The sequence below is a fragment of the Tamandua tetradactyla genome, chromosome 1, assembly GCF_023851605.1.
Source record: "Tamandua tetradactyla isolate mTamTet1 chromosome 1, mTamTet1.pri, whole genome shotgun sequence".
Taxonomy (NCBI): domain Eukaryota; kingdom Metazoa; phylum Chordata; class Mammalia; order Pilosa; family Myrmecophagidae; genus Tamandua; species Tamandua tetradactyla.
This window is the reverse complement of record NC_135327.1, coordinates 202,315,773-202,387,861: the sequence shown is the minus strand read 5'-3', so window position 1 is coordinate 202,387,861 and position 72,089 is coordinate 202,315,773. Positions and strand designations below refer to the sequence as shown.

Sequence of the window (72,089 nt, the reverse complement as noted above, 5' to 3'; positions counted from 1 at the left end):
TCTAGGACCTTTATGGTACTGGTTCCTATATTTAGTTGTTTGATCCATTTTGAGTTAATTTTTGCATAGGCTGTAAGGTAAAGTGTCCTCTTTCATTCTTTTGGCTATTGATATCCAGTTCTCTCATGCCAATTTATTGAAAAGACTATTTTGTCCAAGTTTAGAGGATTTGGGAGTCTTGTCAAAGATCAGTTGACCATAGATTTGGTAGTCTGTTTCTGCACTCTTGATTCAATTCCATTGCTCAATACTTTTATCTTTGTATTATGCTGATTTGACCACTGTGTCTTTATAATAAGTTTTAAAATCAGAAAGTATTATTCCTCCCACTTTGTTCTTCTTTCTTAGGATGCTTTTAGCTATTCAGTATCTCTTTCCCTTCCAGGTGACTTTGATAACTATCTTTCCAAGTCTTCAAAGTAGGTTGTTGGAATTTTGATAGGTACTACATTGAATCTGTAGATATATTTGGGTAGAATTGATATCTTAGCTATATTTAACCTTCCTATCCATGAGCAGATTTATTTAGATCTTCTTTGATTTCTTAGCAATACTATGTAGTTTTCTAGGTACAAGTCCTTTAAGTCCCTAGTTGAATTCATTCCTAGGTACTTGATTCTTTTAATTGCTATTTTGAATGGAATTTTTTCCATTCAAAATTTCCTAATTGATTCCTCAATTAGGTAATTGCTTGTGTATAGAAACATTACTGATTTTTGTACATCAATTTTATATCCCACCACCTTGCTGAATTTTTTTATTGGTTCAAGTAACTTTGTGGTAGATTTCTCAGGATTTTCCAACTATAGTATCATGTCATCTGTAAATAATGAAAGTTTTACTTCTTCCTTTCCAATTTGAATTCCTTTTATTTCTTTTGCCTGTTTGCTCTAGATAGAACTTCCAGTAAAATTTTGAATAATAGTAGTGACAGAGGGCATCCTTGTCACATTCCCAATCTTAAGGGGAAAGCTTTCAGTCTCTCTCTGTTGAGTCTCTTTCAGTCTCTTTCTGCTGGCTATGGGTTTGTCATCTATGCCCTTTATCATATTTAGGAAGTTACTTTTGACTCCTACCTTTTGTATAATTCTTTTAATATATTGTTGGATTTGACTTGCTAGTATTTTGTTGAGAATTTTTGCATCTATGTTCATGAAGGAGATTGGTCTGAAATTTTCCTTTCCTGTTGTGTCTTCATCTGATTTTGCTATTCAAGTGATGTTGATTTCATAAAATGAGTTAGGTAGTGTTCCTAGTTCTTTAATTTTTTGGAAGAGTTTGAGTGAAATTGGTGTTCTTTTTGAAATTTCTGATAATTCCCCTGTGAAGCCATCTGGCTGTGGGCTTAGTAGGAAGATTTTTGATAACTAATTGAATTTCTTTACTGATAATTGTCTTTCTAAGATCTTCTATTTCTTCTTGAGTCAGTGTTGGTAGTTTGTATGTTCCTAGAAATTTATCCATTTAATCTAAACTGTCTAGTTTGTCAGCATATAGTTGTTCATAATATGCTCTTAAGATATTTTTAAATATCTTCAGAACCTATGGTAATTATCCCACTTTCATTCCTGATTTTTAAAATTTGCATTCTCTCTCTTTTTTTTCCTTTGTCAATTTAGCTAGAGATCCATCAATTTTTTCAATTTTCTCGAAGAACCAACTTTTGGTTTTGCTGATTCTTTCCATGGCTTTTGTTGTTGTTGTTATTCTCCAGTTCACTAATTCATGCTTTAATTATAGCTATTTCTCTTCTTTTATTTGCTTTGGGTTTTTTTGCTGTTCTTTCTCTAATTCCTCCAGGATAGCAGTTAGGTCATCAATTTTTGCTTATTCTTCTTTAAAAATGTTTAAAAAACAGACATTAGGAAAATAAATTTCCCTCTCAGCACAGCCTTTGATGCATTCCCTGTTATCATATGTTGTATCTTCATTTTCATTCATCTCTATATATTTACCAATTTCTCTAACAGTTTCTTCTTTGACCTACTGATTGTTTAAGAGTATATTATTTAGGGCAGGCCATGGTGGCTTAGCAGGCAGAGTTCTTGCCTGCCATGCCAGAGACCCAGATTTGATTCCTGGTGCCTGCCCATGTAAAAAAGAAAAGTATATTGTTTAATCTCCATATATTTGTGAAATTTATGGTTCTTTGGTGATTATTAATTTCCAGATTGATTCCTTCATGATCAGAGAAGGTGCTTTGAATAATTTCAATCATGTTAAATTTATAAAGATCTGATTTTTTCCCTATGTGTGGTCTATTCTGGAGAATGTTCCATAAGCACTAGAGATGAATATTTATCCTAATGTTCTAGTTAGGTCTAATTCATTTGTCACATTATTTGAATTCTCTATATCTTTGCTCATCCTCTGTCTGGTTGTTCTATCCATAGAGGAGAGTGGTGAATTTATGTTTCCTTCTATTATTGTTGAAACATCTATTGCTCCCTTCAGTTTTGCCAATGCTTGCCTCATGTACTTTGGAGCTCCTTGATTGGGAGCATCAACATTTATGATTGTTGTTTCTTCCTGATGAATTGTCCCTTTCATTAATATATGGTGTCCTTCCTTATCTCTTTTGACATCTTTGCTTTTAAAGTCTATTTTATCTGATATTAATATGGCTATTCCTGCTTTCTTTTGGTTACAACTTGCATAGACCATCTTTTTCCATCCTTTTGCTTTCAATCTATTTGTATCCTTGGGTCTAATATGAGTCTTTTGTAAGCAGCATATAGATAGATCATATTTTTAAATCCATTCTGCCAATATGCATCTTTTAAATGGTGAGTTTAGTCTATTAACCTTCAGACTTATTACTGTAAAAGGTGTTCTGGAATATATCATTTTATCCTTCAGTTTTTGTATGTCAAATCTTTATTTTATTTTCCCTCTTTCTCTTTTTATCCTTTAAGTTACCATAACTAATACTCTTCAATTCTGTACTTCCTCCTGATCACCCTCTCCTGTATTTTTTTTTTTTTTCAGTCGATAGAACTCTCTATAGTGTTTCTCATAGGACAGGTTTCTTGTTGGAATATTCTCTCAGCCTTTGTTTGTCTGTGAAGATTTTAAGCGCTCCTTCAATTTTGCAGGACAACTTGGAAGGATAAAGAATTCTTGGCTGGAAACATTCTTGTTCAGAATTTTAAATATATCATACCATGCCCTTCATGTCTATTAAGTACTCTGAACTCAATCTTAATGTAGTTTCCCTTATATGTAGTAAATTTCTTTTCTCTTGCTGCTTTCATTACTTTTTGCTTCTCTTCAAGATCTGATATTCTGATTAGTATGTGTCTTGGAGTAAGCCTGTTTAGATTTATTCTATTTGGGATTCACTGTGATTGTTTTCATTGCATATTTATGTCTTTTATAAGGGTTGGGACATTTCTCCCCATAATCTCTTCAGCTAGCTCTCCTATCCCTTTACCCTTCTCTTCTTCTGGGATATTGATAATTCTTATAGTTGTGTGCTTCATGTTGTTTATCATTCCCTGAGATCTACCGCTACTTTTTCCTTCCATCTTGCTATTTGTTCTTTTATGCATTTGAGTTCAATTGCACTTTCTTCTGCCTCTTCATATCTGCTGTTGTGTGTCTCTAGTATACTTAAAAAAAATACTTTGACTGCAAAATCTTCACACACATACAGTCCATACATGGTATATAATCAATGGTTTACAATATCATCACATAATTGTGTATTCATCACCACGGTGATCATTTTTAGAACATTTGCATCACTCCAGAAAAAGAAATAAAAAGAAAAGACTCATACATACCATACCCTTTACCCCTCCCTCTCATTGAGCACTAGTATTTCAATCTAAGCAATTTATTTTACCTCATACCCCCCTATTATTTATATATTTTAATCCATATTTCTTTACTTATCTGTCCATACCCTGAATAAAAGAAGAATCAGACACAAGGTTTTTACAACCACACAGTCACATTGTAAAAGCTACATCATTATACAATCATCTTCAAGAATCAAGGATGCTGGAACACAGCTCAATGTGTTCAGGTACTTTTCTCCAGCCACTCCAGTACACCATAAACTAAAAAGGGATATTTACATAAGGCATAAGAATAACCTCCAATATAATTTCTTGATTCTGAAATTTCTCAGCTACTAAAACTTTATTTTGTCTCATTTCTCTCTTCCCCCTTTCGGTCAAGAAGACTTTCTCAATTCCATGACGCTGGTTCCCAGTGAATCTCAGGAGTTCTGTCCCACATTGCCAGGGAGATTTACAGTCCTGGAAATCATGTCCCATACAGTGGGGAGGGCAGTGAGTTCACTTGCTGAGATGGCTTAGAGTGAGAGGCCACATCTGAGCAACAAAGGAGGTTCTATGGGGGGTGACTCAGGCATAATTATAAGTAGGCTTAGCTTCTTCTTTCCAGGATTAAGTTTCATAGGGATGAACCCCAAGATCAAGGGCTCAGCATATGTATTTGGTTGTCTCCACTGCTTGCAAGAATATTTGGAATTCCCCAAATAGGGAAGTTGAATATCTCCTCCTTTCTTCCTAACCCTCCAAGGAGACTATGCACACACTTTTTTTATTCATTGCCCAAATTACTCTGTGATACATCAGAGCATCACACTAACCTGAACATACCACAAAGATCTCACCTTATTCAAGATTCCCTGTATTTATGATGTTCAACTAAACTGACCATAGAAGTTAAATTAGAGGTAACACACTACCCAAAATATAAATTTTGCACCAAATAAACATCTCTCCCTTTGGTCTCATACAGAAGTTGGAGTTTTAAAATATGGCCAATATCATCCTTTACCATGTATTCTGATTTACTTTAGTCGTATCCAGATCAGTTTCATTCATATCTCTCATTGAAATCTGATCCTTTTTTCAATTTTTTAAACAGTTCCTGTATAGGGTAATGCTGACTTTCATAGCTTCAGAGCTCTAAATCTGAGTCTCAGATATCACATAAATACCTGAAATTTCTGGGACTAAGAAGGTTATATACAAGCAGCTCAGTATCTCAGAAATAGAGATAACAGTTACAACTCCTGAATATATATGACTGCTGTAAGAGCCTACAGTCTAGGACAATTTAATAGGCCCCAATCTGATAACCTATGCTCTCAACTTCAATTCACTGGGTTTGTATATTATGATTAGTCCATATGAGTGAGGCATGATAATATTTGGGTTTTTGTTTCTGACATTTCATTCAACATTCAGTCCTTCAGGTTCACTCACCTAGTTACATGCTGCACAACTTCATTTCTTCTAGAGGTTGCCCAGTAGTCTATTGTATATATACACCACAGTGCTCCCTTTCTTCCCTCAGTCATTGTACCCTTACGCCACCTCTATCCATAGCAAATGGCGACCACTGTGGCCATAAACACTTGTGTCCAAATGACCATTAGTGTCCCCACACTTGGTTACTCTGGGCATATACTAAGCAGTGGGGTTGCAGGATCATATGGCAATCCCACCCCTAGCCTCCTGTGGAACCACCATTGGCCTCCAGAGGGGCTGCACCTCTTAGTTTCCCTATCAACAGTGAGTAGGTGCATTTCTTTCTCTGCATTTTCTCTAGCACTTTTTTCTCTGTTCATTTTTAAAGTTTTATTCGCACATCATACAACCCAACCTAAGTATATAGACATGACTTCTCCACCATAATTTATATTAAGACATTTCCTTTTCTTCCACAAACTATCCATACCCCTTCCCTATACTGTTTAGTTTTGGCATAATGCCTTTGTTATAGTCATTGGAAGCATATTATATTATTACTGTTGGCTATAGACCCTAGCTTGCATTGATTGTACTTTTTCCTGCATACCATCCATTTTCAACACCTTACAATGTTGACATTCATTTACTCTCCCTCATGCAAAAACGTTTTTATATTTGTACATTTAATCACCATCATTGTCCACTCTAGGCACTCCTAGCTCCTACAATCTCAGTCTTTATCTTTCCTTCTGGTTTCATATGTGCCCCCAGTGCTTCTCCCTTAACCATACTCTCATTCAGCTTCATTCATTGTACTTATATTATTGTGCTACAATCAGGTAGTATTGTGCTATCCATTTCTGAATTTTTACAATAAGTCCTGTTGCGCAATTTGTAGTCCTTCAGCACTAAATGCCCAATCTCTAACTTATTTCTATGTCTTGATAACTTGTATACTTAACTTCAATTCTCAAAGTTTACTCATTAATGTTAGTTCATATTAGTGAGACCATACAGCATTTGTCTTTTGGTTTCTGGCTAATTTTACTCAGCATCAAGTCTTCCATAAACCTGGAATATAAATATAAATGTTCATATTTAAAACATGAATAAAATGCTTCATGACTTTATTCTGTTTTACAGCTGCATAATGTTCCATCACATGTATATACCACAGCTTGTTTAATCACTTATCCATTGATGGACATTTGGATGTAAGATCTAGGACACTGCCTCCTATTACAAGATTTATAAGATATTTCCCTACATTTTCCTCTAAAAGTGTTATGGTCTTAGTTCTAATGGTTTGGTCTTTGATCCATTTTGAGTAATTTTTGTGTAGGCTGTGAGATACAGATCCTCATTCATGCCTTTTCATAGGAATATTCAGTTTTCCAAACACCATTTATTGAAGAGGCTGCTCTTTCCCAGGTGGTTGGCTTGACTGCCTTATCAAAGATCAATTGTCCATAGCAGAGAGAGTCTATTTCTGAACACTCAATTCAATTCCATTGGTCAGTTTATCTATCTTTATGCCAGTACCATGCTTTAAAGTCAAATAGTGTGAGACCTTCCACTTCATTTTTCTTTCTAAAGATATTTTAGCTATTTGGGGCACACGTCCCTTCCAAATAGATTTGGTTATAGATTTTTCTATTTCTGCAAAGTAAGTTCTTGGGGTTTGAATTGATACTGCATTGAATCTATAAGTCAATTTGAGTAGCATTGACATCTTAGCTATATTTAGTCTTCCAATCCATGAATACAGTATGCCCTTCCATTTATTTAGATTGTCCATGATTATTTTAGCAATTTCTTGTAGTTTTCTGTGTTTAGGTCTTTTGTATCCTTTGTTAAATTTATTCCTAAATACTTGATTCTTTTGGCTGCTATAGTAAATGGACTTTTTTTTCTTGATTTCCTCCTCAGATTGCTAATTACTAGTATATGGAAGCACTACTAATTTTGGGGTGTTGTCCTTGTACCCTGCCAGTTACTAATTTATTAGCTCTAGTAGCTTTGCTGTAGATTTTTTTTGGATTTTTGACATATAGTATGTCCTGTGCAAACAGAGTTTTATTTCTTCCTTTCCAATTTGGTTGCCTTTTATTTCTTTTTCTTTTCTAATTGCTCTGGCTAGAACTTCCAGCACAATGTTGAATAATAACAGTGACAATGGACATCCTTGTGTTGTTTCTGGTCTTTGAAGGAAAACTTTCAGTCTTTCCCCATTGAGGATGATGTGAGCTGTGGGTTTTTCATATATTCCTTTGTCATGTTGAAGAAGTTACCTTCTATTCTTATCCTTTGAAGTGTTTTCATCAGGAAAGGATGTTGAATTTTGTCAAATACCTTTTCTGCATCAATTGAGATGATCATGTGTTTTTTCTGCCTTGACATGTTGATATGATATATTACTGTGCTAGTTTGAAAGGATTTATGCACGCTAGAAAACCCATGTCTTAATCCTAATCCAATCTTGTGCAGGCAGCAATTTCTTTTAAACCCCAGCAGTACTGTATGATGGAAACTTGATTAGATTATTTCCACAGATATATGGCTCCCTCAATTGTGGATATTAACTTTGATTAGATGTAGATGTGACTGCACCCATTCCAGTGGGTCTTGATTAGTTTACTGGAACCTTTAAAAGAAGAAGCATTTTGAAGAGAACAACAGAGCCATGAGAACCACAAAAGCCCACATAGCCAGAGACCTTTGGAGATGAAGGAGGAATATGCCTCTGGGGGAACTTCATGAAACAAGAAGCCTGGTGAGAAGGCTAGTGGATGTCATCATGTTGCCATGTACCTTTCCAGTTGAGAGAGAAACCCTGAATGTCATCAGCCTTCTTGAACCAAGGTATCTTTCCCTGGATGCCTTATATTGGACAATTTTTTTTGCCTTGCTTTAATTTGGAGATTTTCACAGCTTTAGAACTGTAAACTTGCAACTTATTAAATTCCCCTTTTTAAAAGCCATTCTATTTCTGCTATATTACATTCTGGCAGCTTGCAAACTCAAACAATTACATTAATTGATTTTCTTATGTTGAACCAGCCTTGCATACCTGAGATAAATCCCACTTGGTCATGGTGTATAATTCTTTTAATGTGCTACTGGATTCAATTTGCAAATATTTTGTTGAAGATTTTTACATCTGTGTTCATTAAAGACATTGGTCTCTAATTGTCTTGTAGTATCTTTGTCTGCCTTTGGTATTAGTATGATTTGGCTTCATAGAATGAGTTAGGTAGCTTTCCCTCCTCTTCAGTTTTTTTGAAGAGTTTGAACAGAATTGGTCCCAATTCTTGAATACTTGGTAGAATTCACATGTGAAACCATCTGGTTCTGGACTTTTCTTTTTTTGGTAGCTATTTGATGACTAATTCAATCTCTTTACTTGTGATTTGTTTGTTGAAGTTGTCTATTTATTCTCGAGTCAATGTTGGTGGTTCATGCCTTTCTAGGAAGTTGTCCATTTCATCTATGTTGTCTATTTTATTAACATATAGTTGTTCATGGTATCCTCATTACATCCTTTATTTCTGTAAGGTCAGTGGTTTAGTCTCCTCTTCCTTTTCTGATTTTATTTATTTATACCCTCTGTCTTTTTTTTGACAACCTAGCTAAGGGTACATCAACTTTATTGATTTTTCTCTAAGAATCAGCTTGTGGTTTTATTGATTTTCTCGATTGTTTTCACATTCTCAGTTTCATTTATTTCTGCTCTAATCTCTATTATTTATTTCCTTTTATCTGCTTTGGGATTGGTTTGCTGTTCTTTTTGTAGTCCTTCCAAGTGAACAATCAATTCCTCAATTTTTGCTCTTTCTTCTTCTTCTTCTTCTTTTTTTTTTTTTTGGCATGGGTAGGCTCTGGGAATTGAACCCAGATCTCTGGCATGGCAGGTGAGAATTCCACCACTAAGTCACCGTTGCACTGCCCACTTCTATCATATAGGTATTTAAGGCACTAAATTTCCCTTTCAGCACTGACTGTGCTATATCCCATACATTTTGAGATGTTATATTTTCATTTTCATTTTCCTTGAGATATTTACTGATTTCTCTTGTAATTTCTTCCCTGACCAACTGGTTGTTTGAGTATGTTGTTTAACCTCTATGTATTTGTGAATTATCTGGCTCTCAGCCTGTTACTGATTTCCAACTTCATTCTGTATGATCTGAGGAAGTGTTTTTTATGACTTCAACTTTAATCTTTTTAAATTTATTGAGAATTGCTTTGTGAACCAGCATATGGTCTACCCTTGAGAATGATCCATGAACCCTTGAGAAAAATGTGTATCCTTTTGTTGTGGGGTATAATGTTCTGTAAAAATGTCTGTAGCCAGCATCTGGATGGGTCCTATTTTTTCATCCATTTTGCCAGTCTGGGTCTTTTGATTGGGGAGTTTAATCTATTAACATTTAAAGTTATTACTGTAAAGGCAGTACTTTCTTATACCAATTTGTTTTTAAAAAATTTTATATTCCATATCTATTTTTTTCCCTTTTTTTACCTTTACTGTAAAGGATAGCTTCATTTCTACTCTCTTCTTCAGACCTCTCTCTCCTGTCTTTTACTATCTGCCAGTAGTGTTCTCTTTGGGATTTCTTGTAGAGAAGGCCTCTTAGTCAAATATTCTCTCAGTGACTGTCTGAATGTATTTTAATCTCTCCCCCCTCCCCCACTTCTGAAGGACAGTTTTGTTGGATATAGAATTCTTGGTTGGCAGTTTTCTCTTTCAGAATCTTAAATATATCATTCCACTGCTTTCTCATCTCCATGATTTCAGCTGAGAAATCCACACATAGTCTTATCAAGGTTCCCTTGTATGTGGTGGATTGCTTTTCTTTTGCTGCTTTCAAAATTCTCTTTGTCTTTGACATTTGGCAATCTGATTAGTAATTATCTTGAAGTATATCTTTTTTGATCTCTTCTGTTTGGGGTATGCTGTTACTTCTTGGATCTGTAATTTTTTGACTATCATAAGAGATGGGAAATTTTCAGTGATTATTTCTTCCATTAGTGTTTCTGCTCCTACTCCCCTCAATTCTCCTTCTGGGACACCCACAACACATATATTTGTGCACTTCATGTTGTTATCCAATTCCCTGAGACCCTGTTTGTATTTTTATATTTTTCCCTATATTTATTTTTGTGTGTTGGATTTCAGATGCCCGGTCCTCTAGTTCACTAATCTTTTCTTCTGCCTTTCCAAATATATTGTTCTAGGTTTCCATTGCTTTTCTTCTCTTCTATTGTGCCTTTCATTCCCATAAGTTCTGCAATTTGTTTTTTCAAACTTTTGAGTTCTTTATGTTCTCCCAATGTCTTCTTTATATCCCTACTCAACTGATTGATTTGATTTTTGATGAGATTTTGCATGTCTGTTCAAACATCCTGAATTAGTTGTTTCAACTCCAGTATCTCATCTGAAGTGTTTGTTAGTTCCTTTGACTGCATCATATCTTTAATTTTCCTAGTATGACTCGTTATTTTCTGCTGGCATCTTATGCATTTGATTTCCTTAATTAATTTATTCTGGAGATTGTTTTCACTCTTTTTTATAGGATTTTCTGCTGGATGGTTTTGTTTTATATCTGTTCTTTGACATTCAGTTCAACTTATTCTAGACCTCTAGATAGGTTCTGTTTAACTGATCAGAATTTTTCAGTTCTTGTTTTTGTTTTCTTGCCCTGCCTATATAGAGACTTTTTTTTTTTGAGGAGGGGCTCCTCAGATATCATTGACTATTTCATGTCAGATTTTCCCAGATAAGACAGGCCCAAGTCTCAGGAGGAGAGCATAACCAACATCTTTTTCTCCTGAAGGTGAGAATTAGTAGGTTCACTGACTAGTTGCTTTGTTTCTCAGACATGTTTAGTTCTGCCTTTGACAGCAGCAGGGCTGGAGATGGAGAGTGCATGCAGTTCTATCTAATGAGCTGTTTAAGAAGTTAGGAAAAAGCAAAAAAGACTTTTAAAGCTGGACCCCCGTTTGTCGGTTCGCCAATCAAGAGCTTCACTTGGTATGTGCCTCTATGTATGCCCAGGCTCTATGTGCCTCCGTTTCTTAGGGTCCAGCCCTTTTCCAGTATTTTGTGCTGTCCAACTCAAAGCAGTATTTTTACTGCTTTGTCCAGGTTTATTTGTGCTGGAGGCCTATTTTCAGTATTCAGAATTTGTTAATTAATTCTGCAATTGGAGCTTGATTGAGCTAAGCCATTGCTACTAGTAAAGTCTGTTTCCTTTCCCCTCAGGGAACCAGCCTGCTGTGCCCATGGGGGAGGGGCATCAGCTTCCATGGCTTTGGGAATTGACAGTTCTGGGTGGGATCCAGCTGTTCACCACCTGGTCCAGACTGCTGTATATTGTATGTCTGGTCACTGATGTTCTCCCAGCAGTTTTTCTTTGCCATTCCTGGCTATTTACTAGCTGCTCTGAAAGATGAGCTAAATTCCGCACTTTACTATGCTGCTATCTTGTTCCACCTCCTTCTCATATTCTTTAAATTTGTTCTACAGTATTTTACATTTCTGTGAGTCCTGCTACTTTCCTATTTATTATTTCAAATTCTTCTTTATGCTCTTCCAGTATCTTCTTGATATCCTTTATGTCATTATGAGCATCCTTGATTAGTTCTTACAAATTCTGTGTCCCCTCCAGTGATTCAAACTGGTAATTTGGCTAGGCCTTATCTGCTTGAATTTTCATGTGCTTTGTGATCTGTTACAAATGGGGCATTTGATTGTTTTAATAAGGTTATTTGCAAGTTGATTTCCTTCATTTGTCTCAGGTTTTGTATCTACTTGGATTTTCATTGACGGTCCCCTTTTGGATTTGTTTTGTAGGTCCTTCTCCTCCAAGCCAAATTTCAGACCTCATTTCAATATTACAGTTCTACTTGAGGCTCTATTGAAAGCTAGGCAGATAGGTAATTTGCCAGATTTTGCTTGCTACTTCTTCCCAGCAGATGATGCTATTGTGCCACCTCTTCTCCTTGGGCCTGCTTCTCCCCAACTGCAGGTGCTCACTGAGCTGAATGGAGACCTGATGTAATTCCAGTAAGGGCCAAAATGTCTGGCAGCTGACCAAAGTATTCATTTCGGCTGGTTTCCATGGCCTTACCTCTCTGTCTGTGTGTTCCTGAGATCTCTGGGCCTCTGTGGGGAAAGGGGAGCAAGATCACATCCTGAACAAGTCAATTTCTCTGGTAAACTTTTGGACTGGCACCACTCTGCTTCTTCCCCTCCTCCAGAGGGGAGGGCCCCCCAATCTGCACCAAAAATGACCAGTTGCCCATAGCAGCCTGTCTCAGGGGTATGGAATAGGCACTACCCTAGCTAAGTTGTCTCTGTGTGCAGGGAAAGCAAGCCCATTGGCTTTCTGAGTTCCCCATAGGAATTCCCAGCTGTAAAGCTGTGAGGGAATCTCTCCCAAACCAGCCAAGAGAGTAGGCTGAAATCATGACTGGGCACCTCTACCCTGTTCTCTTCATCCCAGTTTCTCCCCTTTTTTTGCTTGGGGTCTCTATATACAGGGTAGAAGACCCTCTCTGGTCATTCATACCCTGGAACCACTGTCTTAGTCTTTTTTTTTTTTCTGTCTTGTCTCATTATTAGATGGAGTCATGGTGACCTTGGCCTCTCACATTCCACCATCTTCCCAGAACTCCCAAATGATCAGTTTCTGAATGTCAAACTAATCTTACACTCTGTATAAACTTCACTGTGCCATGATATATTATCCTTTTCATATATTCTTGGGTTCAGTTTGCTAAAATTTTGTGAATAATGTTTACATCTAAGTCCACAAGAGATATTGGTTTGTGGGTTTCTTCCCTTGTAATGTATTTGTCTGGTTGTGGTATTAGGATAAGGCTGGCTTCATAGAATGAAGTGCAAAATATTTCTTCCTCTTCAATTTTCTGGAAGAGTTTGTGTCAAATTGGTATTATTTCTTCCTTAAATGGTAGAATTCCTCCCTGAAATTCTTAGGATCTCAAGTTTTCTCCATGGGAAATTAAAAATAGATGTAATCTGCTATTTTTGTTACTAATTTTTTTAACATAGTTAAGCAGTTCAAATTTTATTGACCTCCCAGTTTTTAAAAAAGTTAAATTTAAGGACACAACTCTAAGTTTGGTATATTATATAGAGATTGTGCAGAATATGACTATGAAGAGATACAAATTAGTCCATGTCCCAATATTACTAGAATACAGAATCATTTTCATAAATACATATAAAATTTTTGGTTGGCTTTGTGATACATTTTTCTAGTGACAATTTAAGTGGTGTCAATAAACAGTGCTGATCTTGGAAAGTCCATCACTAAAACAATCAAATTCCAAGCCATTAGCAGCTAAATACTTCACATGAATGGTTATAACTTCAGGCATTTTGTCAAACATCAGACCTCATTGGGCTTCAGTATAATGATGGCAATTTTCACAGAAATATTTATCCTCTCCTACAGTCCTCTCCACTGAAGCAAATATGAAATTGCCCATCTCAGTGTCTTCATTTCTGTTTTTGGCTCTGGAGAAATTTCAGAAGTCTCCTCTAATTTGGAAAGCTCATCTTTTTGTACTGGCACACTGATGTCCCGAAAATCTTCTCTTCTTTCTGTTAAACTTTCACATTCTGAGCAATGAGTTCTTAGTACCAGCTGACTTTGAAACAATTTCTCCACTACCTCAAAACCAATTTACTTCACACCTTTGTTTATGGGTTTAATTTCATTAACATTAATGAATTTAATATTATTCCCTGGACACTCAAGTCCACTACCAATAACCTTTCAAGTGTAACCATTTCACACTTCCCCAAGTCCTCTTCAAGACCATATTAATTTTCTTTAGACTGTCCTCTGGATCCTTGGTTTGTTGTTATTCTTCCCAGACTACAAAATTTAGAAAGACTGCTGGGCTGCTTAGTTGCAGACTTTAACCAATTTGTTTTAACTCTTGATTTCTTTTATGAGGGCCCTGCATTCTCATTTTCAGAAGCATACTTGGGGATTATTTTAGGAGGAATCTCTAACATATCTCTGGTTGCTTTTCTTTTTGTTCTAGTTTGTCTCGTTCTCTTCCAATGACTAGTGTTCCTTGGATACTTTAGTGTTTTTCTTCATGATACCAAATTCAATGTCACTTTTTATTCCCCATTTCCTTTTGGGAGCTTTTCTTTATAATCTTCAAAATGCCTCATATTTTCAGTCTCTATGCTCTTAATAACACTCATTTCTTCTTTCTGATGAGATTTACTTCTTCCCTTTTTTAGGAGTTGGCACATTCTTTGAATGCTTCCAAAAATGCATTGTAGGGCAGGCCACAGTGGCTCAGCAGGTAGAGTTCTCACCTGCCATGCTGGAGACCTGGGTTCAATTCCCGGTGCCTGCCCATGCGAAAAAACAAAAACCAACAACAAAAATACATTGTAATACTTCCTGTGCATTATGCTGTAGCTATCCTTCATACATAGGGTTGAGTTCCTTGAATGCATTAAGTAGTCACTATTAATTATTCTTGAATGGTGTGCTGGTTTGAAAGGATGTATGTACCCTAGAAAAGCCATGTCTTAATCTTAATCCCATTTTATAAATCAAGCCATTTCTTCTAATCCCCATTCAGTATTATATATTTGAATCTTTAATTGAATCATCTCTCTGGAGATGTGACTCAATTAAGAGTGGTTGTTAAACTGGATTAGGTGGAGATGTGGTGTCTCCACCCATTCAGGTGGGTCTTGATTAATTTACTGGAATCTTATGAAAGAGGAAATATTTTGGAGAAAGCTGGAGATTCGGAGAGAGCAGAGAATACCACAGCACCATGAAGCAGAGAGTCCACCAGCCAGCGATCTTTGGAGATAACAAGGAAAATGCTTTCCAGGGAGCTGGAGAGGAAGCTAGCAGATGACGCATGTTCACCATGTGCCCTTCCAGCTGAGAGAGAAACCCTGACTGTATTCACCGTATGCCTTTCAGATGAATGAGAAACCCTGGATTTCATCGGCCTTCTTGAACCAAGGTATCTTTCCCAGGATGCCTTAGATTGAGCATTTCTATAGACTTGTTTAAAATGAGACATTTTCTTGGCCTTACAACTATAAACTAGCAATTTATCAAATTCACCTTTTAAGAGCCTTTCTGTTTCTGGTACATTGCATCCTGGCAGCTAGCCAACTAGAACAAATGAGTTTTCATATCATGAAAAGGGATTTGTAAAATGAGAAAAACATTACTTTCAATTTAGTCTTATGTTTACCTTCACCTGTGCTTGTCATTTCTTTTTGCAGATCCCTATTTCAATCTGCTATCATTTTCATTCTGTCTGAAGGACTTCCTTTAGCATCTCTTGTAGTGCTGCTCTGACGGGGTTTAATCAATTTTTTTTTAATGTCTGAAAAATCTTTATTTCACCTTTTTTTTTTTAGAAAGATATTCTCACTGGGTATAGATTTCCAAGTTGACAGCACTTCTTTAAGTATTTTAAAGATATTGATCTTTTGCCTTGTATTGATCTTTTTGGCTTGTATTGATTTTGATAAGTCTCTTGTGATTCTGATCTTTGTCCTCTGTGTAATGTGACTTTTTTCCCTGGTTGTTTCCAAGTATTCTCTTTATACTCATTTTAATAAATTTGACTATTTTGTGATTAGGTTTAGTTTTCATAATGTTTCTTGTGCTTGAAATTCATGAATTTTCTTGGACCTGTGTGTATATAATTTTCAGCAAATTGGGCAATATTTAAGCCATATTCATTCAAATATATTTTCTGTCCTTGCTCTACCCACTTCTCCTTATGGGGCTCCATTTACATTGATATCAGACTGCTTGAGGTTGTCCCCAAGCTCACTGATACTCTGTTCATTTTAAAATTCTTTTTTCCTTTGCGTTTCATTTTGAATAGTTTCTGTTCCTATATCTTCAAGTCCACCAATTTTTTCTTTTGAAATATTTAATCTGCTATTAATGGCATAGGGTTGTTGTGGAGCTATGGATCCCGGAAAATCCTGTTTTTAAACTTGATCCATTCCTGTGGGTGTGAACCCTTATACATAGGGACTTACTGATGAGGTTATTTCAGATAAGGAGTGACCCAGGATGGATTTTAATCCTATTACTGAAGGCTTTAAAGGGAGGGTCATAACAGAGAGATTAAAGACTTGGAGCAGCCAGAAGCTGAAAGTTAACAGAACCCAGATGAGAAAGGAGAGGCTACCATGTGCATTGACATTTGATAGAAGAGTCAAGGACCGAGGATCACTTGCAGTCAGCCCCAGAACACCAGTCTTTGGAAAGAAAACATCATCTTCATGACATCTTGATTTGGACTTCTAGCCTCAAAACCATAAGCCAATTATTTCCCATTGTTTAAGCTAACTCATTGCATGTTGTTTGCTTTAGCAACAAGGCAGCTAAAATAGGCAACTGGTATCTTTTTCATCTCAGTTGTATTTTTCATCTCTATAACTTCAAAATTTAGAATTTTGAATTCTAAAAGATGCCTTTTGCATCTCTTCTAAAATGTTCATTCTTTTCTCTAACTTCTTGAACCTATGAAATATATTTATAATAGCTGTTTTTTATACTTGTCTATTAATTTATCATCTTTGCAATTTCTGACTCTGTATCTATTGATGCTTATTTCTTCTCAGTATAGTTTGTATTTTCCTGCTTCTTGGTAATTTTTATTGGATACCAGACATTATGAATTTTCTGGGTAATGAATTCTTGTATGTTTTTATGATTTTGAGCTTTATATGTCACACATATAAGTAAATTGGAAATAGTTTGTTCCTTTCCAGATTCGCTTCTTTTAGTTCAGGATTAGTTTTTTCTCACTATCTAGGTATAACCTTTCTGATTACTTTATCTGATGCTTATATATCTAGAGGTTCTTACCCACACATTGGCTGTTGTAAAATTGAACTATTGAATTAGTCTCTGCCTTGTGTGAGCTCCGAGAATTGTTCTGCCTTATCCTTTTTAGTGGCTCTTTACCCAGCTTTTGGTAGTTTTGTCACATGCATGCACTGTTCAGTACTCAGGTAAAGACTCAAGAGGAACCCTCTCCAGAAGTTTAGAATTTCTTTATCTGTAGGTTTTAGCTTCCTAGAATTCTTAACTCTATATCTTCAACTCAATTATACCACTGGCCTCTATTTGGGCTCTCTCCCCACACTATGGCCTGGAAATTCTCTCCTGGTTCATCTTCTTTTCCTTCTTTTATGAACCACAGTCTTATATTGCCTGTTGTTCACTGTCTGAAAATCATTGCTTCATATAATTTGCCCAATGTTTTAGTTGTTTATGGTAGAAGCTTATTTAAATATGGTTACTGATACTCCCTCATGGTCAGAAGCAGAAATCAGTTAAAGGTTTTTCTCTTGTTTTGTGTTCAGTGACAGTGACTTTATTATGCTATTTAAACATATTTCAATGATGTAAAGTTCAGTTGAAAGTACAAAGAAAACATACAGAATGCAAACTCATTTATTTTAAAATCTTATAGCCCTTTTTTTTTTAGTTTTCCTGAAATCATGGTCTAAGGAACTTGGTTATGGGTTGAATTGTGTCCCAAATAAAAGAAATGTTCAAGTCCTAAACCCTGGTGCCTGTGAATGTGACTTTGCTTAGAAATAGGGTCTTTGAGATGTAATTAGTTAAGATGAGATCATACTGGTTATGGTGGAAGAAGGAGGAAATTTGGACACAGAGACATGTACACAAACACAGGAAGTACGGCGATGGGAAGACAGAGGCATAGAGTGAAGTTTTGATGTAGTTTGAGTCCTGAAACTAGCCTTAATCTTGTTTTTTTCACTTAGTTGAGTTAATGCATTCTGTTGATTAAACCAGTTTGTTTCTTGTTTTCTGTTACTTGTAACGGGAAGAATTCTAATGATGAATAGGTATACTATTACCACTTTAGGGCTGCATGAGGATTAGAATTGATATCTGTGAACTGTGCAGTAAAGTGATTGCTAGGAGTTTTTTTTTGTCCATTTTAAGGTATTTTTATTGAACTTCATAAAATGTTCAGAAAAATTCCCATTTTTTATTCCTTCCTACCCCATCCAAGTTTAACTTTTCTTAACAGTTTTACTATCTACGTATTTTCTATCCAAACCAAATTGACCTTTCTTAAGTTAGCCAGACAGTATTTTTTTGCATGCTTTTGCTGGAAAACAGCCTTATAATTATTACTTTGTAATTATTGACAAAGGCATAGCTGACATGGTTGATATTTGAAGAAGCTAATATGAACAGCATCTGATTCATCTTTTCCTGAAGATGGTGTGTTCGTTCCTCAGATTAAGTTAAATCATCAGAATGTAAAATTTTCTTATAGAGTTATTTAACTACGTAACTCATCTGTTTTGCTTCCAAAACTGTTGTCCATGATTTATGTTTTAATGCATTAAATTATATTTAATACCCTTAGCTTTTTTTAAAATGGGCTTAAGAAACTATATATATAAATTATATGATTAATTTATTTTAGAATTTCAAAAATATCAATGAGATGTTCTAGGAATGATAGGTACATGTGAATGATAAAATGTGTTTGATTATTATGCTTATTGTAAGAAAAAGGACATGGATGGGCTTGGAATGAATAATATGGACATTTGTACTACTATGCTTAAGAAATATTTACTTTGTATGTATGTATTATATTTAACAGATACCTTGTATAAATGTTGTGACAAGAAGGATGACAATGCCTGCTTATATCAGAGAGTCAGCTAAAGATAGGAAGGGCTGGTTATTTAAATAAAAACTCTTATATTCAGGAAAAATCTTAAATTGTACCTTTTATATGGAGAAGTCACTCTCACTTTAGCATCAGAGAGTTTCCAAATACTGGAATTGGTAGTTGGAGTTTATCTCTTGGCTATGGATGAGGTTTTCCCATTACTGTGCTAGAGACAAGTTACTGGATGGACACGTGTTGACTGTATGATTCTTAAAATATCCAGTTTATAGGGTTTGAAGTTGCCCATTATTGTAGTCTCCAAAGATTAGGTAGAATGAAAAGGTTATTCTTATTTCAGCATCATCATCCTCATATATTTTAGTTTTTTAATGCTCACATCTTCCCTTTATTATCTATAAAATATTCTTAATCCTACTCAGTGTATATTCTACTCCTCTCTCTCTTAACATAGTCCTTGACACTGAAAGTGAATCTAAGGATCAGAAATCAGCGACATAAGTTCTGTCTTCTTCTTAAATTTTGCTCTCAATTTTAACCTTCACCAAAACCTCCTTTTCTTCAGTTTATTACTCTTAATCTATAGTATTATTTGAGTTTTCTAAATTAATATCTAGATTTATTAGCAATCTCTTTTCCTAAACTTGTTTCCACCCAAGCTCTTCTTTTTCAAATAACTCAAAGTCCTTCCCTGTATTTTTCAATATGTGCTAGTGTTAAGCAATAATAATCACCATAAAGAGTCTGAGTACCAGTGGGGATTTTCTAAAATATTTCTTTCCTAGAAATTACACTATAGTTTTATTTTTCAGTTTAGTTTTGCTTTTAATAAAGAAATGAAAAAGGATTCTGGACAAGTTGTTTCAAGTCTCCTGGTAAAATGCATACACATACATGCATGTATTTATATATATATGTATATGAATATATTTGCATTTTTCCGTATCTTTGATAAGGTACGATAGTTGCTATATTCCCATTGACATCAAAGTAGTGTAGAGTACACTGATAAAAACACCTCTGGTACTGGAGAAAGGGAGGAAAAATCATCTTATTTCAGTTCTTCAGTCTATAATTTAAAGCCATGGATAAAACTAAAGAGCATCTTTAAAAAAATGTTTTAAAAAACTAGAACAAATTTGTTCTTTGTTCTTGAAGTCAATGTATTTAGAAGTATTTTATCACTTTAGGGAAGAACAACATCCTGATGTGATTTAAAAATTGATATGAAGAAGACACTTATACTAACTTATGATCACCACATACCAGACACTTTAAAAATCTTGCCAAAAGCAATTATGCACACTCATTGTATCAAAGGAGTTTTGTTGGGTAATGTGAACTCTGTTGAGACATTTATGATTTTTCTGCCCTAATTGAAAGTTTTGGCAGGTGTGAAATTTACTAGTACAAACTCAAATAACCTGGGAAATTTATGCCAACTTCTAACCACAGAAGCTAAAGTTGAATTTCTCTAAAAATCAACTCAGTTGATTCTCTCATGTATTCAATACAGAAGAGACTGTTTCCTGATATAATTTGCATGCTTTGTTTTGTTTTCTCTTGTCTTTATTCTATTCCATCTTTTATTCCCACTTTTTGGATATTTTTTATTTCTGCTTCATTCTCTTTTCTCTTAATTTTTCTCTTTTATTTTATCTTCATCCCAGGTTTGTTTATTTTTTTCCCCCTTTGCTTTCTAGAACCTACTATTTGTTTGGTTTATACATATTATCTAAACTCTTAACTATCTTTTATTTTCATAAATTATTGTTAAGGTTATTGAATGAATTGATTTAGACCTTTCTTTTGAAGTTTTTTTTTTTTAAAGAATAACTTTACTGTTTTTGTAAAGATGATGGAGTCCTAGCAATATAGGACTCTATGAAGAAAGTAAACATATACACACATGCATAGACACACTTAAAATTCTACCATGAAGGGCGGGCCACGATGGCTCAGCAGGCAAGGATGCTTGCCTGCCATGCCAGAGGACCCGGGTTCAATTCCCGGTGCCTGCCCATGTAAAATTCTACCATGAAGAAGTAATCATCGTGAACATTTAGTGGATGTTATTTAGCCATATTTCTAATGCAAAAATACAGATAGAAAGATTGCGGAAATCAATTTTAGAAAAAAGTAATTGTCTTATGTTTGCTATTTTAAAATAAAAAATATTGAGTTTTATTTCTTTTGAATGTAATCACTTCCAAAACAAAAAGAAAATGAAGTGAACTTGAAGTGATTTTTGAACCTTAGAGAAATGGCTTTGTACTACAATTTTTTTTCTTTTTAAAGCATCTCTTTCTAAAATATTGGGAAATTACTTTTAAAATTGAAAATTGGGATATTGTTATCTAAATTTCATTATTAAATTTCTCTAATGAAGCATTTATAAAATTAGTTCCCATGCAAATATGCATTTCTACTTAAATTTGTTAACTCTCTCTGTTTTTACCCTGTGATCAGCATCTTTGTCCAACTCTCCCAGATGGAGAATACTGTAAACATCTAACAATACAATGTAAATAGATTGCAAAGGTAAAATTACAATTTTTTTTGAAAGATTCAGGGTTTAATGAGGTTGGTGAAAATAAAGTGGTAGGCTCCAGGTAAAGTCATTACCAATTGAAGATCTGGTGGAATTAAATCAGCTAATAATTTACAGAAAGAAAATAAAAGATAATGATAAGGCAGGTGTTTCAATGGAAGATTTACAGATTGAAGGATTAATAGAAGCCATTGTGAACACATTGAAGAACTTCTTGAATAATTTTACATAAAAATATTATGCTTTGAAAGTCAAAGTTAAAGTGAATGAGTGTTACCATATAATTCTAAAATCTGGTACTATTTAGTTATATTAACCATAATCAGGTTCTATGATTCATCCATTTTGCTCCTCGGTATATGTCTGTGGTAGCTTATATAATATCCTCAGTTCTTCACTCCCTTCATGTTGTTGAAATAAGCAAAGACCAACCAAATGAGAAAGAACAGAAGCTATTTATTTAAAGCTTGCTATAACAAGGGAGGCAGCTACCATCACTTGGCATTTGGCTGAGTCTCAAAAGCAGGTAAGGGAGTGGGAAAGCTCTGTAGTGAAAAAAAGGGAAGACTTCGGTTATCCCCTGACTGGAGGTTATTGGCAATGGGAAGCTGAAGATGGGCTAACTAAAAGTGAGCTTCTAGTGTAACTGATTTGGAAAGTGTCTTTCGCTTTTTGGAAGCAGTGGCAGAAAATAGGGAACCTAGCAGTCATTGTCCAAGTCCTGACTGTCCTGGGCCCGTTGCTGCAGAAGTTGTGGGTTGCCTTCTCTGGCTGGTTGCTGCAGAAGTTGTGGGTCAGAGTTCGATTGTCATATATAGCCTGGCCATTATCTGTTTGTGTATTCACTATTTCAGAGTTTCCATGCTTGTATCAGTTATCTTTCGTTAGGATAATGCTATGTTACAGACCCTTCCTCCCTTAAAACAACCTCAGTGGTTTCAAAGATTTGCATGGGTCTATAGGTTTACTATGAGTCTTCAGATTGGTGATTTTGACAGGACTTGCTAGGAGGTTACTGTGGTCTCAGCTGGGGTCACTGACCAGGTAAATAGGCAATTTACTGCAGAAGAAATGAAAAAACCAACATTCATGGAATTGGCAGGTTGTTGGCTAACATACACAGGCTGACTATGCCTGTGGTTTCTGAGACAGGTCAGGTCTACTCCACATGCTTTTCATCCTCAAGCAGACAAGCCTAGACATGTTCTTCATGATGATGGAAGAAGTGCAAGGGAATCAAGCCCCCATTGTGCAAGCCCATTTCAAGCTTTTGCTTGCATATGTCTACTAAGATGCCATTAATCAAAGCAAGTCACCTGGCTGAGCCCAGAATCAGAGTGGAAGGGTAGTGCAAAGTTGCATGATAAAGCGTATGGATTCAGGGAGAAGTGAGGGACTGGAGCCAGTTCTGCCATCTCCTACAATACGCTTTGTCAATTGACTTTGTGGCTTTTCCCTTCCCTGTGATGCTAAGTTTGGCCATATAATTTGCTTTGTACAAGCAAGAGAAAATAGTTGGCTGTCATGAGGCAACAAGTTCATTGATGGTTGTTCAATAATTTTCACTTCTAAAACATATCACCACTGTTTTTTAAATAAGAATTTTAATCCATGAGTGCAGAATTTATTAATTTGTAGATAAAATATTTGAAATGAGGCCATTAAGCTACTTTTGCTGCAGCTTACATGTCTATTTTTTTCACAGCAAAATGAAAATGGTTTTTAAAAATTTTAACTGTCATATGGGACTCTTTCATTTGTACTGTATTTAATTTCATTATTGCCTTATCCTTTAGGAGTTTCCACAATGAAATATTCATCTCATTTCACTTTGATTGCGCTCAATTTCTTAGTTATGAGATTTTTTGTAGTAACAGTCTTTCTGATAGGTTATACTTTCCATTCATATTAAAGCCTGTTATAAAGATTGTCACTGTCTCTTTATTACCCTAAAAATGAATCATAAAGAAACTGAGTTTGAAGTACATTTAAGTACAGCAGGTGTGTGAATTTTATAAAGTATCATCACGCTTTGTGGACACAGTATATGCATGAAGTTGAATACTGAAAGAGTCCAGCTGCCTCATTTATGACAGCATCCTATTGTGATTACCCTGAAATGCTTTATTACTCTTAAAATGTTTATTTTAATAGGGAAAAAGAATTATACTGGAGCAAATGTAATGTTAAGCTGACTAAGCTTCAACTTCTTTGATAGAAAAATATGTAGTTTTATGCAAGTAGGAATATTAAAAAAAACTGTGAAATAAAGGAAAACATAAAAATTAGTTCTGTGTTTCTAAAATTGTTCTATTGTGTTATAATCCTCTCAATAGTTTGGAATTAAAGAATTTTTATGTCTATTTTCATTGTATGTCCATTTCTGTATTATGCTCAGCATAACCAATTTAGGAAGCTTGGTGGCTATGTTATTATATTCATGTTTGATTCATTTATTCATTAAACTAATATTTATTAAATACTTACTTTATGAAAGTTTAATGCCTGGAACTATAGAGACAACAAAAATTAAATCAGTAACAGCCATGGTCTCAAGGAGATTATAGTTTAAAAGGAGAAGAAAAATGAGCATATGAATAACTAAATTTAAGATAGAAAGAGCTAGCATGTATAATAGCAGTGAATACGCTGTTATGTCAGTTCACCGAAGAGAGAGATTACCTCTTGCTTTGGACGTGAGGTATAGCATCAAAGAAGACTTGGAGAAAAAAATGGGATTTGAGAGGAAAAAAAAGAGATCTGAACATGGAAAAATATGGAGAGAAATGTGTTTCAGGAGAAATAAAGACATGCAGGCAGAGAAGAAATTTTCCAAGACCATTTTCAATGACTGACCTTGATTGTGGAATAGGTTAGAGGAAGAAGGAAGAGGTGTAACAATATGTTTGCAAAGATTAATTGAGCAAAATCACAGAAGATTTTTTTTAATTTCAAGTTTTTTTAAAATTAATTTTTAATTTTTAAAAATATATAACAAACAAATATTCTTAATATGATCATTCTGTTCTATATATATAATCAATAATTCACAATATTATCACATAGTTGCATATTCATCAACATGATCATTTCTTAAAATATTTGCATTAATTCTGAAAAAGGAATAAAAAGACAACAGAAAAAAATTCATATATACCCTCCCTTTCATTGATCACTAGCATTTCAGTCTAAATTTATTTTAACATTTGTTCCCCCTATTATTTATTTTCATTCTGTGTGTTTTACTCATCTATTGATAAGGTAGATAAAAGGACCGTCAGAACCAAGGTTTTCACAATCACACAGTCACATTGTGAAAGCTATATCATTATACAATCATCTTCAAGAAACATGGCTACTAGAACACAGCTCTACATTCTCAGGCAGTTCCCTCCAGCCTCTCCATTACATCTTGACTAACAAGGTGATGTCTATTTAATGCGTAGGAATAATCTCCAGGATAACCTCTCGACTCTTTGGAATATCTCAGCCTTTGACACTTTATTTTGTCTCACTTTGCTCTCCCCCCTCTTGGTTGAGAAAATTTTCTCAATCCCTTGATGCTGAGTACCCAGCTCATTCTAGGAAAATCACAGAAGATTTTAAATGTTACACTGGAATATCATTTAGTAATAAAGAGGAACTAATTGAAAGTGTCTGAGCAGGAAAAATACATGGTCAGACTGTACTGTAAGAACATTGATTTGATAGCAGTTTTTAAGATGCATTGAAAAAAGAGGAATCTGGAACCTAGTGATCTTTATGAAAATAAATGAGGTAGAAAAGGCCTGATATCGGATGGTAGGAATGTGGACGAAGAGGAGATGGTGGCTTGCAGTTGAGTTTTACATATAATCGGCAATTATTTGGCTATCTGGGAAGAAGAGAGTCAAAGATGACTTGGAACTTTACAGACCAGGTATATGAAAGGTAGTAGAAAAGACATATGTTTTGCTAAATTGTGCAAACTGCATTCCTAAGTTTGCTCAAATTATCAAAAGTCTTATTAAAAATAGTCGAGTGGGGGAAGAAGAGAGGTTTAGATTCTTACTACGAAAGTTATTTTATGCTGTAGGAATTTCAATAGTAATCTTAAAAATATTTCTATAGCTATAACTAAGTAGATTCAGTTTTATGTTTCGCTTTTGCTTTAAGCAAAGACCATTCTTTTGCAGTCACCACAAAGATGTAGCTTCTCATACATCCTTATCACCTTTATTACTCATTGTTGTGGTAAACAAAGGAAGGGCCAATAGCTTTGTTTCAACAGTTTACTATTTTCCTATTTTGGTTCATTTACTGTCCAAATTATGCAAATTGTATTTCCTAATTATTTGGGGCTGTGAAAGCTACCATTATGGTATTTAAGAATTAGTGAGACTTTGGAATGTTGAATGTTTAGTTTAGTTTTGGACCTGTTAATTTTTAGTTTCAGGCAGGACATTCAAATCCAAAAATACATTTTAAAAAATAAATTCAAAACATAATTCTTATATATTTTCTTAATTTCTGTTGTCCCAGCACAGTACCAATCCATGATAGGCATCTAATGAGTGTATGTTATGTTAATAAATTTTCCACAGTGGAGTATACCTGTGTAATTGAAATGTTTAGTAAGGGATAAAAATAGGACCTTTTCTCTTTGATGCAGGAAAGATTTTGAAATAAAAGATTAATGCACCCATTTTTTTAATCCATTATAGTAATTTATGTGTTTATTAGAATAAAATGTTCTTCATATAGTGCAATAAAAAAGCTTGAGTTTTAGAAGTAAAAAGACATGATGAAAACCAGATTCTCTCACTTACTAGATGCGTGTGATCTTGGGCAAGGTGTTTAACTTCTTTGTGCTTCAGTTCCTCACTTGGAAATGGGGTAATAATATTCCCTCACAGGATTTTTGTAGGGATTAAATTAGATAATGAATGTAAAGTACATAATCCATGCCTAATAGAGGGTGATTGCTCAGTAAATGCTGGTGGTATTTGTTGTTGGTTGTGGTTATAGAGACTATAAAGAACATATAACCCAGGTAAAGTTAGTGGTTCTGTTCTAATTTTATTTAATTACTATTCCTTGTTAAGTGATACCTGGTTGTAAAAGTGTACGCAAATAGATGGTTGTAGTAATGTTGAATAATATTGAAACTCTATTTTAATATAATCTGGCTAGATATAGATATACTGCAAACTGTCTTGTTTTTCAACTTAGAAAATAGAGGCAAACTGGCATGGTGAATTTATGCTATTTAATTTAAACTTTACAGTGAGTATCAGACATCAGCAAATTGAGACCACAGTTTTTCAACCAATGAAATTTTCAACACTTGTAGTTTGCAAGTTCTGCTTATTTCTTTTCCTTATTATTTAAAGCTCCTAGTTCTTTGAGAATGTAATCATGTTCTATCATTCAGATTCTCAGAATTAGCATTGAAAACATGGAATTCTTTAGCTGGATTGATGAAAGTAATTTATTGTTTGCTGTGTCCAACAAAGCACGCTATTTGTCACATTGTGGTTTGTGTATCTTTTTAGAAGCTTTCAACTTTGATCTAAGTCAAAGTACCCTCAGTAGCATAGATGACAGAGGTAAGAAAAAACAGAGATGTGAATTGTCACTCACAGAAACTCTTTAAGTCAACAAAAATAGACTTAGAGTAAAAAAAAATCATATTACTTTTAAAGAGGCTTGTACGTTCTTGTGAGAAAGCTGACTTCTGCCTTTCTTAGAAGAGACAAAGGTGTGGAACAATTTATTAGTTAAAGATTGAGTTCACTGTGTGCAATCAAAAGGTTCCTCTTCAAGGCCAGATTCTGGCCCTTGCTTGTATTTTTAGGTAAACACTAGTGTTTAAAAGACATTGCAGAGCTGGGCTCAGTGCACATAAAAGCAGCTTTCTTAAACTGTCATCAGAGTGGATTTTAGAACGTGCTTTTAATACTTACAAGGTTGATGTTTGCCTTTTAAAAACGCTATTTGAGGTAGCTTTTTATTTAACTTTCACCTCTGCATGCCTTTCACCTGATTTGTGGCAGCATTAAGGAAACTCACCTTGTTGTGAGACTAGACAAAGATTTAGAAAAATGTTGCACAGTGTGACCTTTCAGAAGTCAAGGCTTTAAAAAAATCCTTGTTTAAACACAATATAAACTGGACGAAAAACAAAACCATGTAATCTTAATCTGAATATTTGGTTTCAGATTCTTTTTTATTGAATATTGGGTTTCAGATTCTTTTTTATTGATTTGATTATACTATGAGATAAATTAATTGTTTCCCAGGATTGCGCTTCTTCTTCTTCTTTCTGGTTTTAACAAACAATGCCTCAGAGCAATAAAAAAAGTAAAATAAAAAAGATTCAATGTAGACATTTGTATAAATTTAAACCTACACATTCTAGATTATGACCCTCCTAATGGAAATTTAGCTATGCGGTTCAATCTGTATTTGTAGGGCTAATTATTAGTAAGAATTTCAAGCTTGTATATTAAAAATATTGTAGTAGTAGCTGTAAAATATTCCATGGTATGGGTAAGTTGTTCAAGCATGTCCTTATTTATTGGCATTCACTTTGTTTCATGTTTTTGCATCAATAACTTTCCTGTAAACTTTTATTTATATGCTTAATGTGCTTTTAAAGTCAAATATATTGAGGTAAAATTTACATGCACCTTTTTTTGGTACAGTTTTATAAATTTTGACAAATGCAAAGAATCATGAACCACCACCAAAATCAAGATTGACAACATATCTTTCTGACAAAAATTTTCTTTGTGCCTATCCGCAGTCAATTCAGTCCCTTTATCTCTAAACCCTGACAAAACGTATTTGTTTTCTGCGTCCCTACTGCTCTGCCTGTTTCAGAATGTCATAAATTTGAGGTCATACAATATGCAACCTTTTGAATATGGCTCTTTCCCCTTAGCATAATCCTCTTGATTTTTGTTTCCTTTTGTTTCCTTTATCATATAAGTTCCTTTTTATTGCTGAGCTATATTCTATTATGCGAATATACCTCAGTTTGTTTATCCAGTCACAGGTTGATGAATATTTGGATTGTTTCCAGTTTTTGGCAAATTTGAATAAAACTGATATAAACATTTAAGTACCAGTTTTTGTGTGACTATGTGCTTTCATTTCCTTGGATAAATATCTAAGAGTGAGATCATTGGGTCATATGTTAGTTTGTTTAACTTTATAAGAAACAACCAAACTTTTCCAGAGTGTGACGAATAAGGGTTCCGATTGTTTTGCATCCTCATCAGCAGGTAATATGGTCCGTAGTTCTTTTTTTTCCCCCTCTTCTTCCTCTTTTGTGTTCTTGTCATTTGATAATGTATGTGGTGGTATCTCATCATGGTTTATATTTTTGTAATGGTGAATGATGTTGAGCATCTTTTCAGATGATTATTTGTTATCATTATATCCTTGTTGGAGATGTGTTTGTTCAAGTCTTTGGCTTTTTTTTTTTTAATTACGTTGTTTGATTTCTTTATGTATTTTGGGACCCAAGTCCTTCGTCAGATAAATTATTTGCAAATTATTTCCCCCCAGTGTGTAGCTTATTTTTTTGTTTTCTTAACAGTATTTTCTGTAGAGCAAACGTTTCTAATTTTCATGAAGGCCAACTTATCAATTTTTGCTTTCATAGATCATGTTTTTGGTGTCCTATCTACAAAATCTTTATCCAACTCCAGGACATAAAAATTTTGCCTGTGATTTTTTTTGAAAAATTTTATAGTTTAACATTTTACGTTAGATTTATGATGTATTTTGAGTTAATCCTTATATAAGGTAGGTCAAGATTTATTTTTTACTTATGCATGACTACTTATTCCAGCAGGATTTGTTGAAAAGACTATCCTTTCTCCTCGAATTGCCTTTGCAAACTTTCAAAGATCAAATGGCCATATTTATGTCGGTTTATTTCTGAACTCTCTGTTCTAGTCCATTAATGTATGCTTCTATCCTTATGCCAGTACTAGACTGTCTTAATTACTGTAGTTTTCTAGAAATTCTTTAAATTGAACAGTGTGAGATCAACAATTTTCTTCTTTTTCAAAATTATTTGGCTATTTTAGAGTCTTTGCTTTTCCATATCAATTTTTGAATCGTCTTGAATGTATTTACCAAATTCCTGCAGAGATTTTGATGGGAATTGCAACAAATCTGTAGATCAATTTAGAAAGAGTCGTTGAATCCATGAACATTGTGTGTCTCTCCATTTAGTTAGGTCTGCCTTGATTTCTTTCATTGAAGTTTTTTAGTTTCCAGTTTATGTTTTATTAGTTGTATATCAAAATATATCATTTTTTGAGCTAATGTAAGTGGAATTGTTTTTAAATTTTATTTTCTAGTTATTCATTGCTAGTATTTAGCAATATGATTTTGGCTGGCTGATCTTGTATCCTACAAATGTTCTAAACTCATTCGTTCTAAGAGCTTGTTTTGTAGATTCTTTGGGAATTTCTACATCAACAATTACGTCATCTAAAAATTGGAAAAGTTTTATTTCTTTTGTTTGATTTCTCTTTCTTGTCTTGTTGAACTTGCTAGGATCTCCAAGATGATGTTTAACAGAAGAATGATTCCTTGCCTTAAGAGAAAAGCATTCTGTTTTTCACCATCAAATATGATGTTAATTGTAGTCAGGTTAAGAAACTTACTTTTATTCCCAGTGTGCTTAGTATTTATCATCTATCAGTGTTGAATGTTGCTGTAGATTGAATCAAAGTTAAATCTATGAATACTGTAGTCAGATTAAGTAATAAATTACTTTTATTCCCAGTTTGCCTAGGATTTATCATCTATCAGTGTTGAATCTTGGCAAGTGTTTTATTCTGTACAAATTCATATGGTTTTTCTTCTTCTGTCTATTAATATGTTGGATTACTTTAATTTTTTTTTGTATGCTGTATGGTGGGAATCACATTGTATTATTTTTCCATGTGAGTATCCCATTATTGCAGCACCATTTGTTGATGTTTTATTTGTTTATTTTCTTTCTTTTGTTTGCTTGTTTGTTTTGGGGAAGTACGTGGGCTAGGAATTGAACCCCGGTCTCCCACATGGCAGATGAGAATTCTACCACTGAACTACCCTTGCAACCTTTTTTTTTTTTTTTTTTTATGTTGAATCAGCCTTGCATTCCTCATTCAACCCCACTTGATCATAGAGTATTATTCTTTTTCTATATTGGTAGATTTGATTTGCTACTATTGTGTTGAGAATTTTATATCTGTGTTCATGAAGAACATTGATGTGTGGTTTGCTTTTCTTGTACTGTGTTTGCCTGGCTGTGGTATCAGGGTAATGCAGGATAGGGTTCCCTCTTATATTGTTTATATTTAAAATTTTTTTGGAAGAGACTGTTTATTACTGATATTATTTCTTCCTTTTAAGTGTTTGGGAGAGTTTTCTAGTGAAGCCATCTGGGTCTGGAGATATTTATTTTGGAAGGTTTTAAACTATGAATTCAATTTGGTTAGCAAATAAAGACCTTCAGGTTTTCTTCCTTCTTACAATAAATTTTTTAAAATTAATTAGTTAATTTATTTTAAAAACATAACAATATACAGACACTAACATTCTTACCATATGATCATTCCATTCTTGATATATAATTATAACTCAAAATATTATCACATAGTTGTGTGTTCATCATCATGATCATTTCTTAGAACATTTGCATCAATTCACTTAAAAGAAATAAAAAGAAAAAAGAAAAAAACTCATACATACCATACCCCTTTTCCCTCCCTTTCATTGATCACTCGCATTTCAATCTACTAAATTTATTTTAACATTTGTTATCCCTATTATATATTTATTTTTAATCCATATGTTTTACTCATCTGTCCATAAGGTAGATAAAAGGAGCATCAGACACAAGATTTTCAGAATCACACAGTCACATTGCAAAAGTTATATCATTATACAATCATCTTCAAGAAACATGGTTACTAGAACATAGCTCTACATTTTCAGGCACTTCCCTTCAGCCTCTCCATTATACCTTAACTGAAAATAATGCATAAGAATAACCTCCAGGATAACCTCATGGCTCTGTTTGAAATCTCTCAGCCATTGACACTTTATTTTGTCTCATTTCTCTCTTCCCTCTTTTGGCCGAGAAGGTTTTCTCACTCCCTTGATGCTGAGTCTCAGCTCATTCTAGGATTTCTGTCCCATATTGCCAGGAAGGTTTACACTCCAGGATTTCTGTCCCACATAGAGAGGGAAGGGCAGTAGGTTTGCTTGCTGTGTTGGCTGAGAGACAGAGGACATATCTGAGCAACAAAAGAGGTTCTCCTGGGGGTGACTCTTTGGCCTAATTTTAAGTAAGCTCAGCCTATCCTTTTCAGGGTTAAGATTCATATGAACAAACCCCAAGATTGAGGGCTTGGCCTATTGCTTTGCTTGTCCCCACTGCTTGTGAGAATATCAGGAATTCTTCACATGGGAAAATTGAATTTTCCCCCTTTCTCACCATTCCCCCAAGGGGACTTTACAAGTACTTTTTAATTCACTGTTCAAATCACTCTGGGATTTATTGGGACTTCACCCTGGACAAACCTACAAGATCTCATGCCCTACTCAAGGTTCATGGAATAATTTTTATAGTTGTGTCTTTCAGGGAATTTGTTCATTTCATCTAAGGTGTCAGATTTATGTTAATAGAGTTGTTTACAGTATCCCCTTGCTCTCTTTTTAATTCCTGCAGTGATATTATTCTTAGTATCCTTTTATTTTCTGAGTGATATCTTCTATTTTATTCCTGATTTTGGTAATTTGTATTTTCTCTATTTTGTTTAAAATAGTTTGGCTTTTTTTTTCAATCAGAGTCTACTTTTCATTTAATTTTCTCTATTATTATTCTGTTTTGTATTTCTTTGTTTTTTTTTTCAGTTGTTATTCTTTATTCTGCTTATTTTGGGTTTATTTTGTTCTTTTTCTAACTTCTTAAGTTGGAAGCTTAGATAATTGATTTGAAACTCTTTTCTTTTCTAAAATAAGCACACTGCTTTTGCTACTTCCTACATGTTTTAACATATGATATTTTCATTACCCCTCAGTTATATGTATTGTTAAATTTCCTTCGGGGCTTACTCTTTCACCCATGGGTTACTTAGAAGTGGGTTGTTTAACTTTCAGCTGTTTAGAGATTTTCCTGTTGTTTTTCTGTTTTGATTTCATGTTGGTTCCATTTTTGCCAGAGGACATGCTCTGTATGATTACAATTCTTGTTTATATAATATGTAGTATATACTAAAGCAAACACACATATTAGAAAGTTTAATAAAATGAATGTAATTTAATCCATCACCCAGTGTAGGGTCTAGAGAATTATCAGTACCTTCCATCAACCTCTACTCCTTTCCTTGCTGATTCCAGCTGCTCTTCTACAGAAGTAACCACTATCCTGAATTTGGTATTTATCATTTCCTTATTTTTCTTCATGTAATCTTATGGTATATGTTTCTAATCTTCAAGAAGGTATTTACTCTGTTTTTCATATTTTTGAGCTTGATACAGTGGTGTCATAGTGAATATCATCTTTTAGGACTTATTATTTTTCATTGAACAATAATGTTTAATTCTATTAACATTAAACATTAAACATATGTTTTTAAACGAAACATTAAACATATGTTTTTAAGATTCATCCATGTTGTAACATATAGTTGTAGCTCATTTACTTATTTATTTATTTATTTTTGCATGGGTCAGCTCCAGGAATCAAACCTGGGTCTCTGGCATGGCAGGCAAGAATTCTGCCACTGAGCCATTGTTGCATTGCCCTATGTTTAAACCGCTATATAATATTTGATTTGTGATGCTTATACCATAATTTACTTATCCATTCTCCAGCCAGTGGACATGCACATTTTTTCCTAGTTTATTTTGTTTTTCTACAGTAGTTAGGGCTGCTATGAATATTCCTACATATGTTTCCTGGTATGTAGAAAAAAATGTTCCTAGAATGTATGCCGAGTTAAATGAAATTACCAGGTAAGATATGCAAGTGTTCAAATCCAGAAAACTGTGTTAAGCCATTTTTCACAGTGGTTGTGACAATGTATATTCCTAAGAACAGTGTGTGAAATTTCTCATTAATCCAGTCTTGCCAACATTGACATTGTCAGACATTGATAATATAACAGTTGTAACATATTATCTGTCTTAAATTTGAATCTCCCTGGTTGCTGAGTTTGATGGATTGACTTAAGTACCCCAATTTAGACATGTTCTTGGTCTTGATCTGCATGTCTGTGGGTGTGAACTCATTAAATAGGATCTCTTAAAGGTGTTATTTTAGTTAAGGTGTGGTCCGACTGAATTAAACTGGGGCATACTCTAGATTGTGTGAGTCTTTTATATGCAGAAGGAATTCATATATAGAAAGAAAAAAGCCACAGGGAGGATCCAGAAAGCTGGGGTAAGTGGGAAACCAGAAAAGAAAATAGAAGACATTGCCATGTGACAGGAAGGCCAAGAAACCACAATGATTGCCTTCCAGCCAGAATGTTACTTACCCTGGGAGGAAGTGTACCTTCTAGCTTCTGAAACCATAAACCAATCAATTCCTGTTGTTTAAGCCAATTCATTGTGTGGTATTTTGTCATAGCAGCCTGGGTGCCTAAGACACTTAAGGAGAACAACTTTTCATATGATTTTTTTATTCATAGTTCCTATTCTATGAAATCCCTGTTCATGTCTTTTTCTATTTGTCTATTGTCATTTATCTTTTCCTTACAGATATGTAGTATGTTATATAATCATATATAAGTCCTTTGCCCATTAGATAATTTGCTAATATCTTTTCCCAGATTGGGGCTTATTTCTCATTTTTAAAAATATTATCTTTTGATGAACATTTTTAAATTCAGTACAGTTTATCAAACTTTTCCTTCATGGTTTGTGCTTTTTGTGTTCTGTTTAAGAAATATTTCTCTACCTTAAGATCATGAAGACATTCACTTATATTGCCTCTGATTTCTCTGGAATTGATTTTTGTGTATATAATGTAGTGCTCTAACTTCATTTTTTCCCCAATATGGATGCTTAATTTTCCCAAAATTTTAACAAATAACTGCCTGTGTTGGTTAGGTTCATATGTCAACATGGACAGGTGATGGTGTCCAGTTGTCTGGTCAAGCATACACGGGCCTATCTGTTGCTGTGAGGACATTTCATGGACTTAAATGATGAGCATGTTGGTTGCATGAATGGCTAATTACATCTGCAGTTGGCTAAGGGGAGTGTCTTCTGCAATGAGTTATGCTTAAACTGATCACCCTAAGGTTTTTTGTTTGTTTGTTTTTTCTGATTTGTAAGGTATCAAAATATGCCTTCTATTTATTAAATTAGTTTTCTCTTTAATAGTTCTTCTTTCACATGTCAACATGTTTACAAGCAAGACAATACAGAAAAGCTTTTAGATTATTTGTTAGAAGTCTATAATAAATAAAGGAAATAAAATGAAGCAACAGAGGGGGAAGGAAGAATAAGACGGGTATTCCCCAGGGTAAAGAATGCTATCCATATTTTAAAACTTCAACTTCTTTGTGAGACCAAAGGGGAGAGATGTTTAGTTGGTGCAAAATTCATACCCTGTGCAGTGCATTACCCAATTCAACTTGTGTGGTCAGTTTAGTTCAACACCATAAGTACGTGGAACCCTGAACAGGGCGTGAGATCCCCTCGGTCTGTCCAGGTTAGTGTGACGATCCCATACATCCCAGAGCAATCCTGGCAGCGAATAAAAAAGCATTCGCAAAGTCCCCATAGGAGACGAGAGAAAGGAGGAAATATCCAGCCCCCCCATTTGAAGAAATCAGTAGGCTGAGCCCCTGATCCTGGGGCTCGCCCCCACGAAACTCATTCCCACAAAGGATAGGCCAAGTCCACTCAAAACCAGGCCCAAGAGTCACCCCCAGGGAACCTCCCCCACTGCCCAGATGCGGCCCCTGCCCCCAAGGCCACCCGGCAGGCGAGCTCCCTGCCCCTTACCCTATGTGGGACCTGACTCCCAGGGATGCAAACCTCCCTGGCAACACGGGACAGAACTCCCAGGATGAGCCAGGCCCAGCACCATGGGACCGAGAAAGGCTTCCTTATCAAAAGAGGGAAGAGAGAAAGGAGACAGAATTTCAATGGGTGAGAGACTCCACACAGAATCGAGAGGCCACCCTGGAGGTCACTCCCACGCATCACATAGATACCGCTTTCCGGTCTATGGTGCTTTGGAGGGACTGAAGGGAAGTACCCGAAACTGTTGAGCTATGCTCCAGCAGCCTAGACCCTGGAAGACGATTGCACAGTGACATAGTTCCCACAGTGTGACCTTGCGATCGCGAACACCCGCGTCCCGATGCTCCTCCTGTTCAGGTATGGACAGATGAGTAAAAATTATGGACGAAAAACAAATGTACAATAGGAGGAGAAGGGGTCAAACAAATTGGGTAGGTGGAAATACTAGTGGTCAATGAGAGAGAGGGGCAAGGGGCATGGGGATGCATGAGTGTTTTCTTTTTATTTCTTTCTCTGGAGTGATGCAAGTACACCAAAAATGATCACGGTGATGAATATGCAACCATGTGATTGTACACCATGTAGGGACTGTTAGCGTCTGAAGATTTGTCAATAAAAATATTTTTAAAATGACAAATGAAGCTCAATAGAGCTGGAATATGAAGAGTGAATGGCTGGGGACCGGAGATGTGGAACATGAGCACCCTAAGGTTTTTAAGGAGAACTCAGAAGAGTAAATCTCTCCACTTCAGCAAGCTAGCCTCTCCTGGGGAGTTTGTTGAGGAGCTTCATTGGAGCTGCCAGCTCACAGCCTGCCTTATAGATTTGGGACTCTTTTGTCCCCATAGTTGTGTGAATACTTTTATAAATCTCATATTTACAGTTATTTCCTGTTGGTTCTGTTTCTCTAGAGAACACTGACTAATACACTGCCCTCTTCCCAGTAATCTGCATTACTGGTGCTTTTATATATCAAGTTTCCATACATACATATATATATGGGTCTAATTCTAGGGTTTCTGTTCTTATCTAATGATTGATTTGTCTTTAATTGTGCCACTATCTTACTCTAACTTTGAAATGTTTCTTGCTCTTTCCCCATTTGCTTTTTAGTTCTCCATTAATTCCTTTCAATAAAACAAAATTTATCCATGCAAATTTGGCCATTTGTTCCAGTTTGAAGCTGTTATGTACCCCAGAAAAAGCCATGTTCTTTTTTCTGATCCAATTTTTTGAGGGCAGCCACGCTTCTTTTAATCCTGATTCAGTATTGTGGGGTGGAAAGCTTTGGATTGTTTCTGTGGATATGTGACAAACCCAGTTATGGTTGTGAACATTTGATTAGATGGAGATGTGACTTGACCCATCCAAGGTGGGCCTTGATTAGTCTTGAGTCTTATAAAAGGGGAAACATTTTGGAGAAAGCTCAGAGCTGACAGAGACACTTGGAAAACAGTTGCTACAGAGCGAACAGAGATGCAAACATTTGGAGTTGCTTGAAGAGCTGACAGAGAAAGCAGACATTAGAGATAGATGTTTGGAGATGCAGAGCCCTACAGATGTTGCCATATTTCTTCCCATGAGATATGAAGCAAGCCAGAATCCAGAGTTGTTTCCTGGTGAGTTAAGTGAAGGCCTGTGTATGCTTAGAGAAGAAACCACTGGCATCAGAAGCTGGAAGCAATGGAACCAGAAACAAGGACCAGCCAGATGCCAGCCACATGCCTTCCCATGTGTTAGACATCAGTCCTTGAGTCAAGGTGTCTTTTTTTGGATGCTTTAATTTGGACATTTTTTCTGGCCTTAGAACTGTAAATTTGTAACTTAGTAAATTCCCTTTTTAAAAAGCCATTCCATTTCTGGTATATTGCCTTCTGACACCATTTAACAACTAATGTACCATCTAATGTCAACTTATATATATTTATCTGTAGTGTTTGCTGCTATTTAAATTTTGTTTTCTAACTCTCTTAAAGCAAGAAATGATACAGATTGCTGTATGTGCACATATGGTAAGCTATTTTGATAAACTTATTATTTCTAATAATTTGTCTGAATATTCTTTTCTGTTTTTTGTACAGTTATATTGTCTGCAAATAAAGACTTTCTTTCCAATTCTTATGCCTTTAATTTCTTTTCCTATTCTAATTGTGAAAGCTGTACTTCCTGTACATTGTTTGCTAGAAGAGATAGTGGGCATCATTATTTTATTTCTGATAATAACGGTAATGCTTCTAATATTTCAACACTACAGTGACATTTGATGTAGGTTTGGATAGATATGTTTTTATCAGGTTAAGGAATTTTTTCTTCTATTCTATATCAAGGGATTAGTGATCTATTCTTTGAAGATTTGAAGAAACTCATTTACAATACATCTGATATGGCATTGTTTTAGGGGGAAAACTACTGACTCAATTTCTTTAATAGTTATAGAACCACTTAGGCTTTGTATTATTTCATGAATCAGTTAGATTAGGTGTATATTTTTTCAATTTGTTCTGTATTTCATATTTTTATAAAGTTATTTATACATCATTTCATTTTTGTAATTTCTGGAGTACCTGTAGAATAATTTCCCTCTTCTTGTTCCTTCAAATCTTGCTTATTTTCAGAAAATTTTCAAATAATCACTTTAAAAATTGGCATTTTGATTCTCTCTACTGAATATTTATTTTTACTTCAGTAATATTTGCTCTTTATTATATCCTTCCTCTATTTTCTTTAAATTTATTTTACTGTTTTTACTTCCCATTTTGAGATGGATGCTTAAGTCATTTATTTTCAGGTTTTCTTCTTTTCTAAGATAAGCATTTAAGACTACAGATTTTTTTAGGAGGATCAACACTCCTCTGCAGGGCAACTGCTTTAGGGGAAGCTTTTATAGGTCCTTACTTCTTAGAAAGAAAAACTGTGTTTTTCAAATGTGTGTCTAATTTTTCACACTGTTTATCTTTTAATAATGATTCCACTCCAAAAATGTAGCATTAGCAGTAGAATGCTTTTATTCTGATGCTTGAATTTATATCACAATTATCTCAGATCTTAGAGATCATTTACTTTTGGTTTAGGAGACTTTGAAGACTGTTTAGGAAACTTTCAAATGTGGCAGAGTTGTAGCTTGTGTTATACATACATAATTGTATAGGGACTGAATTTTATTGAAATAATGAACTGATAGTTAGAAAGGTAAATAAATACATGACATTTTAATCCAGCCAGAGCCTGGATGACGATTGGAGACAGCTACACAGAAATGATGCACTGCTGCCTGTAAGGTGCTAGCTAGATATCAGATATCATGACATTTAGTTGAGAGGAGTCAACTCATCCTCTGTATGATATTATCTCCTCTTCCAGCTTCAAAGGCTGGTGGTATTCTGAAATCACTGAAGCAATGATTTTATTGCTCCCTTAGTTTGCCCTTAATTAAATGCTCCCTTTTTACAAAGCATATGTGCCAGTTTGAAAGTATTATGTACCCTAGAAAAGCCAGGTCTTAATCCTGATCCAATCTTTTGGAGGCAACCATTTCTCTTATTCCTGATTCAAAACTATAGGTTGGAAACATTTGATTAGATTAGCCCCACAGAGATGAAACCCACCCAATCGCGGGTGGTAATGTTGATTAGATTATCTCCATGGTGATGTGACGCTCCCAAATGTGAGTATTAACATTTGATTAGATGGAAATTTGACTCCACCCATTCCAAGTGGGTCTTGATTAGTTTGCTGGAATCCTTTAAAAGAGGAAACATTTTGGGGAGAGCCTAGAGAAACAGCAAAAGGTTCAGAGTCTTCAGACACTTCAGAGTAGATCTGACACAGATATAGATTCGTGGAGAGCAGAGACATGGATGTTTGGAGATGTTTGGAGCCCAGCAGGCATTGCTATGAGATGTTAAGCAAGCCAGAACCTGGAGAGAGTCAAGAGAAGCCAAGAGATGAAAGCCAGCCCTAGGGAAGTAAAGTGTGGAACCTCCACAGGAACAGAGGCTGAAAGCAGCAGAGCCCAGGAACAGGGGACCAGCAGATGCCAGCCACATGACTACCCAGCTGACAGAGGTGCTCCTGACACATTGGCCTCTTGTTGGTGCCTTAATTTGGTAACCTCTTGTTAGGGCCTTAATTTGGACACTTTCACTTCCTTAGAACTGTAAACTTGTAACTTATTAAATTCCCCTTTTAAAAAGCCCTTCCATTTCTGGTACATCACATTCTGGCAGCTTCCAAACTCATACATCATATATTTGTCAGAATTTCTTTAGTATCCATTTGGTTTCAGTTGTAACTTTATGATGTGTATATTAACTATTTTGCCTTAAATTGCCAGTGGAATCATAGTCTAAAATTGAGAATATCAAGCCTTGCATTGTATTTAGGAATCAGGTGCTCTTATTTCCTTTCTTAAAAAAAGCTTTTTATTTTGAAACAAATTCTAACAGTTTGTATAAATAATACAAACCCCATACAGAGAACTACAATATACTTTCACCCTCCTGAATACCCAGATCCACCAGTTTTATCCTTTTGCCTCATTTGCTCTATCAGTCTATCACCATATCTATCAATCCATCATCTATATAAATGTCTGTCTGTGTGTCTGTTTATCTATTTTCTGCACATTTGAGAGTAGGCTGTATTCATCACTATCTTTTAACATTTATTACTTTTGTGAACTTCTCAGAAAAAAGGATAGTCACTTATATAACAACCTTAAGTGCAGTTATCAAGGTTAAGACATTTAACATTTATAAGCTTTAGCTTATATTTTATATTCCTGTTTTTTTCTTATGTCTCATAGTGTCCTTTTGGGCCTCTCTCCTCCATTTTTAGTTTCTCTCCAGGTTCTTGTGTTGCATTTAATAGTCATTGTGTCCTTAGTTGCTTTTTTTTTTTAATTTTAGTTGTGGAAAGAGATATACAACATATACTTTCCCATCTAAACCACTTTCAAGCATACCATTCAGTGGGATTAATCACATCTACAATGCTGTGGTACCCTACTGTGATCAGTATTCGAACTTTCTGATCACCCCAAACAGAAACCATATGACTGTTATGCATTAACTCCCCATTCCTCCTGTCCCCCCTGCCCCCCAGCAATCTGTACTCTACTTTCTGTCTCTATGAGTTTGCATATTCTCTGATACTTTCTCAGTGGTCACTATGAGACTTAGATTTTAAATCTATAACAATCTTGTTTGGTTTTGTAGCAACTTCAATAGCTTACACAAACTATATTGCTATAACCATCTGACCCCCCACCATTATGTTGTTCTTGTCACAAGTTAATTATTGATACATTTTAAGTCTCAAATAATTTATTTATAATTACATTTTATGCATTTGCCTTTTAGAAATGGTAGGAGGTAAAAAGTGGTGTTACAAACAAACAAACACAAAACAATAGTTCTGACATTTATGTTTACCCATATCAGTACCTTTACTGGAAATCTTTATTTCTTCACATGGCTTCAATCTGTTGTCTAGAGTCCTTTCCTTTCCACTTTCAGAATTTCCTTTAGTGTTCCTTATTATGCCAGTCTATTGGTGATGAACTACCTGAGAATTTTTTAAACCTGTGAATGTCTGAATCTCATTCTCATTTTAGAAAGATAGATTTTCTGGTAATAGAACTATTGGTTGGCAGTTTGTTTACCTTCAGCAATTCAAATATGTTGTTCCATAGACTTCTTACCCTCCATGATTTCCCATGGGAAATTGGTACCTAATCTTATTGAGTCCCCCTTGCCTGATATGCATTGCTTCTTTCTTCTGGCTTTTAGAATTCTCTCTTTATCTTTGACATTCAACAGGTTGATTATAATATATTGTGGTGTGAGTCTATTTGCTTTTGTCCTGTTTAGAGCTCACTGAGTTTCTTGGATGTGTATAATCATGTCTTTTGTTATATTTGGGAAGTTTTCATCCATTATTTCTTTGAATATTCTCTCTGCCCCTTTCCTTCTTCTCTTTCTGGGACTCTCACAGTGCATATATTGGTATATTTGATGGTGTTCCACATGTTCCTCATGCTCTGTTCATCCTTCTTCATTCTTTTTTTCTTTCCCTTCCTCAGAAGAATGACTTTAATAGTTTTATCTTCAAGTTCACTGATTCCTTCTTCTGCCAACTCTAATATGCTGTTGAACCCCTCTTGGGAATTTTCAATTTCTGTTACTGTAGTCTACAGCTCTATTTGGTTCCTTTTAATAATTTCTAACTCTTTATTAATATTCTTTGTGTGTATCTCTATTGTTTTCCTAATGTCTTTTAGTTCCTTGTCTGTGTTTTCTTTAACTCTTCAAGCATTTTAGTATCATTTCTAAAAAAGCCTGGTCTGGTATGTTCCAGGTCTGTTCCTCCTTGATGGTTTCTTAATGTTTTTATCTTCATCTTTGCATGGGTTATTACTTCCTGATTCCTTGAAACTTTTGTAATCTTTTGTTAAGACCTGGACATTTTGATATTTTAATGTGTTATTGCTGGAACTTGGACTCTGGCATCTGTTCTTTAAGCTTGTATCCAGCTAGTGTTATGAAAGATATTTCCTTGAATGACAGGAGCTAACAAAAAAAAAAAAAAAAAAAAAGAAAGCATCTTTCTTAGTTTTTGCAGATCAGTCTGTGAGTGCTTTCCTTCAGAGCTTAGCCATACAGTGAGTTTAGAGAATAGCTCAAGGCAAAAGTGTAGGGTCCTTCCTGGTCCTTCAAGTGTGTGCACATGTATCTTACCCTGGACATGGATTCATGGCCTTAGGAATTCCCCCAATTTCATGGATCTGAATGACCCATCTTCCTTAGGTGTTAGTGCATCCTTACAATCCCAGGCATTGCATTATAATTTCCCACAGTCAATAAACCTTTGCCCAAGGCAAGTTGACTTTGACTTTTTTCCTATAGCATCCTATAGGAGAGCTCTACGAGTTGCCTCTACATGCAGGAAAAGTTCTAGGATGGCAAGTTTACAAAGTGTCTTGATTAAATCCTTCAGTGTGTGTCTTCAAAATAAGACAGATAGGCACAGATATACCTGCTCCCAGTATGCATGAGAATTACTCTGCTTCCTCTTGGGACTGAAACCAGGGAGTCACACTGGTAGCATGGGCTAGCTCTGCAATGAACTGGTGAGGGGATGGAGGAAGGGCCAGCTAGGGCACCATGACATCCTATAATTCTTAAGTTGCTTCTTTATATTTTTAACTTTTTTCTTTCTTTAAAAATTTAAGTTGCTTTTTCTTGATTTGAAGCTTTTAAGTTTGGTAATGCCTCTGGAATGCAATATACCAGAAATGGAAAAGCCTTTATAGAAGTGGTTTATTAAGTTACAAGTTTACAAGTCCTAAAGCCTTAAAAACGTCTAAACTAAGGCATCTGGAGAGAGATACCTCGACTCTGAAGAAAGGCTGATGTCTGTCACATGGAAAGTCATGTGGCTGGCATCTGCTGTGCCCTTGTTCCTGCTTCCATTGCCTCCAGCTTCTGATTCCAGTGGCTTCCTCTCTAAGCATCTGTGAGTCCACACTTAGCTGCTCCAGGGCAAAACTATGGGTTTCATCTCTTAGCTTAGCATCTCCTGGGGCAGAGATTTCTTCTTGCCAGTTTCTTGCTATTTCTATGAGTCCTTGCTTAACATTGGTACTATTCCTGTTTGATCTCCAAACATCTCTGTCAGTGCTCCAAGCATCTCAAATGTCTGCATCTATGTCGGCTCTGAGCTTTTTCCAAAATTGTTCCCTCTTAAAGGACTCCAGTAAGTGGATTTAAGACCCGTCTTGAATGGGCAGAGACACATCTCCGTGGAAACAACCTAACCAAAATATCCTACCCTACAATATTAAATTGGAATTAAAGAATATGGCTTTTCTGGGGTACACAGCAATTTCAAACTTGCACAGATGCTGTTACTGCGAATCTTTAACTGTTTTCTGGGTCTTCATAAAAGATGTTTCTGCCAATTTTTGTGGGTTGTTCAAAGCTTCTGAGGAAGGATGGAGCCTGGAGTGTCTCATTCTGCCATCTTGATTGGGGTGGGCTAGGTGCTCCGATTTCCTGATCACAAGTTCTGGTGGGCTCTTTCTTATTTCTCTAGAAAAAAATCAGAGCAATTCTAAATACAAACTTCCATCAGCATAATTTCTGAGTCTCCTGTCCTGGGGTGTTTCCAATTCATACGTGTCAGCATTTATTATATGCATATGGGAAACCCCAGTAAACTCACGATCTTGCCTTTACAATTTGCTACTTAGATAAAGCAAGTGACTTTTGAAGTGAAGGCCAGTTACAATATATTTATTATATATAAACTAATATATATTTGTTTACAAAAGTTTTCAGGTAAGAGTGGAAAATGAATGTATTGGTGAAGAGCAAGAAAAGGAAAGCAGAAAAATGGGACAAAGGTATAACTAAGAAATGTGGAGCTTATTCTTTAATATATCTTAATTAGATATTTCAGGGGGATTCTACTGATCAATCAAAACCAACAGATGCTATCTAAAGTAAGCAATAAATCAAAAACCTATTAAGTTTTATAGGTTTTACTTTGAATTTTTAAACTGTATTCTTTGTATTCAATATTTTCTTTACCTTTGCCAGAACTATTGCAATATTAAAGTGGTCTCAATTTCCTTCTTTAAATGCTATGTTCAGTGTACAGTCAGACATATATCTAAAATGTAGATTTATCATGAGATGCTCCTCTTAATGACTCCCAATCTACTCATTCAACAAATAATAAATGCTTACTATGTGCCAGGCACTGTGATCAGCTTTGAGGATACAGTGATGAGGAAGACAACTGAGGTCTTGTTCTTGTGGAGCTTATAATTCAGTATAAGGTAGGAACAGGGACTCACTGGGATATAAATGAATGCGTAACATAGCCCAGGTCCCATTCCAGGCCAGTTAGATAACTCATGTAAACTGGGAAAAAGAAAATCACTAAAGGTGTATTTTCTGACTCTGCTTTGCTCAACATTTAATCAATAACTTAGATGGAGAATTAAAGTATATCCATTATGTTTGTGAATGATAAAAATCTGAGAGAAATAGCTGACACATTGTCTAATATAATAAATAAGTTAATCTAGGGTAGTGGTATTTAACCTAGCTTGCACATGAAAATATCACATGGGGAGCTTTAAAAGAATACTGACCAAGGAAATCAAAATCTTTGGGGAAAGGGTTTTTTTGCAATGGGTTTGCTGCCAGAACATAGGTCACTATATCTTAAGCCAAAATGGGAAAGGAAAAGACTCATATCAACATTATGGGTCATGTAGATTCAGGCAAGTCCACCACTACTGGCCACCTGATCTACAAATGTGGTGGAATCAACAAAAGAGCCACCAAAAATTTGAGAAGGAGGCTGCTGATATGAGAAAGGCATCCTTCCAAGTGTTCCTCAGTCTTGGATAAACTTAAAGCTGAATGTGAGTGTGGTATCACCATTGATATTTTCTGGTGGAAATTTGAGACTGGCAAGTATTATGTAACCATCATTGATGCCACAGGACACAGAGACTTTATTACAAACATGATTACCAGCACATCTCAGGCTGACTGTGCTGTCTTCATTGTTGCTGCTGGTATTGATGAGTTAGAAGCGGTATATTCAAGAACAGACAGACCTGTAAGCATGCCCTTCTGGCTTACGACACTGGGTATGAAACAACTAATAGGTGGTGTTAACAAAACGGATTACACTGAACCACCTTATAGTCAGAAGAGATAAAGGGAAATTGTTAAGGAAGTCAGAACCTACATTAAGAAAACTGACTACAACCCTGACACAGTAGCATTTGTGCCAACTTCTGGTTGGACTGGTGACAACATGCTGGAGCCAAGTGCTAATATGCCTTGGTTTGAGTGATGGAAAGTCACCCAAAAGGATGGTGATGTCAGTGGAACCATGCTGCTTAGAGCTCTGGATTGTATCTTTCTACCTACTCGACCAACTAACAGGCTCTTGCATCTGCCTCTTTGGGATGTCTACAAAATTGATGGTATTGGTACTGTGCCTGTGGGCTGAGTGGAGACTGGTGTTCTCAAACTGGGTATGGTGGTCACCTTTGCTCCAGTCAATGTAACAACTGAAGTAAAGTCTGTTGAAATGTAAAATGAAGCTTTCAGTGAAGCTCTTCCTCAGGACAATCTGGGCTTTAAGGTTAAGAATGTGTCTGTAAAAGATGTTCATCAAGGTAACATGGCTGGTAACAGCAAAAATGACCAGCCAGTGGAGGCAGCTGGCTTCACAGCTCAGGTGACTATCCTGACCCATCCAGGTCAAATCACCACTGGCTATCACCAAATTCCTGAAGTCTGGTGATGCTGCCATCATTGATACGGTTCCTGGCAAACCCATGTGTGTCGAGAGCTTTTTTGACCATCCTCCTCTGGGTCATTTTGCTGCTCATGTTATGAGACAGACAGTTGTGTAGGTGTCATCAAGGCAGTGGACAAGAAGTCTGCTGAAGCTGGGCATGCTGTCCAGAAAGCTAAACAAATATTACCCGTAACACCTGCCAACCTGGTCTTAATCAGTGGTGGAAGGACAGTCTCAGAACTGGTTGTCTCAATTGGCCATTTAAGTTTATAGTAAAAGACTCGTTAATGATGACAATGCATTGTAAAACCTTCAAAAGGAAAGGATCTTTTGTGGACCATTTGTTTTTGTGTGGCAGTTTTTTAAAATTTATTTATTAAACATAACACATACAAACACAAAAATTCTTACCATATGATCATTCCATTCTTGATATATAATCAATAACTCACAATATCATCACATAGTTGTATATTCATCATCATGATCATTGCTTAGAACATTTGCATAAATTCAAACAAATAAAATGAAAAAAGAAAAAAATTCATATATACCATATCCCTTACATTGACCTAGCATTTCAATCTACTGAATTTATTTTAACATTTATTCCCCGTTATTTATATTTAATCCATATGTCTTACTCATCTGTCAATAAGGTAGATAAAAGGAGCATCAGACACAAGGTTTTCACAATCTCACAGTCACATTGCAAAAGTTATATCATTATACTATCATCTTCAAGAAACATGTCTACTGGAACACAGCTCTACATTTTCAGGCAGTTCCCTCTATCCTCTCCATTACACCTTAACTAAAAAGGTGGTATCTATATAACGCATAAGAATAACCTCCAGGATAACCTCTTGACTCTATTTGGAACTTCTCAGTCATTGACATTTTATTTTGTCTCATTTCTCTCTTCCCCCTTTTGGTCAAGAAAGTTTTCTCACTCCCTTGATGCTGAGTCCCACTCATTCTAGAATTTCTGTCCCACACTGCCTGAAAAGTTTATACCCCTGGGAGTCATGACTCATGTAGAGAGGGGGAGGGCAGTGAGTTTGCTTGTCATCTTGGTTGAGAGAGAGAGGATTTTGTGTGGCAGTTTTAAGTTATTAGTTTTAAAAATCAGTACTTTTTAAATGGAAACAATGACCAAAAATCTATCACAGAATTTTGAGACTCATTAAAATAAGATTTAATGAGAAACCTTGTCTTCTTTTGAAAGATCAGCCTTGAATTGCTTAGGCAAAATACTTGAGTTTCTCATAATCTATTTCTGGTGTTACATCTGCTGCAATTTTATAGTTCAGGGTTCGGTTTTTTAAAACAGAAATTACATTTTTGTTTTTTTTTTCATCTCTAAGAGGAGGGATCATTACTTAAGATGTTTTAAGTATTAACTAAAAAACAGTAGTTAATTGGTTGCAACCTTGGTTAAGATGGAAAAGCAGAGTTTAAAATGTTTATAAGCTTCCACAGAAGGCCAATTTCTGTAATAAAGGCCATGTGTTGCACATAGAATACTTTTGTGTAGTTATGTCTATATCAATATTGAGTAAATGAGTTTATTGTATATAGGTTCTAAGAAAAATAAAAGGTGCTGGAAGTCAGAAAAAAAATATTTGGGGAGAGGGACTCTGAGATCTGCATCCAAACAATTCTTCTGTATTTTGTATTCTCTCTGGTTTTACTCATGACATTATTTCTCCACAGTGGTTCTCAAAGTCTGGGTCCTGGATCAGCAGCATCAGCATCAACTGGGAACTTGTTAGAAATTCAAATTCTTGGGCCCTTCTCCAGACTCTCTAAAATGGAAACTCTGGGTATAGGGCCCAGAAATCTATTCTTTAAAAATCTCTCTAGGTAATTCTGATGCAGCTGAAGTTTGAGGACTGATGCCCTAGAAAAACTCTTTCCCAACCTAATTAGTACTAATCTTTTGCAATTTAACTGAAGGGTGGTCTCCTTTAACAAGACTTCTTAGCACTCCTGCATTAGACAAATTGTTCTACTTCTGTGTTCCCATAATTCCCTTTCCATATTTTTATCACACACTTAAGATATTAAATAATAGTGATGATATTGTATGTTTGTACCTCTGATAGACAATGAGTTCCCTTAGGGAAGAGGGCATTCCCTTATTCCCTTAGGCTCTCAACCTAAAATAGTATTTGAAATATAGTGGAACTTCAAGAAATGTGGTTAAACTGAGTTAATTGGTTCTGTTCTCAGCCAGTGAAATATGAAAAAGGTCCTGGATGCAAATTTCAACAGAAGCTCTAACAGTTTAATTCTGGTTCCAAGGCTCACTATTCTCTTCTTTCCCATTTGCTACTGGCATTTCAGTCATATCCTCACAATATAATTTTCTTTCTGAATTGGAAAACTGAAGTATGGCTAAATATCTTATAAATACGGAACTAATACTGGTGCTCTAAGGGTTCAAACATAATTCAGGATTAAATCTTTGTGTGTCTGGTATTCTGAAATAAAAATTATCTTAAATTTTTTTTCTTTTTTTAAACTTTTTTATTGTAAAGTGTAACATATATACAAAGCAAAGAAATAAAAAAGCAATAGTTTTCAAAGCACTCTTCAAAAAGTGGTTACAGGATAGATCACAGAGTTTGTTATGGGCTACCATGCAATCCTCTCATATTTTTCCATATGCTTCTAGCTGCTCCAGAATATAGGAGGCTAGTGGGCTTAAATACCTTTTTATTATCACAATCGACTTTTATTCCTTCTTTTTTTGTGAACAATAACATATATACAAAAAAGCTATAAATTTCCAAGCACAGCACCACAATTAGTTGTAGAACATATTTCAGACTTTGACATAGGTTACAATTTCACAATTTTAGGTTTTTATTTCTAGCTGCTCTAAAATACTGGAGACCAAAAGAGATATCAATTTAATGATTCAGCATTCATATTTATTTGTTAAGTACAATCCTCTATGTATAATTCCACCATCACCTTTGATTTTTCCATACCTCTCATAGGGGTTGTTTGGACTATGGCAATTCTAAATTTTTCATACTGGAAGGGTCTGTCACTAATATGGTGTAGGGAGATGGAACTATCTGATGTTCTGGAGAGGCTGGGCTAGGTTTCAGGACTTAATTGGACCAGGGACCCATCTGGAGTTTGTAGATGTCTGGCAAGTTACTCTAGTGCCTGGAACCCTTGTGGAATCTTATAAATTGTCCTAGGTGTTATTTAGGATTGGCTGAAATGGTCCTGGTTGGGGGTTGGCAGGTTATGATATGTTGCAAGGTCTACCTGAAGATTGTATAAGAGCAACCTCCAGAGTAGCCTCTTGACTCTATTTGAACTCTCTCTGCCATTGATACTTTATTAATTAGACTTCTTTCCCCCCATTTGGTCAGGATGTGTTCTAGTTTGCTAGCTGCCGGAATGCAACACACCAGAGACAGATTGGATTTTAATAAAAGGGGATTTATTTTGTTGGTTCTTCAGAGGAAAGGCAGCTAACTTTCCACTGAGGCTCTTTCTTACATGGAAGGAACAGGATGGTCTCTGCTGGTCTTCTCTCCAGGCCCCTGGGTTCCAACAACTTTCCCCAGGGTGACTTCTTTCTGCATCTCCAAAGGCCTGGGCTGAGCTGCAAGTGCTGAGATGAGGAATGCCGAGCTGCTAGGCTGTGCAACATTGCGCTCTCTCATTTAGGCACCAGCCAATTAAGTCAAACATCACTCATTGCAGCAGACACGCCTCCTAGCCAACTGCAGATGTAATTAACAACAGATGAGGTTCATGTACCATTGGCTTGTGTCCGCAGCAACAAAACTAGGCATGCTCACCTGGCCAAGTTGACAACTGAATCTAACTAACACAGGATGGAATTGTTGATCCCACAGTGCCAGGTCTGGATTCATCCCTGGGAGTCATCTCCCACATCTCCAGGGGGACTTTCATCCCTGGATGTCATGTCCCACGTAGGGGGTAGGGCAACAACCTCATCTGCAGAGTTGGGCTTAGAGAGACTGAGGCCACATCTGAGCAACAACAGAGGTCCTTCAGAAGTAACTCTTAGGCAAGCCTATAGGTAGTCTAAACTTCTATGCTACCTACATAAGCTTCACAAGAGTAAGCCTCATGATTGAGGGCATGGTCTATTGATTTGGGTATCCCTAAATTTTGACACAGTATCAGGAGATTCCCTGATGGTAAGGTTTAATAGTTCCATAGTCTTTCTCTCTTCCCTCAGGGGACTTTGCCAATACTTTTTGATTATCTGGTTAATATACTCTTGGATGTTTCCAGGCATTACAATAATCTATACAAGATTAAAGGACATCTTTCTCATTCTGTGCTCTCTGTGTTTCAGTTGTTCAAATGAGCTATACAGATGGGTTGAATTAGATTATGTGTTACAGAAAATTTCAGTTCCAGATCAAATAAACCTTTCTTCCATTGGTCGCAAAGAGTATGTGTGGTTCTAAAATATAGAACTGTCTTCCTTACCCCTATGTTCTGAATTACCTTAACCCCAACCTGTTCGGCTTCGTTCTTATCTCTAAATATCAGGCTATATATACAAAACAGCTTCTCAAAATCCAGAAATAATAATCACCACTCCAGACTTAATGTGTCTGCTCTAATGGGGGCCTCACAATCTAGGTCCCTATTTTCTTATAAGCATTTTCTAAAGGTGATCATTCCATGGTTGTTTTTTTGTTCCTGGCTTATTTTGTCTCACCAAATGTCCCACATGTTCATTTACATTGTTGCATGCCTTATGACAATGTTCCTTTTTGTAGCAGCACAGCCTTCATTCATAAGTATGCACCATCGTTTGCTATTCTACTTCTCTGTCAGTGCATCCTTCAGCTATCTGCATTCATCAGGCATCACATAGAGGGCCCAAATCCACAGTCCATCAACATTCTCAATTTAGATAATTTCACTGTTACCAACAGACAGAAAACCAATAAACACACCCTCACTAAATAGGAGATCTAAACCTCCTCTTAATTCTTGTCCCTCACCCCATTATTTACCTCTGCTGTTGATGTGGTAGTGCTGATGGTTTCCTTTTGAACATAGCTCATAGCATGCAGTTTTATCTTAAATTTTAAATTATGATTTATTAACTCTTTCTGAAACAACTTTGTTTTAAATAATTTTATGAATAATATAATATTGATGTGATGTGTTTAAGTCCAACATATTTTTAAATCTAATAGGAAGAAATCCCTGAATTTTAAACACAACATTTATGCCAATAAAAATGATTCCTTAATGCTCTATTTAGGATTTAACTAGAGGCAGAATTTTCCAGCCATACACTCTGTTTTCTTTAGCTAGTATAAAAAATTAATAACCGAAACCACATTCTCATAGAGAAGTCTGACCATGCTAAAATAGCATCATAAAAGTTGTACTTGACTGTAAACACTTTGGCTCATCATTCAGTCTCAAACAATGGCAGTATACTACTAGATATTTAGAAACACTGCAGAGTTCCTGTTTGCTTACTTACTAGAGTGGTTAAAGATTGGGTTAAGAACCTCTTATCTCCCAAATTATGTTGATGGTATTTAGAGATGGTAGACTGGGGATATGCTAGAGATTTCCTTGTATGGATCATCATTTTCCTTCCAACATTCCTTAACTATAAACTATTAAGAGAGAAAAATCAATAAAGAAGTATTAATTGGATACCTACTTACTATTCTATAATATTCATTGATATGAGGAATGCAATAAACTAATAATGCTCCCCACGAATTATAGCTTTAAAGCTGAATAGATTTAAGAGATTATTCAGTCTATCAGTCTTACTTTATAGAAGAGTAAACTGAGATTAAGTTGTCCAAAATTATTAAATATTTATTGTCAAAATTAGGCTCATGTTCTGATCTAATAATCATTCCATAAGACCTTCAAGGTGTTTATAGCTTCAATTTAGAAAAATTGATTAACATACATAAAACAACTAGAAATAATTAAGTGATCAGTTGTCTAGCACTGTCTAAATTCAATAGGAAGTCATAGAGAAGAAGGATCAGTGTAAACCAGATAAGTCTTTACCTAGATAGAACTGGAACAGTGTGGAGGAAGTAGAAAGGTAGAGAAGAGGAGAAAGGAATATCTTCATCAAAGGGATAGATCAAGGCACCCTAACATGTTCAAAGGAAATGGATAAGATTACTTTGATTATATCAAACAGACTTGGAGAGTAATGGTATATATGGCTGGGAAGTTATGGGAAGGCCAGATTGCAAAGAACCCAAAAGGTTGGCAAAGGGCTTAGACTTGATGTCACACTTCCTATGTAGAATGACATGCACAGCTATGAAGTATTCAACATTCTCTGGTTTTGTCTGTGCATTAATTTGTGTATATTTATTTTATCATACTTATCAATCTTTTCAATTAGTTTTTTAAAAAGATATTTTTTTTCTAATACATTTAGGGCTTCTTGAGGATGAAGTTGATATCTTTTACATCTTTGCATGTCCAGTGCCTAACACAGATGAATTACTCACATATATCTTTAATGAGTGAGTAGGCATTAAGCTATAGAAAGTTTGAGTGCTGGGAGTAGCATAATAAAACAGTGGAAGGTGATCAGTCTGTCACTTTGGTGTGCATGCTTTGGGTATGATAGTTGAGGTGGAAAGGCAAGTAAAACAAAGCCAGGAGACTAGACAAGAGGCAGATGAGATATTCCAGCCATAATGTGCAAAGTGCCTGAACTGAAGTGTAAAGAAGTAATGTATTTTAGAGGCATTTAGAAGGAAGAATCTACAGAACATGGTAAAAAATATAGGTTGGTGTGATAAGGATGTTTCAAGTTCTTTGCTGGTTACTGGAAAAATTAGTAGTCAATTAACTGAAATAAGGGCTTTGAGAAAATGAGTGGAGTCACTTGAGTTGAACATGATTGAAGAAAATCAAGTAGAGAGAAATGAAATTAGACCACTGGTCAGATAGACTTGAGTGAGCTACTGGGATTGAAAGTGAGATATTGCCAATGATAAGTGCAGAAGAGATATTTGAAGGAGGTAGAATGAATGGGCTTTCTAAGAAAGAACATTAAATGTCTTAAGTGATCTCTAAACTAGAGTATGAATAGAATAAGGAGGATTGAGTAAAGAGACAGAAATAAGACGTTGAGGAAATACAATCAAGTGCTGTTTCCTAGATTGAACTTCATGGCATATTGTCTAGTTATAGCTTATCATGAGCAAAAGTCACAAAATCAAGGGGAAAGGAATCTTGGGAGCAAATTTGATGAAAGGTGAAGGGAATATGCCATCTACCTTTGAGGACTCCAATATGAAAACCCAGAGATTGTAAATGAGCCACAAATCTTGGATGATGGTAAATGAAGGAAGAGTTTCCATTGCTCTGATTCCAAGGGAGGAGAATAACCTTTGCTCCTTTCACAATATAAGCCTCTCTTTAGCCCCATACCTCCTGAAAGTGATATAGGTGATTAGCTTAGGAGAGACCACATGATTATCTAAGTGCATAATTTATTACTCTATTACCTTCTATTGCTGCATAACAAATCATCATAAATTCAGCAGCTAGTAGTAATACAAATTTATTATCTGACAGTTTCTATGAAGTAGGAATGTGGGCACGGGTTACCTAAGTTCTCTGCTCAAAGTGTCAACAGACTGAAATCAAGGTGTTGGCAAGGGCTTTGATCTTATCCTCATGAGGCTCAGCATCCTCTTTCAAGTTCACTGATTATTGGCAAAATTCAATTTCATGTAGTTATAGGACTGAATTCCCCAACTTCTAGAGATCATTCACCATTTCCTTCTATAGGACCCATTTTTTCAAAGCAATTGCGTGTCTCTACTGCTTCAAATCTTTCTGGCTTCCTCCATCTCTAACGCTTATAAAAGGCTCACTTGATTAGGTCAAGGCCACGCAGGGCAAGATGCATTTTGATTAAATTAAGGTCAACAAATTAGGGGCTTTAATCATATCTTCAAAATCCCTTCACCTTTGCTATATAAGATAAATTAATCATGGGAGTGATAGCCCATCATTTTCACAGATCCTGCCCACACTCAAGGGGAGGGGATTGTACAGGGTATGTATATTAGAGGGCAGGAATTTTGAGAGTTATCTTAGAATTTTGCCTGCCAAATCATGTCCTCTGTCCTCCCAAATGCAAAATACATTCCTCTCCACCCAAGATTTCCAAGTCTCATCCCAATACAGCATTAGTTCAAAGCCCCCAAATTTTATAATCTAGATCTAGATCTATCATGTCATTAGCTCAAAGCCCCCAATTTCATCGAAAACTCATCTGCAAAAAGTCCAAAAATCTAAATAAGGTCCAAGTACAGATGAAGCTCCTGGATGTAATACACCTTCTAGGACACAATTCGTCTCCATCTGTAAGCCTGTGAAACTAAAGAGACAAGTTATCTTCCTCTAACACTCCCAACATATAATGGTGGGATCAGTAAAGGATAAAAATTATAGGCTTTCTGGTTCAAAAGGGATGAATATTGAAGTTACAAAGGAGTCACAGGTCCATAAGAATTCTGAAATCCAAGAGGGCAAGTGTTGGGTTTTTCTTATTAGGTTTCCAGGCTTCAGAATAATTCTCGGTGGCTCTTATCTATGCCTTCTGGGCTCATGGTTCCACCCTCTGAGTCATGAAAAGTTAGTGTATTTTTTTCTTTTTCATGAAAAGTTAGCAGATATTTTCAGCTGAGTCTTTTTTTCTTAATGGAGCTGATTCATTTAAAGGATAAATTGCAAATTAAGTTGTTCCCATACTAAGTACAGACATAGAATTCCTCATATATAATTTCCCTGCTTGCTTATCGGAGAAGTAGATGAGGACTTTCCACTTCCATTAGATGTACGTTGGGAGATCTTTCATATGGTATATCATCAGACCAACTACTAAGGGTTTTGCTTCTAAGAAGACATTCATATGGATACTTTCCTGTATATGTTTCCTTATATTAAGCGGAAATGGTACTGATGATTTTGATTGCAAACATAGTGTTTCTTCCGTATTGAGTACTCTGGTGTGTTTAAAGTTTAAAGCTATGGCTGAAATCTTTTCCATATTCCAAATGTGTAGTGTGAGTTTTCTCATTCTATCTAAGGTCAGAATATTGACTGAAGTTTTCACCACATTGATGAAATTCACAGGTTTCCTCTCAAGTTTTTGAATAATCTCATGTTACCTAAAGTTAGAAAAATTAAGATGTTACCATATAGATAACATTGTTATGGCATATGTCCACTGTGCATTCTGTCATGTTGCCTGAGAGCAGAACTGTGAGCAAAAGCTTTCCCACATAGATTACCTTCATGCGGTTTCTCTCCAGTGTGAGTTCTCTATTATTGTCTGAAGATAGACCAATGACTGAAGGCCTTCCCACATGTATGGCATTGAGAAAGTTTCTCTCCAGATGTGTGTTTTCTCATGTTTTCTAAGATTAGAACATTGACTGAAGGTTTCCCAACATATGTGGCATTTGTGCTGGTTTGAAAGTATTATGTACCCAAGATGAGCAATGTTTTAATCCTATTTCAATCTTGTGGAGGCAGCCATTTATTTGAATCCTAATCCAGCATTGTAGGTTGGAAACTTTTTATTAGATTATGTCCATGGATCATCCAATTGTGGGTGTGACCTTTGATTAGATGGAGATGTGACTCCACCCTTCCAGGTGGGTCTTGATGGTTTACTGGAATCCTTTAAAAAAGGAAAAATTTTGGAGAGAGTCAGAAGTGACAGAGCTGACAGAAACTTCAGAGAAGAGCTGACACAGATGCCAACACTTGGAGAATGGAGAAACAGATATTTGGAGATGCTTGAAGCCCGGCAGATGTCACCATGAGATGTTAAGCAAGCCAAACCTGGACAGAGCCAAAGGAAGCCAAGACATGAAAGCCCACCATGGAGAAACAAGTGAGGAACCACCACAAGAGCACAAGCTGAAAGCAATGGAGCCCAGGAACAAGAAATCAGCAGATGCCAGCATGTGACTTCCCAACTGACAAGAGGTGTTCTGTACCAATCAATCTTCCTTGAATTAAGGTATCTTTCCTTGGATGCCTTAGTTGGACATTTTTATAGGCTCAAAACTGTAAACCTATGACTTATTAAATTCCCTTTATAAAAGTAATTCCATTACCAGTGTACTGCAATCCCACAGTGTAACAAACCAGAACAGAATTAATAGGGTTTCTCTCTCATGTGTGTCCTCTCATGTCATCTGAGGGCATAACAGCCAGTGAAGGTGTGCCAGTTTGGAAGCATTGATGTACCCTAGAAAAGCCATGTTTTAATCCTGATCCACTCTTGTGGGAGCAACTGTTTCTCTTAATCCCTAATCAATAATTTAGGTTGGAAATTTGATTAGGTTATTTCCATGAAGACGTGACACACTCAATTATGGGTATTAACTTGATAGATGTAGATGTGACTTCACCCATTCCAGGTGGGTCTTGATGACTTTACTGGAATCTTTTAAAAGAGGAAAGATTTTGGAGAGCATCCCTTTTTAGAGCCATGAAAATGATGACAGCCAGAGCCCACACCACCAGAGACTTTTGGAGATGAAGGATAACATCCCTAGGGAGCTTCATGAAGCAAGAGGCCTGGAGAGGAAGCTCGTAGACATTGCCATGTTCACCATGTGCCTTTCCAACTGAGAGAGAATCCCTGAACTTTATCAACCTTTCTTGAGTGAAGGTAACCTCTTAGTGTCTTAATTTGAACATTTTTATACACTTGCTTTAATTGGGACATTTTCTCAGCCTTAGAACTTTAAACTAACAACTTATTAAATTCCCCCTTTTAAAAGCCATTCTAGTTCTGGTATATCATATTTCAGCAGCTAGCAAACGAGAACAGATTTTGGTACTGGAGAAGTGGGGTGTTGCTGCAGTTTGCAAACGCCAAACATATTGGAATGGCTTTTTAAATGATAAGGGAAAGATTCTGTAAGAGTTTCAAGGAGCTTGATAGAGAAGGCCCAGAATGCTTTGATGAGACTGTTGGTAGATATGTGAACTCTAACAAGCCTCTAGATGGAAATGAGGCATGTGTTATGCAAACTGGAAGGAAGGTGATCCTTGTTTTAAAATGGCATATAATCTGGCAAAATTGACTAGTGGCTTTGACTTGAAGAAGATTTTAAAAGCCATGAACTTGGATATTTAGCAGAAGAGATTCTCAAATTAAATGTGGAAAGTGCAGCCTGGTTTCTCACACTTTATAGTGAAATGTAACAGGAAAGAGATAAGCTGAGAACTGAACTCTTGGGTACAAAGAAACCAGAAATTGATGTTCTGGAAAATTCTGGGCTTCCAGAAAGGGAGACCCCAGAGAATGGTGCCTCACATGAGGATTTAGCCAAATGTGGAACCAGTCAGCCATGTCAGAAAAATCCAGGATTGGAAATGCAGTTATCCAGGAAGAATTTGTGGAAACTCCATGCTGTGGACATGAGCCGATGGTACATGAACCTCATCTGTTGCTCATTACATCTGCAGTCGGCTAAGAGGCATGCCTGCTGTAATGAATGATGCTTGATTTAATTGGCTGGTGCTTAAATGAGAGAGCTCAATGTAGCACAGCCCAAGCAGCTCAACATACCTCATCTCAGCACTCGCAGCTCAGCCCAGGCCTTTGGAGATGCAGAAAGAAATCACCCTGGGAAAAGATGTTGGAACCCAGAAGCCTAGAGAGAAGACCAGCAGAGATCACCCTGTGCCTTCCCATGTAAGAAAGAACCTCAGTTGAAAGTTAGCTGCCTTTCCTCTGAAGAACTAATGAAATAAATCCCCTTTTATTAAAAGCCAGTCTGTCTCTGGTGTGTTGCATTCCAGCAGCTAGCAAACTAGAACACTCCTGCTGTCTGATGAACATGATCCAAGCTTACTACATAGAAAGCCAACAAAAGTGTTGTGGGACCTGTATAAGCAGAACCACTGTCAGTATGGACTGAAAGGGATAGAAAAAGGACACATGGGAGGAAAAATAACTTCAGCAGCAGAACTATGGAAGCTAAAGTCTAGAGTCAAGAAGTCTCGGGCCAGGAGAATGGACACACCCAAGCATGTAGAGAGGGTGATTTTGCCCCAAAGGCAGAGGATGGGCCTTCTACCTTATTGCAGTGGAAAAGTGGTGCTGCCTCAGGCCTTGGAGAAGGTGCAGCTTTCTTGGTGATGGGGGAGAGGCTGGTTGCCACTGCATGGATGGGTTGAGTGTGTGCCCCAGAGATGGCAGAGAGCCCAGATGCAGTCCTGGTGCTTGGAGAGGCTGGAGCCAAGGAAAAGGTGGTCTCCCCAGAGTTCCCCAAGCTTGCATTTGGAAAAAGGTGGGCCACTGTGTAGGCCCGTGGAAAAGGTGGGATTCCTGCTTTCCAAAGCCCCGAAGATAAATGACTCAGACTTTAAAATGCAATGGAGTTTGCTCTGCAGGTTTTCAAAACTGCTTGGGCCTGCTGACCCCTGTGTTCCTTCCAATTCCTCCCTGTGGAAATGGGTATACGTATCCTATGACAGTTCTTCCTTTGTATGTTGACAGCAAATAACTTGTTTTGAGTTTTACAGGTCCAGAGCCAGAGGAGAATTTTGCCTTAGGACAGACCATGTCTGTAACTGACTTTTACTGGTTTTAACCTTGTATTGTATTTTTGTTACTGAAATAGTTTAAGGAATTCTGATGTTCTGAATGTGTTTTGTATATAGGTAAAATATGTCTTTTTTAGGGTACAGAGGGTGGAATGTGCTGGTTTGTAAGGATTTATGTACCCTAGAAAAGCCATGCTTTAACCCTGACCAAATCTTGTGGAAGCAACTGTTTCTCTTAATCCCTACTCAAAAATGTAGGTTGGAAATTTGATTAGTTTGTCTCTATGGAGATGTGACACACCCAATTGTGGGTATTAACTTGATTAGTTGGAGATGTGATTCCACCCATTCCAGGTGGGTCTTGATTAGTTCACTTGAATCATTTAAAAGAGGAAGCATTTTGGAGAGTCCACAAAAATGATAAGAGCCAGAGCCTACACCACCAGAGGCCTTTGGAGATGAAGGAGTATATCCCCAGGAAAGTGTCATGCAACAAGAAGCCAGGAGAGAAAGCTAGCAAACTAGAATAGAAGGCTTTACCGCATGTATTGCATTCATAGTTGTATTAATATTATTTGCTGCTTTTAATGACAATTTTCTTACCTGGACTTTGGTTTTGGAGAAATCCCATTCCTTCCCTCCACAGTGTCTCCTTGTGCCAACAGGGAGAACACATCTGATTTCCAGACCTGACACCCCACTAATACCAGATGATTGATATTCTCCAGCATCACTTCTCTGAACAGCTTGCTCTGGGATGTGTCTAGCAATGCCCACTCTTCCTGGGTGAAGTCTGAAGCTACATTTTTGAAGGTCATTAACTCCTGTGTTTGCATTGTCAATAGCTCAGCTGACAACTTTTAGCTTTTGGATTTTCACTCACAACCAGATAAGCAGTAGGTGACCAAAGGAGAGTTATAGTCATTGCTGCCATCTTAGATATCTGTTGTAGTCACCTTGTACTCCGCAGGCTGCTGCTTCTATTCACAGCAGAGTAGTTTTCCCTACCTATAGGATTTTGGAAGTCTATGAACCACTAAATGACTCTAGGTTACACATGTTTTAGATTTTGTCCTATATTTTCTTCCTAAAATTTTTCTAGTTTTAGCTCTTACGTTTTAGGTCTGTGATCCATTTTAAGTTTATTTTTGTGTATCATAAGAAGTAAGGGTAATTGTTTCTTCCTTCTCTCACTTTCTCCCTCCTCTCTCTCCCTCCCTCCCTCCCTCCCTTCCTTCCTTCCATTCTTTCTCATATGGTTTTTGTGGTAAACTGCCACTAAGATGGCTTGGTTGCCCCCAGTGATCTCTTCTTTTTGGTATACATTTAGGCTCTTGGATAAACCCCCTCTTAAGTGCAGTCTAGATATATTGATTTCTTCTAACAAATAGAATAGAACAGAAGTGATAAGATGTGACTTGTGCTATTAGGTTATAAATGGACTGTGGCTTCAATCTTGGGCACATTTTCCTGTAAGGCTAGTTTCTGGAGAGACCCACATGAGTGAACTTGGAAGTAGATCATGTGAGGCCTGGCTATAGTTGCATAAATGATCTCAGAAGTGGATCTTCCTTTAATTGAACTTTGAGAGTGACTGCTTATAGGTTTTCTAGGGTTTATTATTTCCTCTTGAGCCATTTTGTGTCAGTCATAATTTTCTATAAAACTGTCCATTTCAGCTAAATTTTTAATTTTATTGACATAAAATAGTTTACAATGCTATTTAAAGTCTCTACTTGTCCACCTACCTTTATGTTTTAGTTTATAAAAGCTGCCAGAATGCAATTATCATGGTCAGGTTCATGTGTCAACTTGGCCAAGTGGTGGTACCTGTTTGTCTGGTTGGGCAAGTGCTGGCCTGTCTGTTGCAATGAGGACATTTCATAGAATTAGAATATGATCATGTCAGGGGCATCCACAGCTGATTATATTTGTAATCAGCCAAGGGGAGTGTCTTCTGCAATGAGCGATGCTCAGTCTAATCACTGGAAGCCTTTTAAGGAGGATTCAGAAGAAACAGGCTTCTTCCTGCTTTGGCCGGTGAGCCTCTCCTGTGGAGTGAGTCTAGACCCTCCATCAGAATCATTGGCTTCACAGCCTGCTCTCTGGATTTTGGACTGTGTGTTCCCATGGTCACATGAGACACTTTTATAAATTTTATATTTGTGAGTATTCCCTGTTTGATTCTGTTTCTCTAGAGAATCCTAATTAATACATCTTGTTACCAGGAGTGGGGTGACCCAAAGCTTCATTCCTGAAGTTTCAGACCCATTGTTAGTTCTGCCTGGATTGGGCTGTTGCAATTTTCCATTGATTTTAATCACAGGGCATGGTAGTACTAAAAGATGCCCTAGGGGCTCTCCTATATTCCAAGAAAACTCTTCTTTACCTCCATTGTATGGTTGCAGTTCTATTTCCCCCTGATAGTCAGGGTCAATCACCGCAGACAATAATGCAATGCCTTCTTGGCTTCTTGATCCAGGGGCATGAGTAGCCCAAAGTGACCAGGTGGCAGTCTTAGATTCCAGTTCAATGGAATCATTATTGTTTCTCCTGGTGGAAGCACTCCCCCTTTTGGAACTAAAACCTGTAGACCAGCAGAGCTCAGGGTTGCAGGGACAGGAAGCAAAAATTTTCCTAGTGGATCATGGGGGTAATAGTGAGTGGTGCCACTCCCATTTCCACCCCTTGGTTCCTGGACTCGTGGATCTTGACTATGGGAGAAACAGCACCATACAGCAGATGCTGATTCAGAGATATACAGCTTCCTGGAGAACATTACCCCAGCCTTTCAAGGTATTACCACCTAGTTGGCACTGCAATTGAGTTTTCAAAAGGTCATTCCACCATTCTATCAATCCAGCTGCTTCTGGATGATGGGGAACATGGAAAGACCAGAGAATTCCATGAGCATGTGACCATTCCCACACTTTATTTACTGTAAAGTGTATTCTTTGATCAGAAGCAATGCTATGTGTAAGCCCATGGATGGTAGTTTTGGCAGAAGCATTGCATGCAGGGAAAGCAAACCCATATCCAGAATATGTGTCTATTCCAGTTAGAACAAATCTCTGTCCCTTCCATGAAGGGAGTGGTCCAATGTAAATCAACCTGCCACCATGTAGCTGACTGGTCACCTCAGGAAATGGTGCCATATTGGGGGCTGAGTGTGGGTCTCTGTTGCTGGCAGATTGTGCACTGAGAAGTAGCTGTAGCCAAGTCAGCCTTGGTGGGTGGAAGTGCATGTTACTGAGCCCATGCATAACCTCCATCCCTACCACCATGACCACTTTGTTCATGAGCCCATTGGGCAATGACAGGCGTTACTGGGGAAAGAGGTTGACTGGTATCCACAGAGTAGGTCATCTTATCCACTTGATTATTAAAACCTTCCTCTGCTGAAGTCACCCTCTGGTGCACATTCATATGGGATACAAATATGTTCATGTTTTTCACACTCTCAGAAAGGTCTATCCACATACTTCTTCCCCAGACCTCTTTGTCACCGATTTTCCAATCATGGTCTTTCCAAGTCCCTGACCATCCAGCCAAACTATGAGTAACAGCCCACGAGTCAGTATACAAATGCACCTCAGGCCAGTTTTCCTTCCAAGCAAAATGAACAACTAGGTGCTAGAAACAGAAAGGCTTTTTAAAAGGGGAATTTATTAAGTTGCAAGTTAACAGTTCTAAGGCTATGAAAATGTCCAAACTAAAGCAAGCCTATAAAAATGTCCAAACTAAGGCATCCAGAAAAAAATACCTTCGCTCAAGAAAGCCAATAACATTCAGGGTTTTTCTTTCAAAAGGCACATGGCAACATTTGCCAGCTTTCTCTCTAGGCTTCTTCAGTGTCTTCCCTAGGAGTGTTTTCTTTTTTCTTTTTTTTTGGGTGCATGGTCTGGGGTGTTTTCTTTATGCATCTCCAAAGGTCTCTGGCTGTGTGGACTCTGTTGGTTCTGGTGGCTCTAAAGCTTTGTCCAAAATGATTCTCTCTTAAGGGCTCCAGTAAGCAGCCCCAACATGAATGGGTGGAGACACATTTCCATGGAAGCTACCTAATCAAAAGATACCACCCACAATTTGGTGGGTCATGTCTCCATAGAAACAATCAAAGAGATTTCACCCAGCAATATTGAAAAAGATTAAAGAACTTGGCTTTTCTGGGGCACACAACAGATTCAAACTGGCACACTTCACTTTATATATAATTTTTCAATATCATTTACCTTCTGACATGCCATTATTTAATTCTTCCTTATTTCTTGTCTCTCTTCCATTAAAATGTAAGTTCCATTAAGGCAATGACTTAATTATTTTATTCAACCCTTAGTTTCTTGTATTTTCAATACTGCCAGGTATTTAGTAGGTAATCAATGTGTTTCTGTTGAATGAAAGGATGATTGAAAGGTTTTTATGCCTTCTTATTTTAAACCATCTAATTTTATGCTACTATAAGATTGGTTATCTGACCATCTTTAGGATTCTTATCTTCCTCTTTTTGTGTCTGCTGATTCTCAATTGTTGTGGTTTGTTTCCACATATGCTTAAAATTTGGAACTGTAAATTCATCTTGCTTATTAGAACAGGACTGAACGGAGTGGGTTGAGAGATGCATTTCTATAGAATGAGTGTGTTTCTTCTGGATTTTCTATGAGTCTCACCAGCACAGAGGCAATATTTATATTAATTTTGGGACCTGGGCCTTCTCAGGTCACATGGGTTTTGGAATTTCAAATTCTAGTCTCACATATGACACAGATCTTTTAAGGGAGATTTATTTTTGACTAGAACCTAAGCAAAGTCAGTTAAGTTCCTATATTTAGGTTTCCCAGAGAAGCAGAACCAACAGGATGTGTGTGTGTGCATGTGTGTGCATGTAAATATTATGAGATTTTTTTATAGGAATTAACGCATGTGACCATGGGGACTGGCATGTCTGAATACTATAGCATAGGCCGTAAGTTGAGAACTCAGATGGTTTTGATGAGTTCCACAGGGTAAGCTGGCTGGCTGAAGTAGAGATAGAAATCTTTCTTTCTGACTGCTGAAACAGTTTCCCTTTTAAAACCTTTAGCTAATTGTATGAAACTTCTCTTATTGCTGAAGGCAGCCTCCTTTGTTTATTGCAGATGTAATCAGTCATAGATGCAATCAACTGACTGATTTAAATCTAAGTACTATTCTCACAATAACAATCAGGCCAGTCCTTGACCAAACAACTGGACACCATAATGTAGCCAGGTTGATGCATGAACTTCACCATCACAGCTTCCTTGCTAATTATCTGTACCAGTGCATAGATTTTTTTCTAGCTCATTTCAGTAGTGTATAACCCTTTGAAGGCTAAAATAATTTTTTTTCTATATTTTATCCAGCATTTTTAACAGGACAATTTCTATACTTACCTTTTTTAGTTGAAGTAGAATTGCATTTACTTTTTTTTTTTTTTTTTTTTTTGTATATTGTATGACAGGGTCACATTTCATTCTTTTTCCGTGTGAGTATCCCATTATTGTAGCACCATTTGCTGAATTTTTGTTTGGTTGGCTTTTTGTTTGTTTGTTTGTTTTCTGGGGAAGTGAATGAGCCAGGAATTGAACCCAGGTATCCTGCATGGCAAGCGAGAATTCTATCACTGAACTAGCCTTGCACCCTTGTATTTACTTTTTTTTTTGGCATGGGCAGGCACTGGGAATCAAACCCACGTCTCCGGCATGGCACATGAGAACTCCGCCTGCTGAGCCACCGTGGCCTGCCCTGTATTTACGTTTGAGAGAAGATAATATTTCATTTGAAAAATTCTTAGACAAAAGTATAGTGTTGAACAGGTATCTCAGAGTAATCTATGAACCACCTCCATCAGAATCAGCTGGAGTTATTTGTTAACAATGTAGTTTCCTCAGTCCTACTTCAAAACTTACAGAATCAACCTCTGGGAGAAGAGCCTGAGAACTGCACTGTCAGATGCTCCAAAAATTCTTACAGGTTGTATTTAAGTGCAACAACCTTCAAATATCTTTGAATGAGATCTGCAGTGAGAAAGACATTTTACATTATGACTTAGTACATACACAAATAACTAACTATATGTGAATACATACATATATGAAACAAAAATTGTGCAGAACTCTGTCTTCTACTACATTCTAGTTTGATTTCATAAAAAATAAAGTGCTGGATGAGATCTATGAATTTGATTTTCACCAGTTTGAAAAACTTTGTTTATGAAAATGAGATTTGGAATCAGGGTGAAATGGATAAGAATTTAGGCTTTGCTTCTTAATAGGTTTACAACTGATCTATTTTCTTAATCTCTGTTTCCTCATCTTTAAAATGGGTTTGATAACATTACCTATATCATTGGGTTTTTTGATGTGAGAATTAAATTTACTTTTCATGTAACTAATTTAATGAAAAAAGAGATTATTTTGCTTATCATTACCTTAATTATTCTGTATTTAAATAGGAAATGTATAGAGTGGCAAGTTATCATAAGCATTTTCAATTACAATTAAGATGTTTAAAGAAATAGTATTTATAGCCAGGTAAAGCAATTCTTTATGTGCCAAGATTTTTGAAAGACAATATCAGAACTCAATTAACTTTTTTCCATCTTGTTCCAAATTAAAACAATTAAAGAAATAACTAAACTATACCAAAACTAACCCAACATTGTGCCTATGGAAAATGCAAAAGCAAACAGCTGGTACCACAAAAGTGAAATGGGAAGTGCCCTTGTTTCCTTGACTCACTGTTATTTTTTATAATTTGCCTACTGGATTAATGTCCATGATATTTTTAGATAGAGAATTGGGAAGTAGCTGCTTTCTCCTCCTGTATATGAAAACATCTACCTATAGGCATTTGGGTGTAAGCAGGCCATAATAAACTACTTTTTGATGGAAAGTAATCATATTACTGAGCATTCAGTTTTTGAAGTTTAAAAAATGTGGACTTAAATAGTTCAAATGATATAAGTTCTATATTTTTTCATAGAAGCATGCATTTAATAGTTACTTAACTTGACAGTCATGGGAGAAATTATCTCACATTAATTGAGTTTCTTATATGGAACCATTCTTGCACACCTGGGATAAATCCTATTTGATCATGTGCTTTTGAATTGTAGTTGTTCATATTTTGGTGAGGGGATTTGCATCTTTATTCATAAGGGATATTGATCTATACTTTTCTTCTGGTATCTTTTTCTGGCTTTGGTATTTGGGTGATATTGGCCTCAAAATGAGCTGGAAGCGTTTGCTCCTCTCCAATTTTTTTGGAAGAGTTTAACAGGATTGGTGTTAATTCTTGGAATGTTTGCTAAATTATACCAGTGAAGCCGCTTGGTCCTGAGCTTTTCTTTGTTAGCAGCTTTTTGATTCCTGGTTAAATTTCTACTTGTTATTAGTCTATTGAGATCTTCTGCTTCTTCTTGAGTCAGTTTATGAAGTTTGTATGTTTTTTGGGAATTTGTCCATTTCATCGAGGTTATCTCATTTGTTGGTTACCATTTTTTTCAAGTGTAATTGTATTGAGACATATTCACACACCATGCAGTCATTCCAAACTCTATCATCAGTGGTTCGCAGTATCATCACATGGTTGTGCATTTATCACCATGATCAATGTTAGAACATTTGCATTACTCCAGAAAAAGAAATAAAACAAAAAAGAAAACCCCAAACATTCCATATCCCTTATCCTTCCCCTCTTAATAACTCCTAGTATTGCGTTCTACCGAATTTAAAGACACACAATAAAGTAAGTTAACTAAGACAGTGTAGTATTGTCAGAGATAAGTATACAGATCAGTGGAAGAGAATAAAACATTCAGAAATAGAGCCAAGTCATACAAGCATGGGCAACCGGCTTTGTGTGTGTGTGTGTGTGTGTGTGTGTGTGTGTGTGTGTATGCATGTACAGATACTTTCTTTCTGGTTACCATAGGACTTAAATTTAGCATCCTAAATCTAGAGCAATCATGTTTGATTTGTTTTCAATTTAATTTTAATAGTGAACACAAACACTGATCCTATCTTCTCCGTCCCACTGCATTTTATTATACTTGTTACAAATTATGTCTTTATACATTTTATGTCCTAAACCATGAATTTATCATTATTTTTTATGCATTTACATTATAGAAAATGTAAGAAGTTAAAAGTGGGGCTACATGCTTCTAAACACAATACAATAATACGGCATTAATAATGACCCATGCAGTTATCTTTTTAAAGGCATTTATTTCTTTATGTTGCTTTGATCCATTGTCTAGTGTCCTTCTCTTCCAGTCAAAGAACCTTTTAGGATTGCTTGTAGTGTATAGAGGCCTAGTGGTGACAAAATCCCTCAGCTTTTGCTTATGTGGGTATGTTTCTCTCTTTCCCTCATATTTGAAAGATAGTCTCACTGGACGTAAAAACTTCTTTGTCAATTGTTTTATTAAAGTGTTTTATATATTTTTTCCCTTTGCTTCCTTGCTTCCATGGTTTCTGATGAGAAATTAGGTCTTAATCTTATTGGAGCTCCCTTGTTCATAGCCTCTTGCTTTTACTCATGCAGCTTTCAGTACTCTTTCCTGGTCCTGAACATTTGACAGTTTGTCTACTATAAGTATGGGCATGATTCTTTTCAAATGTTTTTTCTGTTTTATGTTTTTAGGCTGGGGGGAAACAGCACCCTGGAGCATCTTGGTTGCCATTTTGGTTGTCGTTCATTTTTAGGTGTAATTTTTGGTGAGTTACTCCTCATGTAGATTTTCATTTATTCAGGGTAAGGAGTTCAAGCAGCTTAGGGGTTTAAAACTATGCTACCCCAAATCTTAGGAGGCATTAAATAGATGTCTTTGAGTTACCCTTGGGAGCTTAGAAGCCAGGTGAGTATATGAATGCATGGGGCTCTGGGAACTCTATGTGTTCAGCAACCAAAGAAAATCTTAATGTTAGGTGTAGGACATTTGGGGCTTCCAAGTAAGGTTTTATTTGAATAAAGTGTTCAGCTACTAGAAATAATTGGAAAGTTTACCTAATACCTTTTTAAAGTTCAAATATGAAGCCAGTGTCTCTTTTTAAAGCTTATATTGTTTATTTTTGCATTTTGGAGGCATTAAGGATGTATTAACCAGAGAGTGGGAGTGAAGATTGCAGAATAGGGAGCTCTAGTATTCAGTTCATCTTCCCGGGTAGCTAGTAGTCAGCCAGGAACTATATGAAACAACTGTTTGGGGGGTTGGGAGACCAGAAGAATATCATAAACCAAAAAGGGAAAAGTGGTAGGAAGAGACTGACAAACTGCAGTGAAGATCTGTGAGTAGATTTCTCCATGCTACATAGGTTGATGCCCATCCTTAACTAGTATGGCAGATTGCCTTGGGAGCTGCTCCCTAGCTGGAAATAGAAAACTCTTTCCCAAGAACATGGTGGGGAGAGTGGCTGAGTATTGACTGTAGCTTTTGATTAGCAAATTCAGATTTTTAGGGTCTAGCTCTGAGGACTTCTGCAGTTTCAAACCACCCAGAACAGAAAGTAGCTAGAAACCTCTCTCTGGCAGGGAAGAAAGTGGGTCTGACTTAGAGACAAAGTATCTTCTTGGGACAACAAGGTACAGTTTGCTGAAGGAAAGCTATTTCCTAGGAAAGTGGAGGACATAGCCCAGCACAGTTGGTGGCTTTTGATTAGACAATTCAGTTCACAGGTTCTGGAATCTGAGCAACAGTTTCAATCTGACCCAGCCAAAAGCACCTGGCAGCCTGTCTTAATCATATTCCTGGCAGGGATGGAATCAGTTGAGAATCAAAAGCACAGTACCACCTTAGGACTATGGGGAACAGTTACCTGAAGAGTACCTTCTGCTGGGCAGCCCAGGAAGACACATATTTGGGAGCCCTCAAAATGAAGGTTGGCATTCTTCCAGGTCTCCTCCCCAGGGCACTTTGGAGTTGATGTGCACTCCTGTGTGGGTTCCTGAGACTGTTTTGACTGGGAAAAACTGACTCTGGGATGCATTCTGTGGGGGATCCTCCTCTCAGAATTAGCCCCAGGTTAAAGCAGTTAGAGATAGCAAAAGGAGTGTTAAAAATACATAGAGGCAAATAAAAAACAAACAGAATTGATTAACATTCCTGGAGGAGAAAGAGGGAAAAGGAAGCTTTCTCCTGGTGGTGAAACAATTTTATAAGTAGTGTGATCAAAAGACACAGAGTGGCAGGATGGATTAGAAAAATATGACCCAACTATCAGCTGTCTGTAAGAGACTCACCTTGGGCCTAAATAGGATGAAAATGAAAGGTTTGAAAAAGCTATTCCATACAATATCCAAAAAAGAGCTGGGGTGGCTATACTAATATCAGACAATGCAGATTTTAAATGCGAATCTGTTAAAGACACAAAGAAGGACATTATATATTAATAAAAGGGTCAATCCAAAAAAAGGGAAATACGATCCTAAATACATGCACCTAACCAGTGAGCCCCAATATAAATGAGACAAACACTGGCAAAACTGAAGGGAGAAATATATATCTCTATGATAATAGTTGGAGACTTCAATACACTATTGTCATCAATAGATAAAACATTTAGACAGATAATCAATAAGAAAAGTGAGGATTTGAATAATGTGATAAATGAACTAGACCTAACAGACATATACAGAACACTGTATCACAAAACAGCAGTACATGCATTCTTATTAACCACCCGTGAATCTTTACTCCAGGATGGACCACATGTTGGGTCATAAAACAAGCCCCACAAAATTTTTAAGTTGAACTTATACAATGCAGTTTCTTATAATGGAATGAAGCTGGAAATCAATAACAGGCAGAGAACTGGAAATTCACAAACGTATGGAGGTTAAACAACCTACTCGTAAACAATCAGTGGATCAAAGGAGAAATTACAAGAGAAATCAGTAAATATCTTGAGACCAATGAAAAGGAGAGCACAACATATCAGAACTTATGGTATGCAGTGAAGGCAGTATTGAGAGGGAAATTTATAGTTCTTAATGTTTATATTTAAAAAAAAAAAGAAAGATCTAAAATTGGTCTAAGTGCACACCTTGAGGAACTAGGAAAAGAACAGCAAGCTAATCCCAAAGCCAACAGAAGGAAAAAATAGTAAAGATTAGAGTATAAATAAATTAAATGGAGAATAGAAATCTATAGAGAGAATCAACAAGGCCAAAAGTTGTTTCTTTGTGAAAATCAATAAAAATGACAACTCCTTAGCTAGACTGACAAAGAAAAAAAAAACAGAAGAAGCAAATAAATAAAATAAGACATGAGAGGGGGGATATTACTACTGAGCCCAAAGAAATAAAAAAATATCATAAATACATACTATGAACAAGTGTATGCCAACACATTAGACAACTTAGATGAAGTAGACAAATTCCTATGAACACACGATCCACCTACACTGACTCTAGAAGAAACAGAAGACCTCAACAAACCAATCACAAGTTAAGAGATTGAAATGATCATTAAAAACCTTCCAACAAAGAAAATCTCAGGACCAGATGATATCACAGAGGAATTCTTCCAATCATTCCAAGAAAAATTAATACTAAATTCTGTTCAAACTCTTTCAAAAAACTGAAGAGGAGAGAACACCACCTAACTCTTTCTATGAAGCCAACATCCCTCTAATACTAAAGCCTGATAAAAATACTACAGGAAAAGAAAATTACAGATCAATTTCTCTAATTAATATAGATGAAAAATCCTCAACAAAATACTGGGAAATAGAACCCAACAGCATATTAAAATGATTATGCACCATGATCAAGTTTTATCCCAGATAAACAAAGATGGTTCAACACAAGAAAAGCAATTAATATAACACACTGCATCAATAAATTGAAGGAGAAAAACCACAGGATCATTTCAACTATGCAGAAAAAGCATTTGACAAAATCCAGCATCCTTTTCTGATTAAACATCCCCACTTCTAAAGGATAGGATTAGAAGGAAACTTCTTCAACATGATAAAGGATTTATATGAAAAACCCACTGCTGGCATTATACTCAATGGTGTGAAAAATGAAAAGTTTTCCCTCTAAGATCAGGAACAAGAAAAGTATGCCCATTGTCACCACTGTTATTCAACAGTGTGCTAGAAGTTCTAGCTAGAGCAATTAGATAAGAAAAAGAAATAAAATGTACCCAAATCAGAAAGGAAGAAATAAAACTTTCACTATTTGCAGATGACCTGATCCTATATTTTGACTATTCTGAGAAATCTACAGCTAATAAATGAGTTCAAAAAAGTAGTGGGATATGATTAACATGTAAAAAATCAGTAGTGTTTCTATACACTAGTATTTAGCAATCTGAGAGGGAAATCAAGGAAAAAATCCATTTACAATAGCAACTAAAATAATCAGATGTCTAGGGGTAAATCTAACCAAGGATGTAAAGGACCTGTGCACAGAAAAGTGCAAAACATCGCTAAAAGAAATAAAATATGTGTCCCTATGAGACATAAATAAAAGGAAGGATATTCTGTGTTTATGGATTAGAAGACCAAATATTGTTAAGATGCCAATTCTACTAAAATTGATTTACAGATTCAACACAATCTCAATTTAAAATCTCAACAGGCTACTTTGCAGAAATGGATAAGCCAACTATAAAATTTATTTGGAAGCATAAGGGGCCTTGAGAAAGATGAACAAAGTTGGAGGACTCACACTTCCTGACTTGAAAGCATATTCAAAGTTACAGTGGTCAAAACATTATAATACTGGCATAATGATAGATATACTGATCAAAGGAATAGAATTGAGAGTTCAGAAATAGACACTCACATCTATGATGAATTGATTTTTAACAAGGCTTTCTGATCTTCTCAACTGGGGCAGAACAATCTCTTCAACACATGGTGCTGGGAGAACTGGATGTCCATATCCAAATGAATGATATTCATTTACCCCTTATACAAAAAGTAACTCAAAATGGATCAAAGACCTAAATATAAGAACTAGGGTTATAAAACTAGAGGAAAAGTTAGGGAAGCATCTTCAAGATCTTGTTGAAGCAGTGGTTTCTTAGACTTTACATGCAAAGCATGAGCAATGAATGTAAAATAGATAAATCAGCCCTCCTCAGAGTTAAATACTTTTGTATTTGTATTTCAAAGGACTTTGTCATGAAAGTGAAAAGGCAATCTACTTAATGGGACAAAATATTTGGAAACCACATACACAATAAGGGTTTGATATGCAAAATGTATAAAAAAATCATACAAGTCAGCAATAAAAAGACAAACAACCCAATTAAAAAATTAGCAAAAGACCTGAATAGACATTTTTCCATAGAGGATATACAAATAGCCAAAAAATATATGAAATGATTCTTAACATCACTAGCTATTAAGGAAATGCAAATCAAAACCACAAGATATCATTTTACATCTAGTAGATTTTCCACTATTAAAAAAATAAGAAAACTACAAGTATTGGAGAGGATGTGGATAAACAGGGACACTTATTTACTATTGATGGGAATGAAGAATGGTGTAGCCATTGGACGGTTTGGTGGTTCCTCAGGAACCTAATATATAGAATTGACATATGACCCAGTGATCCCACTACCAGTTTTA

At 36.2% G+C, this 72,089-nt stretch overlaps 1 pseudogene; it reads right to left on the bottom strand.

The window, feature by feature from the left end:
- Window positions 1–13,449: 13,449 nt before the first annotated feature.
- On the bottom strand, window positions 13,450–45,915 carry LOC143682458 (ubiquitin carboxyl-terminal hydrolase 1-like; annotated as a pseudogene).
- Between the last annotated feature and the right edge of the window lie 26,174 nt (window positions 45,916–72,089).